The sequence below is a fragment of the Oryx dammah genome, unplaced genomic scaffold, assembly GCF_014754425.2.
Source record: "Oryx dammah isolate SB20612 unplaced genomic scaffold, SCBI_Odam_1.1 HiC_scaffold_11077, whole genome shotgun sequence".
NCBI lineage: Eukaryota > Metazoa > Chordata > Mammalia > Artiodactyla > Bovidae > Oryx > Oryx dammah.
Window position 1 is genome coordinate 2159411 of NW_024080471.1, and position 72089 is coordinate 2231499.

A 72089-nucleotide genomic window follows, 5' to 3' on the forward strand; every position below is an offset into this window, starting at 1 on the left:
TACAGACACTAACTGGGATGGGTCTCCAAGGCAGGGTGAAAAAAATCAAGGCCAAAATATTCGTAAGGTACTGATTCCTTTCATATAACATGGCTCAGGGGGGTCGGAGGGAAGTGGGGTGTTTCTAAAAGACAGCAGGAGGGATCCTGGTAGGGATGGACATGTTCTGTCTCAATGTAAATATCCTGGTTCTGACACTGTGCTCCAGTTTTGCAAGGTGTTACCGCTGTGGGAAACAGTACAGGGGACAGGCGATCCCTCTATTATTTCTTACAGCGGCCAGGGAATCTCCAATTATCTCAAAATACAAAGTTAAAAGAGAGAGAGAGGTGATATAGCTTGGTGAGGTTGAAGCTAGTGGGCTGGGCAGAGGTCTTGTACCATATTCAGTCACTTGTTGAAGGCCCATTTACACTTCAGAGCTGCCTCAGGAGCCAGACATGAAGGGCTGTCCACAGGGCCACATGGAGACCCCCAACAAGAGGAGACAATGATGGACTTCCGTCATGGGCCAGAAGCTAAGACTCCACACTTCTAAGGTAGGGGACCCGGGTTCAAACCCTGGTCAGGTAACTAGATGCCCCAACTAAGTTCCATGCTGCAATGAAAGATCCTGCATGCCACAACTGAGACTCAGTGTAGCCAAATAAGTCAATACATTAAAAAAAAAAATTTTTTTTTCTCTCAAATAAAAAAAAAAAAAAAAGAGTTGACAGTGAGCCTTAAGAACAGGCCCCTTGACCTTCAGGCTTCTGGTGGAGCCTATAGGCCCTTTAAAAATTTTTTTTTAATTTACTTATTTATATTTATTTTGGGCTGTGCTGGGTCTTAGTTGCTGCGCATGGGCTTTCTCTAGTTGCAGCAAATAGAGGCTACTTTCTAGTTGCGATTCACTGGCTTCTTGTTACAGTGGCTTCTCTTGTTTGGGAGCACGGGCTATAGGGCAGTCGGGCTTCAGGAGCTGTGGTGCATGGGCTTAGTTGCCTTGTGGCAGATGGAATTGTCCCAGACCAGGGATCGAACCTGTGTCCCCCATATCAGCAGGTAGATTCTTAACCACTGGACCACTAGGGGAGTCCCTGGGCCCTTTCTTATAGTAATATTTTAAAATGTACAATATAAAAATACATATGATTACAGAGGAAACCAAATAAATAGACAATCATCAAGTTTCTGTAAAGCAGAATTGAGAATCTGTAAAGCAGATTTGAGACATAGTAATCCACAGGCTTCTTTATTGACATGTTAAATAAAGAGCTCTGTGAGCAGGTCTAATAGTAATTGCTGTCTTTAGACATATAAACATTTTAAACATCTGTAATGTTATGTAAAAACATTCAGGGACTCCTGAATTTCAAAGCTTGAACAGAAGGACAGTAGGGGGTGGCCACGTGACAGTGGGTTTCTGTGGCTGGGTCTGGGGAGGGGTGGGCTGGAGAGGCCCCTCCTTGAGGACACATGGGAGCAGGCTCCCTCCGGAGCCCTGGAAGCTGACCCACAGCAGTGAAGGCCGGGTGCCTGGCCTCCAGCTGGGGCACCACTACATCCCTAATAAGCAACTCAGCACCTCTATTTCTTCACCCCTAAAATGAGGACCATAGCCAGGGTCTAACTGCTATGCTTTGGTTTGGGGCTCAAAGGAGCTAAAAGACAGATGGGCCTATAGAAAGCACTCAGTATGTCAATGTTCTTATTTTTAGTACCACATCTTGTTGAATCTTCCTGACAATCCCACTGAGGAGGCCTGTGGCCCCTTTTACTTCTAAGGAAACTGGAGAACACAAATGTCCTCTTACAGGCAGAGGGTGGAGACCACCTGGGTTCAGAGCCTCCAGTCTCCCCACTGTGGCTGATAGCTTAGCATTCCCAGGGTGAAAGCGCACAGAAAGCTGCTGCTAAGGGCCTGGCCTGGCGAGGCGGGTGGCCTCTGTGTCGGCTGTGGCTGTGGAGCCCACCCTCCTGTGAACCCCATACAGCCCTGGATCATTTTCTTCTACACTGCGCCACCCCTCTCCAATGCTAACACACTATGGAAATCTGAGGATCCCACCCAAAAGTGTCCTAAGCCCCTCTGTCCTTCTGGCCAGACAATTGTCCCAGCTGGGAGGTGCTGCTCCAGGCCAGGTTGACTGGTCCCTCTGGGTCCCATGGTTCCTGATACAACCCCTACTTCGGTCAGCTCTCTAGGCCAGCCTTAAACACACCCTGTTCCTCAGTGTGCAAGAGCTCTGCAGATGGACAGCTGAGAGCTGGTGTGGACTGAGGCCTCCTCTAGGCTGGGGCAGCAGCAGCCTCGAAAGCTTCACAGGCCACGTGGGAATCTTAACTTTTACTTGGAACAGAGGAGGGCTCTGAACTGGCTTTCATCCTACAGGACCCTCTGGCATGTGGTGAGAAGAGTTATAACAACTGATGATGCCCATGACCTTTGTGGGTGGGGCCTTGGCCAGCAGCTCAGAAATGTTTCCTGTGGGACTTCCCTGGTGGTCCAGTGGTTAAGAGTCCGCCTGCCAATGCAGGGGACTCGAGTTCTCTCCCTGGTCCCGAAACTAAGATCCCACATGCCTTGGGGAAACTAAGCCCGTGTACCACAACCAATGAGCCCACACTCTAAAGCCTGAGCTTTGCAACAAGAAAACCCATGGCAACAAGACTCTGTACCACATCTAGATAGCCTCCCCCTTCTCACTGCAACTAGAGAAACCCCAGGCACACCAACGAAGACGCAGCACAGCCACAGATAAATAAAATTATGGGGGAAAAAAGGAAAGAAATGTTTGCCGTGGTGCTCATTGCTGTTTTGTGTGAGAACACAGAGACAAGTCCTGGTGGACACAGGCCCAGGGGTGGGTGCCTGGAGGGAGAAGAGCCCTTTCCACCAGTGGGGCTGGCCTAAGAGAGGGTTGGCTGTCGATGGAGCCCAAAGCAGGCCCCTCACGAGGGGAACATCTGGGCAGGAGGCCGGAGCCCACGATGTCATCGCTCTTGGACTCCGAGCCTGCAAGCCAGCACAGCCGGCTCACCCGGCCACCTGCTGTCCCCAGGAAACCCCTGCTCGGGGATGACGCATCTGCCCAGCGCACCCTCGGCACTCCTCCACGCTTTCGGACTTCCTTCTTGGGGACTTCTGGTCTCTGTCCTGATGTAGCAGCTGGAGCGGCTACCCCCTCAGCCCACATCCCTCCCCACTGTCCTCCCAGCCCCAGCCTGTCCCAAGATAAAAGACACAGAGGGCCCGCCACGTGAGCCCAGCATGAGAGTAGGAAGGGGAGGGCAGGCCAAGCAGGGCACCCAGCTGCGAAGAGGGAACCCGAGCATGAGATGGGGGCTCACAGGGAGACAGTGAGCCTGCGTCAGCCTCCAAAAATGAGCACCGTGTGGGGCCAGGAGCACAGGGAGGCCCTTGCTTGGGCCCCGGGCACACCCACTCGAGCTGGGGGGTGGCAGCCAGGCTCTCCACCCCAGGGCAGAGTAGGATCTGGTTTCAGGGACTGGTCCACTACTGGTCAATAAATCAGTTCAACAGACACTGGGCTCAGGCACAGAGAACGGGCCCCAGCTAGCCTCCTTCTCCCCGCTCCCAGTGGCTGGGGTGGCCAGGCTGACACTGCAGGCTGAGCCAGGGTGGGGCCTAGGTGGAGGAGGCTCGGGTGGTGATGTTCACAGGTGCCCAAGGAGCTGAGGGAGCTGGAGAACAGTCTCCCCTGACTTTGGTCCTCCAGGAGTGGCAGATGGCCCCTGAGAGGAGGAATGCCCAGAAAAGGGCCAGTGGAGGCCAGGCAGCACAGGGTGTGAGTGTGGGTCAGGCTTGCCTGGAGTCCAGAGGAGCCAGTCTGTGGGAGGCCTCGGAGCTGGCTGTTCAGGGACATCTTAGAAACAGTGATGGTGTGCCACAAACATGATCATTATTGCTGTAGGTGCTTGCAACATGTCAGGCCCTCCCCTAAACCATCATAGCGTGGTGAGTTATGCAAGAATGGTTTCCTCTTATTACGGAAGGATGGATAGAGATGGGGCACATATATACAGTGGAATACTACTCAGCCATAAAGAGGAACTGCGTCATTTGTAGAGACATGGATGGACCTAGAGGCTGTCATACAGAGTGGAGTAAGTCAGAGAGAGAAAACAAAATATCGTATATTAACACCTCTGTGCGGAATCTAGAAAAATGGTAGTGATGAACTTACTTGCAGGGCAGGAATAGAGACACAGACATAAGGATGGACATGTGGACACGGGAGGGAGTGGTGGGATGAACTGGGAGGTTGGGAGGGAGGTATGTGAACTCCCACGTGTAAAACAGCTAGGGGGCCTGTTGTACAGTAGAGGGAGCTCAGCTCAGCGTTCTGTGGTGACCTAGATGGGGATGGGGGGGATATATGTATACATATAGCTAATTCACCTTGTTGTATAACACTGTAAAGTAACTATATCCCAGTTTAAAAAATAAAACAAAATGGAGTCCCAGAGAGGCTCTCACAGGTCACACAGGCAGCAAGAACAGGACAGGACTTGGATGGGGCCCTCTGAGACTTAGACCCAGGGCTCTGGGCTGATCTGTCTTTCTCTCAGAGGGGGTTGGCTCTGCTGGGCGGGCTAAGTCAGGGTCTGCTCTGAGCCGCCTGGGGAAGCAGCTCTGGAAATGTCACCCTTGGAGCATGGACCACCTCAGAGTGAGTCTAAATTGGGAAAACAATATGTGGTCTTAATATAGCACCGGGACAAACTCTGTAAACAATCCCAAAGCTAATACTGCATAAACAGAAAGACCTTCTAAAGAGAGGCCAGGGAGGCCCGGGGGATGGAGGCCGTGAGCCCTGTGGCTGAGTCTCTGCCTCTGTGGGCACCGTCCCTCCTCTGTGCAGGGCTGGCTGAGCCCCAAGGACAGCTGAGAGTACTTTGGAGACAGCCAACAGTGATTAGCCCTGAGAACATTCTAACAGTTGCTCCTTGGAGTGTCTTCTGCAGGAGGGGCCAGTGGGCAGGTGGTCAACGGTGGCTGTTTTCCCAGTAAGTGAGGCGCAGAGGGGTCTGGGGGTGAAGCAGCAACGGAAGCCGCACTGGCTGTTCCTGGGCTGCTCTGTGAGGCCTGCCCCGTCACCTGAGCCCATCTGCTCCTCAGGGGCCTGCAGGCGCTCATGCCTCTGGAAGCATGTGGCTGCTTATCCTCCCAGTTCTCTATCCCAGAGCCCTGTAGATGGAGGCACCACGCCCGCAGTGTGATCTCATCAAGGCTAGAGGGATGCCGGGGGCAGGGAGGTGGCTCCAACTGACAGCTGGATAGAAGCCTCTAGTGGGGTGTGGGCTGCCAGGCGTGGCTGCCTGCATGAGTGAGAGAGGTCCTGACCTGAGAAGCTCCCATTCCGACAAAAAGCCTATGTGAGCACAGAAGCACCCAGTCACTGACCTGAGCATCTCGCCTCTGCCAAGGAGGACACTTTGGATGGCTCACAAGCCCAGATGTCTGCCGGAGAATTCACTTCTTGGCCAGAATCTCTGCTGAGGCTTGGAGGAGCCGGGGAGGAGCTGGGCCGCCTCTTGCTTTGCCTTGCTGCCGCTGCTTAGTCACTTCAGTCGTGTCCAACTCCGTGCGACCCTATGGACTGCAGCCTGCCAGGCTCCTCTGTCCATGGGATTCTCTAGGCAAGTGTACAAGAGTGGCTGGCCATGCCCTCCTCCAGGGGATCTTCCTGACCCAGGGATCAAACCCAGGTCTCCTGCATTGCAGGCAGATTCTTTACTGCTGAGCCACCAGGGAAGATCCTGACTCTGCCTTAGCAGCCCGTAATCATGGCCCTGGCACGTGACGCAGGCTCAGCTGGTTCACAGCAGAACACCCACAGCTGAGCCCTTGCTGCCCTCTGTCCCTCCAGCAGCAAACCCACAGATGTGAGGCAGAGGAGTCGGGGGGAGGCAGTCCTCCTTCCGGAACCAGGGGATCCCACTACACAGGATCCACAGCCTCCTGAGGTTGCATCCAGCAGAAACTGTTTGCTGTTCTTATCTGTGTGTTCTCATCTAGCTTTCATCAATTCTCAAAGAGGCCCATGACCCTAAGAAGGTCAGAGCTGGAGTCTAGGACACAGAGGACTCTAGGACTCCCCCGCCCTGCACAGGCTGCAAGCACACGTTATAAGCAGGGTGGGGTAGCGGCTATGGCAGTTGGAGGGAAGAGATGTCAGCTTCTGTGGATAAGACTGATCTCTCAAATCTCCCAAAATCTTAGAGACAAAATGCATTGCATAATTTTGAAATTAAATAATTTGGAAACTTAAAAATTGGGTCATTCTGGACACATTCATAATATGGTTGGCTGGATACCTACATCAGGTCTTCCACTGAAAACAACCAAAAACCTGGACAAAATACAAAAATAATTTTCTAAAATCCATTTAAAAATTAGTCAAAAAAGCAAGAACTTCTCAAGTCAAAACATTTAGACAATACGGAAATCCAAAAAGACAAGCCAAGATCCAAGTATATGAAAAATCATACCTATGTTTTCTAAGATTTTAATAGCTTTAGCTTTTACATTTTGACCTTTGATGCCTTTGAGTTCATTCTTATATATGGTGTGAGGTAGGGTTCCACCTGCATTTGTCTGCATGTGGATATCCAGTAGTACCAGCATCATTGTTGAAGACTAACTTTTCCCTATTGAATTGATTTAGCACCTTTGTCTAAAATGGATTGGATTGATTATAAATGTAAGAGATTATTTCTGGATTCTCAATTTTATTCCATTGGTCTGTAAAGTCTGGCCTTTTGCCAGTACCACATTGTCTTGCTTATTGTAGCTTTATAGTAAGTTATTTTTCAAATTTTAAACATTTATTTTATATTGGGGTATAGCTGATAAACAATGTTGTAGTAGTTTCAGGTGAACAGTGAAGGGACTCAGCCATACATATACTCCTTCAAATCATCCTCCTCTCATCAAGGCTGGTTATAGTAACTTTTGAGGTAGAAAAGCACGGGTCTTGTGATTTTGTCCTTTTTCAAGATTACTTTGATTATTCTGGGTCCCTTCTATTTCCATACGAATTTTAGGATCAATTTCTTGTCAATTTCTTCAAATAAATAAGCTGGAATTTTGATAGGGAGTTTTAGAACTGTACGTCAATTTGGGGAGAATTGCCAACTTAATGATACTATCTTCCAGTCAATGAATGTGGATGTCCTTCCATTTATTTAGGCCATCTTTCATTTCTTTCAACAATGTTTTATAGGTTTCAGTAAATAATTCTTGTACTTTTGTTAAATTATTCCTTCATATTTTATTCTTTTGATGCTATTGTAAATGGATTTTTAAAAAAAGATTTCACATACCGATGTTCAAGTGTTCCCAACTACAACTGATTTTTGTCTACTGATTTTGTATCTTGCTGAATTTGTTTACTAGTTCTAACATTTTTTTATGGATTCATTAGGATTTTTCACATGAAAGATCATACCATCTGCAAATAGAGAATTTTACTTCTTGCTACCCAATCTGGATGCCATTTGTTTTTTCTCACCAAATTGCCAGGTATAATTTCCAGCACAATGTTGAAGAAAAGTGGCAGGAGCAGACTTGCTTGTCTTGGCTTTGATTTCCAAGGGAACGTCCTCAGTCTTTCACCACTAAGTATGATGTTGGGTGCGTGTGTGCTAAGTTGCTTCAGTCATGGCCGACTCTGCGACCCTGGGGACTGTTAGCCTGCTAAGTTCCTCTGTCCCCGGGATTCTCCAGGCTAGAATACTGGAGTGGGTTTCTATGCCCTTCTCCATGGGATCCTCCCAACCCAGGGATGGAACCTGCATCTCTTAAGTCTCCTGCATCGGCAGACAGGTTCTTTACCTCTAGTGCCACTTGGGAAGCCCCAAGTATGATGCTAGCTATGGGATTTTCATGGATGCTATTTAGAAGGATGAGGAAGTACCCTTTTACTCCCAGTTTGATGATTGTTTTTATTAAAGAGGTATTGAATTCTGTCAAGTCCTTTTTCTGCATTGATTCAGATGACCATGGGTTTTGTCCTTTATGCTGAGTCACTTCAGTCGTGTCCGACTCTGTGTGACCCCATAGACGGCAGCCCACCAGGCTCCCCCGTCCCTGGGATTCTCCAGGCAAGAACACTGGAGTGGGTTGCCATTTTCTTCTCCAATGCATGAAAGTGAAAAGTGAAAGGGAAGTCGTTCAGTCGTGTCTGACTCTTTGCGACCCCATGGACTGCAGCCTACCAGGCTCCTCCATCCATGGGATTTTCCAGGTAAGAGTACTAGAGTGGGGTGCCATCGCCTTCTCCATTTGTCCTTTATAGTAATATGCTATATTACATTAATTGTTTTGGTTTGTTAAACTAGCCCTGCACTCCTTGAATAAACCCCTTTTAAAAGATGTTTACTCCTTGGAAGGAAAATTATGACCAATCTAGATAGCATATTCAAAAGCAGAGACATTACTTTGCCAACAAAGTTCTGTCTAGTCAAGGCTATGGTTTTTCCAGTGGTCATGTATGGATGTGAGAGTTGGACTGTGAAGAAAGCTGAGTGTTGAAGAACTGATGCTTTTGAACTGTGTTGGAGAAGACTCTTGAGAGTCCCTTGGACTGCAAGGAGATCCAACCAGTCCATTCTAAAGGAGATTGGTCCTGGGATTTCTCTGGAAGGAATGATGCTAAAGCTGAAACTCCAGTACTTTGGCCACCTCATGTGAAGAGTTGACTCATTGGAAAAGACTCTGATGCTGGGAGGGATTGGGGGCAGGAGGAGAAGGGGATGATAGAGGATGAGATGGCTGGATGGCATCACTGACTTGATGGAAGTGAGTTTGACTGAACTCCGGGAGTTGGTGATGGACAGGGAGGCCTGGCGTGCCTGACTCATGGGGTCACAAAGAGTCAGACATGACTGAGCGAGTGAACTGAACTGAACTGAGTTATGGTATATAGTCCTTTTAAAAGATATTTATTTATTTATTCATTATTTGCTCCAGGTCTTAGTTGCAGTACACAGGGTTTTTGTTTGTTTGTTTTAGTTAAGGCATGCAGAATCTTTAGCTGTGGCATGTGGGATCTAGTTCCCTGACCACAGATAGAGCCCCCTGCATTGGGAGCACCCAGTCTCTGCCACTGGACCACAAGTGAAGTCCCCTATAGTCCTTTTTATATATTGCTAAATTCAGCTTCCAAGTATTCTATTGAGCAATTTGTGTCTATATAGTAATAAGATTTTTTGGTCTACAGTTTTATTTTATTGTGATGTTTTTATCTGGTTTTGGAATCAGAGTAATATTGCCCTCATAGAGTAAGTTAGAAAGTGTTTCTGACTATTCTGTTTTTTGGAAGAATAGGTGAAGGATTTTTTTTTTAATGGCCCATCTTGGATTCTAAGTTCACTCCAGTAGCTAATTTTATCTGTTTTGCCAAATCCAGAGCTCTCTGGAGCCCAAGTAGATGAATGCTGGCATTGAGAGATGGTCCAAATGACAGGAATCTTTAAATACTTGGTTAAATTTACCTGTAAAGACATCTGAACCTAGACTTTACTTTGAGAGCAATATTTTGATTACCATTTGATTTCTTTACTTGTCATAGGTCATCTCAGCTGTTCTCTTTCTTCTTGAGTCAGTTTTAGTAGTTTATGTCTTTCTAGGAACTTCATCTGAATAATCTTATTTGTTGCACTCAACTGTTCATAATATTTTTGTAATTATTTTTATTTCTATCAGGTCAACTCCAGAATTTCCACTGAGATAATTTTATAACTTCTTTTTATTGATATTTTATTTTTGATGAGACATTGTCATCATAGCCTCTTTCATCTTTTAAACATGGCTTTCTTTAGCTCTTTGAGTATATTTTAATAGCTCTTTTGAAGTCTTTGCCTGTTAAATCCAACATCTGGGCCCTTTCACAGAAACTTTCTGTTGCCTGCTTTTTTCTTTGTGTATGAGTCACACTTTCTGTTTCTCTCCATATCTTATGATCTTCTGTTGAAGACTGAAGAGTTTAGGCAATAGATTGCAGAAATTCTGGATACTGATTCCCTTCTTCACCCTCTCCAGGGCTTGCTTTTGCTATTGCAATTGTCTTATTTTTTTAGTGAGCTGGCAAAATTCTTCTAGTGAAGCATTCTTCTACTCAGACGGTGCAACCTCAGATATATACACAGCCACCTTGGGATAACAGTGGCTTTCTCAGGGCTCTCTCCGACTTCCTCTTTCCCTGATCTCGATGTTCATCTCTCTACCTCATTTGCCATCACATCCAATTGTCAGTTTCCATTACTTGATGGTAGATACTCTATGTTTTTAATAATGCCCATCAATTATTCCACCATCCAATCCAAGTAACTTATGCAGGGGTAATTTTTGGATTTTTCTCTGACCCTAGGAGGTTTTTTCTTAGCTATCTCTTTGGTTCTTCCTGGCAAACTAGCTGTCCTACAATTTAGCTTGGTGCTCATGGAGTTATCAATTTCTTCTTTGCCTACCACCAAAATCTCCATTCTCTTAGATAATTCTTAGGTATGAATTTGCCTCTATTCTGTTTCAAATGCAGACTTCCTCAGCAGAGAGTTTGGGAGCTCTGTGTTCCCACGGATGGCCTCTCCCCCAGGGAAAAATCTCTTGCACACTCTTCTAGGTCACTGGGTGGGAGTGGTAGCCTCTGATCTTCTCACTTTGCTTTCCTGGTGTGGAACAACTGCTTGTCAGTGAGTCAGAGTAATCAGGGACCCAATATTCTTGGCCTGTTGTGCCTGAGTCAGGAAATGTAAGAATGGATTCCTCAATTTTTCAGCAGCACTTGACTGTAATTTTGCTTCTGCCACTCAGAGTTCACTAGAGGGTCCAACAGTAGGTTTGAGCAAGCAGATGATTGAATCAGTGAGCTTAAAGATAAGTTAATTGTGATTCTCCATTTGAGGATCATTAAGAAAAATGAACAGATCCTAACAACCTATGGGATACCATCAAATGTACCAACATATAGATTATGAAAGTGCCAGAAGGAGAAGTGAGATAAGGTAGAAAAAATACATATATATATTTCTAATTAATGACCCAAACATCCTGTGTTTGAAGAAAGAAGTGAATACATACTTTTAAAAAAATTCTCAAGTAGGATAAACTCAAAGAGATCCACACTGAGACATGTTATAAATGAACTATTAAAAGATAAAGATGAGGAGAGAATCCCAAAAGCAAGCAGAGAGAAGCTACTTGTAATACACAAGAGGTTTTCAAAGACATTAGGCAGAAACCATGGAGGCCAGTCGGAGGCCACAATATCCGAAGTGCTAAAAGAATAAAATGATTAACCTCAAATTCCATATCTAGCAAAACTATCCTCCAAAAAGTCAAAGAGAAATTCCCAGATTTAGAGAACAAAACTGAAAGGATTCATCACTAGTACAAAATATACTAAAAGGGAGTCCTTCAGGCTGAAATGAAAGGACACCAGACCATAACTCAAATCCACATGAAGAAACAAAGTACCCTGGAGAGGGTAACTACATAGATAAATATAGAAGTCAGTATTAACATATCTTATTTAGCAATTCCCCCTTTTATTCCATATGATTTTAAAGACAACTACATAAAACAAAAATTATAAATCTATGACAATTAATATCTAATTTATAAAAGCTTAATTTGTGATAATGACACAAAGGAGGTGCTGCTACATAAAAGAAGAGCTTTTATACACTAATGAAACTAAGTTGGTATGAATCCAAACTAGATTTTTATAAGTCAAGGTGATAATTATAACCTACAAGGCAATCACTAAGAAAATAACTAAAAATATACAGGGAAATAAATAAGAAGGGCAAAATATCTACTTATCACCAAAGAAGGCATTAAAGAAGAACATGGGATGGCAGAAGAATATGATCATAGGAAACAAAAAGTAAAAAGGCAGATATAACTCCGATTACATAATAACATTACATGTGAATGAACTACTCTTCAGCAAGTGGTGCTGGGAAGGTTGGACAGTTGCATGTAAATCAATAAAGTTAGAACACACTCTCACTCCATGCACAAAGATAAACTCAAAATGGCTTAAAGACTTAAATAAAAGATAAGACACCATAAAACTCCTAGAAGAGGTCATAAGCAAAATATTCTCTGACATAAATCATACCAGTGTTTTCTTAGGTCAGTTTCCCAGGCAATAGAAATAAAAACAAAAATAAACAAATGGGACCTAATCAAACAAAAATCTCCAGCACAGCAAAGGAAACCATAAACAAAACAAAAAGATAACCTATATAATGGGAGAAAATATTTGCAAACAATGCGACCAACAAGGGCTTACTGTCCAAAATATAAAAATTGCTCATACAACTCAATAACAAAAGAAACAAACAACTCAATCAAAAAATGGACAGAAGACCTAAATAGGCATTTCTCCGAAGAAGACATACAGATGGCCAAAAAGCACATAAAATATGTTCAACATAGCTAAGAAAAATGCAAATCAAAACTAAAATGAGGTAACACCTCATACCTGCCAGAATGGCCATCACTAAAGCCTGGAGAGGGTATGGAGAAAAGGGAACCCTCTTATACTGTTCAGTTCAGTTCAGTCGCTCAGTTGTATCCTACTCTTTGCTATCCCATGGACTGTAGCATGCCAGGCCTCCCTGTCCATCACCCAATCCCAGAGTTTACCCAAACTCATGTCCATTGAGTCAGTGATGCCATCCAACAATCTCATCCTCTGTCATCCCCTTCTTCTCCCGCCTTCAATCTTTCCCAGCATCAGGGTCTTTTCAAATGAGTCAGCTCTTCGCAACAGGTGGCCAAAGTATTGGAGTTTCAGCTTCAGCACCAGTCCTTCCAATGAACACTCAGGACTGATCTCTTTTAGGATGGATTGGTTGGATCTCCTTGTAGTCCAAGGGACTCTCAAGAGTCTTCTCCAACACCACAGTTCAAAAGCATCAATTCTTTGGCACTCAGCTTTCTTTATAGTCCAACTCTCACATCCATACATGACCACTGGAAAAACCATAGCCTTGACTAGACAGACCTTTGTTGGCAAAGTAATGTCTCTGCTTTTTAATATGCTGTCTAGGTTGGTCATAGCTTTTCTTCCAAGGAGCATATCTTTTAATATCATGGCTGCAATCACCATCTGTAGTGATTTTGGAGCCCCCCAAAATAAAGTTTGCTACTGTTTTCCCATCTATTTGCCATGAAGTGATGGGACTGGATGCCATGATCTTAGTTTTCTGAATGTTGAGCTTTAAGCCAACTTTTTCGCTCTCCTCTTTCACTTTCATCAAGAGGCTTATACTGTTGGTGGGAATGTAAGTTGGTGAAGTAACTATGGAAAACAGTATGGAGGTTCCTCAGAAAATTAAAACTAGAATTAACATAGGATGAAGCAATTCCACTCCTGAGCATATCTGAACAAAAATATATTTCAAAAAGACATATGCAATCCTATGCTCATAGCATCACTATTCACAATATCCAAGACATGGAAACAACCTAAATATCCATTGACAGATCAATGGATAAAGAAGCTATGGTACATATATACAATGGAATACTACTCAACCATAAAGAAGAAGGAAATAATGCCATTTGCAGCAACATGAATGCAACCAGACATTATGACATTAAGTGAAATAAGTCAGAAAGAGAAGACAAATACCATATGATATCAGTAACCTGTTTATTTAACATATATAGAGAATACATCATGCAAAATGCTGGGCTGGATGAAGCACAAGCTGGAATCAAGATTGCTGAGAGAAATATCAATAACCTCAGATATGCAGATGACACCACTCTCGTGGCAGAAAGCAAAGGAAAATTAAAGAGCCTCTTGATGAAAGTGAAAGAGGAGAGTGAAAAAGTTGGCTTAAAACTCAACATTCAGAAAACTAAGATCATGGCATCCAGTCCCATCACTTCATGGCAAATAGATGGGGAAACATTGGAAACAGTGAGAGATTTTATTTTTGGAGTCATCACTGCAGATGGTGACTGCAGCCATGAAATTAAAAGATGCTTGCTCCTTGGAAGAAAAGCTTTGACTAACCTAGACAACATATTAAAAAGCAGAGACATTACTTTGCCAACAAAGGTCCATCTAGTCAAGGCTATGGTTTTTCCAGTGGTCATGTATGGATGTGAGTTGGGCCATAAAGAAAGCTGAGAGCTGAAGAATTGATGCTTTTGAACTGTAGTGTTGGAGAAGACTCTTGAGAGCCCCTTGGAATGCAAGGAGATCAAACAGTCAATCATAAAGGAAGTCAGTCCTGAGTATTCTTTGGAAGGACTGATGTTCAAGCTGAAACTCCAATACTTTGGCCACCTGATGTAAAGAACTGACTGATTTGAAAAGACGCTGATGCTGGGAAAGGTTGAAAGCAGGAGGAGAAGGGGATAACAGAGGATGAGATTGTTGGATGGCATCACTGACTCAATGGACATGAGCCTGAGCAAGCTCTGGGAGCTGGTGATGGACAGGGAAGCCTGTTGTGCTGCAGTCCATGGGGGTGCAAAGAGTCGGACAGGACTGAGCGACTGAACTGAATTGAAAATATGGCACAAATGAACTTATCTATGAAACAGATTCACAGACATAGAGAACAGACTGGTGGTTGCCAAGAACAGGGGTGGGAGAGGGATGGACTGGGAGTTTAGGGTTAGCAGATGCAAACTATTACATGTAGCATGGATAAACAACAGGGTCCTACTGTACAGCACTGGGAACTGTATTCAATATCCTGTGATAAACCATGATGGAAAAGAATATTACAAAGAGTGTATACATGTATATAACTGAATCACTTTGCTTTACAGCAGAAATTAACATACCATTGTAAATCAACTATACTTCAACAGAAAAATTAATTAAAATGCAAATCTTTCTTCAAAACATGTGAATGAACTAAACAATCAAATCTAAAGGCAGAGATTTTCAGATTAAAGAAAACATGGTCCAACTGTACACTGTCTATAGGAGATGCTTCCTCAACAAGTTAAACATAGAATTACCACATGATCCCACAATTCCACCCCAGGTACGTACTCAAGCAAACTGAAAATTTATGTCCACACAAAAATTTTTACACAAATGTTCACATGTTTGGTTTTATAATAACCAAATAACAAAAACAACTCAAATGTCCATCAAGTGATGAACAGATAAACAAATGTGATATATCCATCTAATGAAATAATATTCAGCCACAAAAAGGAATAAAATGTTGATGCATGCTTCAAAATGAATGAACTTCAAAAACATGCTGAGCAAAATAAGCCAGATAGACAGAGCCACAGATTGTATGATCCCATGTATAGGAAACATCCAGAACAGGCAGATCCACTGAGACAGTAAACAGATTAATTGCTGCCAGGGTCTTGGGGGAAGGGTGAGGATGGGGAGTTACTATTTAATGGGTACAGTATTTCTTTTGGAAGAGATAAAAATGTTCTGAAATTAGATAGTAGCTATGGCTTTACAACATTGTGAATATACTGTAAGCTACTGAATTGTACTCCTTAAAATGGTAACTTTCAGGGGATTTCCTTGGCAGGCCAGCGGTTAAGACTCCACACTTCTAATGAAGGGGACATGGGTTCAATCCCTAGTCAGGGAACTAAGATCCCACATGCCATATCCCTGGTCAGGGAAATAAGATCCCACACGGCACACAGCACCGCCAAATAAATAAATATAAAGTGACAACTTTCATGTCATGTGAATTTTACCTCAATAAAAAAGGAATATTTGACCTTGCTTGGTGAAAAAAACCCTCAGAATGGGAGAAAATAATAGCAAATGAAACAACTGACAAAGAATTAATCTCCGAAATATGTAAGCAGTTTATGCAGCTTAATACCAGAAAAATAAACAACCCAATCAAAAAGTGGGCAGAAAACCTAAACAGACTTTCTCCAAAGAAGACATAGAGGTGGCTAATAAACACATGAAAAGATGCTCAACATTGCTCATTATTGGTCTAGTCAATAAGTCATGTCTGACTCTTGCCACCCCATGGACTGTAGCCCACTAAGCTCCTCTGTCCATGGGATTTTCCAGGCAGGAATACTGGAGTGGGTTGCCATTTCCTTTTCCATGCTCATTATTAGGGAAATGCAAATCAAAACTACAATGAGGTGTAATCTCATACCAGTCAGAATGGCCATCATCAAAAAGTCTACAAACAATAAATGCTGGAGAGGACGTGGAGAAAAGGGAACCCTCTGACACTGTTGGTGGGAATGCAAATTGATACAACCATTATGGAGAACAGTATGGAGATTCTTTAAATAACTAGGAATAAAATTATAATAGGACCCAGCAATCCCACTCCTGGGCAAATACCCTTAGGAAACCATAATTGAAAAAGACACAGGTACCCCAGTGTTCATTGCAGCACCATTTACAATAGCTAAGACAAAGAAGCAACCTAGATGTCTGTTGACAAATGAAAGGATAAGGAAGTTGTGGTATGTGTACACAATGGAATATCACTCAGCTTAAAGGAATGCATTTGAGTCAGTTCTAACAAGGTGGATGAACCTAGAACCTATTATACAGAGTGAAGTAAGTCAGAAAGAGAAAGACAAATATCAGACAAATATCAGATATTAATGCATATGTATGAAATCTAGGAAGATAGTATTGACAATCCTATGTGCAGGGCAGCAAAGGTAACACAGACATAAAGAACAAACTTTTGGACACAGTGCGGGTAGGAGAGGGTAGGCTGATTTGACAGAATAGTATTGAAACATACACATTACCACATGTTAAACAGATAGCCAGTGGGAGTTTTCTGTATGACACAGGGAACCCAAAGCTGGTGCTCAGTTAAAACCTAGAGAGATGGGGTGGGGAGAGAGATGGGAGGAGGGATCAAGAGGGAGGGGACACAGGTATCAGTCAGTTCAGTTCAGTTGCTCAGTCGTGTCCGACTCTTTGCAACCCTATGGACTGCAGTACGCCAGGCTTTCCTGTCCTTCACCAACTCCCAGAGCTTGCTCAAACTCATGTCTATCGAGTCGGTGATGCCATCCAGCCATCGCATCCTCTGTCGTCCCCTCCTCCTCTTGCCTTCAATCTTTCCCAGCATCAGGGTATACCTATGTATACCTGTATATCTGTAGACACATGTATACCTATGGCTGATTCATGTTGATGTATGGCATCATAATATTGTAAAGTAATTATCTTCCAATTTTTTTAAAAAGGAATATTTGATAGAGATTTTGAGGGGAGAAAGTCTAGGGAATGGGAGAAAAAAAGATCCTAAGGAAAAAATATGTGAAAACTAAATTTTATATTCTATACACTACAATGGTTGAACGAAGCTCAAACTAATAATAAATTTAAATACATGATACATGGTAAATTATAGTCTAAGAATGACATAAGTAAGAGTCAGAGAGGAGGACGAAGCCCTCCAGAGAGGACTAGAATGTCAGATCTAGAATGTACAGGCCCCCGAGGTATCACTCAGCATGTAAAGATAACTCAGGTTCACACAGAACAGATAATTTTTCTCTAGGTCCACCTTCAACCACTTATAGGTGAAAACTCGAGCACCACCTCCAATACGCTGGCTCTGAGAATGCGGTTCTGGAAATTCTCATAGCTAGTCCCTGCATTCACAAATAAAGGATTGTTCAGCCACACCCTTGGCTGAAGGGTGCATGCTTCCTAATAGTGAATCCCCTAATTGTAGTATCTTTTGCAAACTGGGTAGGCTGATAATTTTCTAACTCATCAAAGACTGGTTCTTTTTTGCCTATCAGTTCTTTCCTCAATTTCTCTCTCACAAATTTTACTGTAAGCAACAAGGAAGAAAAAAAAACAAAACAACTGCACCTTTCACACTAAACTTGGAAATCTAAACCAAATATCCAGCATCACTGTTACAAACCCTGCTTTCCATACAACCTGGAACACATTTCAGCTCAGATTCCTTACACTAAATACCAAGGATTGCCTTTCCTCCAGTTTCCAAATGTTCCTCATTTCCTTCTGAACCTTCACCAGAACCTTTAATGTTCCTGTTTCTAACACTGTTCTGTTTATGATGATATATGGATTCTCTATGACAATGCAGCCTTGCACACCTGAGCCCTCACAGGCCAAATCTTTAACAACCATATTTTTACCAACTGTCTATTCAAAGCAATCTTGGATTTTTCTATCATGTTCTCACAATTCTTCCAGCCCTACCTATTATCCAATTCCAAAGCCACTTGCCTATTTTAGGTATTTGTTACAGCAGCACTCCACTCCCCAGTGTCAAAATGTGTGTTAGCTTGTTGTGGCCGCTTTAACAAAATACCACAAAGTCGGTAGCTTAAAACAACAGAAATTCACTTTTTATGAAAGTACTTATGGTGCAATTGCAGAAGTGCAACTCTGTTTATGTTTTCCCTTTTCTCTTTTCCTATTTTCCTTTTGTGTAAATCAAGTCTGTGTTATGATTCCATTTTATTTCCTTTTTAAGCTCATGAGCTATAACCCTGTTTTGTTATTTTATTTTAAGGTTTAGAGTACATACCATTATCTGATCACAGTCCACCCCTTCAAGTGCTATTGGCCCAGTCATCTATATTTAACAAGCCCTCCAGGGATGTTGGATTTTGTGATACCCTGCAGTAGAGATGGCCACGTCTCCAGCTGTATCACTGGAGAGCTGACTGACTCAGGTAATAACTACACAGTCACCATCTATTAAAAAAAAAAATCTACCAAATTCCAAGGGTTTACATACACTTCCATTTAATCTACACACACCCTGAGCAGTGGGACTGTTCATTCCTTTGCACAAATGAAGAAGCCAAGGCTCAGTGGCTATAGATGACCTGCCCAAGGTCCCCTGCTGGCCAAGGGCATCACCCACAGTCAAGTCCAGTGAATATGACTCACACAGGCCATGCTCTGCTGCCAACTTACCCTATCACCCTTGAGAGATTCAAGGCTGGTGGGCTGCAGGGAGCATCCCCTTGCTCTGTTCATGAAGGAACCCCCAGAATACCCACTGCCTGGCTTGGGAGAAGGCTGTGCCTTTTATCTCCCTATGTGGTCCAGAGGGGCCTGGGACCAGAGAGAAGGCCCCAGATGTGTGCTTAGCTGCTTCAGTTGGCCAGAGGAGGGAGTGGAGGCAAGGAGTGCTGGCCACCTACCCACGGATCAGATGGAGGGCAGGCACGGCCTGTACAGACTCTAGCAGTAGGAGGCGATGGCTCACAGTTAAGGAGACTATAAGGGAGGAAGAATAAGTTCCTGATCAATCCTCTTGATCAATACACCCAGGGAGACACCTGTGACAGAGCAGGGGGTGGTTTTGCTCATGAAGCTTGAAGCACAGAGGCAGTGTCCCAGCTCTTGCATGTCCCCACTGACCACTGAACATGCAGCCAACTGTCCAAGTCCTATGCAGGCACAGGGCCAGGCACCTGGCAACTTCGGTTTAGGGGGTCTAGCCCTGAGCACCGTCCTTCCATCCTAGGCCCACCCTCTCTCCAGCCCTGCTCAATCCTCTGCACAGGTTGGCAGTGACCTCTTCCCGGGGAACTTTGCTGCAGCTGTTCCTTGCGCCTGTCCTGAGGCCCACACTTTCTGGTGTCTCTGGCCTTCGAAGTCACACCAGTTCAGCTTTGGTCCTTAGTGAGACTCCTCTGATGGCTCAGACAGGGTGATGAGGGTTTTTCACAGGACCCCGTATTGGGTGGCCGATAACTCCTCATGGGACCATCATGGCTTCCTTGGAATCAGGCTCTCTGCAAGTCCTCTCTGTAACCTGTTGAGTCTGTGAGATCTTGTATGATGGGCTTGACTCAAGGTCACCTCCAAAGATGTCTGAGCCTCTTTGCAACCATTGCCAAAACCTCCCCTGATCATCACCAGCAGGCTTCCCTACCCCAAATTTGGCAAAAATGCCCATCCTGCTAGTCACCCTAGAGTGCCCTAACCAATCACCTAATGACAAACTTCCAGCAGGGATTTTCTTTGTCCTGAGGCCATAAAAGTTGACTACTAACCCATGAAAAGTGTCACTTCCCCCAGTCTCTCAGTAGGTCAGCCAGCTGTGCTTGCAGTGCCCTTTTGCTCTTTGCTCTTAATAAACTCATTCCCTCTGACATGCTCTGGGTCTGGAAATTCTTTTCCAAGCTCATGTTTGGACTCTGCCTCAACACAAATGGGAGCCTCCTGGGGAGTCCTGATGGACTTCTGGCTGGCTCTAGGGAGCTGAGGGGTCTGTGGGCCCTGGCAGTGCCCAGGCAGGTTGGACAGCTCTAGCTCACCTGCCCTGGGGAGGGAAACTGTGCCCAGCATGCCTGCTGCCTGAGGATTCCACACTCTCAAAAACCTGAGTCACAGCTTGGGGTGGCCCCAGCAGGAGGTGTCCCTGGGCAACTGCAGAGGGGCTATTTTAGGTTCTGTTGTATTTTTCATAAGAAAATATTTTTAGACCAGATTCACCCTGAGTGGCAACATGTAGCTTCGAGCTAATTATGCAATTAATCAGCAGGAGTAGGATGGTGCGGGTGAGTGTGTGAAGAGCGCACTGTGCCACTTGGCTGGCTGGGACCCAGGTGGGAAGGCCACGGCCACCGAGAGCAGAGACCACACAGAGTCCAAGACACTTGCCATCTCCTTCTCTCAGACCAGCCCGCCCTGACTCCAGCAGGGAACCTGAGCACCCCCTTACCAGGGGCTGGGACTGCCTACCTACAGCTGCAGCTCCCCTGAGAAAAGGAGAAAGGCCCCCTGTCCTGCTCCTGGGAGCGAAGATAGCAGCCAAGACTGGGCCCCGCAGAGGTCACAAATCTGGGAGCCAGCCTGCTCAGGAACTACGTGGGGCCCACAGTGCAGAGATGCTGCCTGGAGCTATGGGAGCTACACCCCGAGTCAGGGTATTCACCGGCCTGGAGATCGGGGCCAGGAGCCCACTCAGCCCACTACCTGACTCAAGGCTGCCTCCTCTTCTTAACTCACACCAAGCCTCCCTAAGAGTCAGGGCGGTTCAGAGTGATTCCCTGACGGCCCTGCTGAGCGAATGTGTGGGTGACTGAGCTGCAGGTGGAGAGGCCTTTCCTCTGCTGGATTCCAAGGAAGCCCCACCACCGGCAGATACATCCCTGCTCTGAGGGATGACAGCACACTCTGTCCCAGAGTCCACAGCCAGGGTGAACCCTCTGACCAGTGCAGCCGCACCCCGCCTGCTGCTGCGCCACGTGGCCTCTGCACTCAGACCCCAAGTTTCTGCCATGGGACTGGGGACTGCAGTCGGTAATCGGGGTTCTTTCTATCTTTCCTTTTTGCTCCTGCACCCAAGAAGTGGGGAGTTGTGACTTTCAAAAGGTTGACTTTGATAGTGTTTCACTCAGCTGTGGGGCTTCCCCCATGGGTCAGCACCAAAACTCTGCCTGAGATGCAGGAGACCTGGGTTTGATCCCTGGGTGGGGAAGATCCCCTGGAGGAGGGCCCGCCCAGCACCACACTCCAGAAAGTCCCATGGACAGAGGAGCCTGGCAGGCTACAGCTCAGGGTTGCAAAGAGTCGGACAGGACTGAAGCGACTAAACGTGCACACACTCAGTTGTGAGGGTAACGAGAAGTTGAAACCGGCCAGGAGACACATTCTGCCTCCTCAGATGAGGCAATGTCACCTCCCAGCTAGCTGTAAGGGTTGCTCAGAGCTGTGGGAAGCAGCTGCTTCCACTATGCCAGCCCTGTTGGGAGCCCCCAACTCCTGGCCCTATGACAAAGCCACAGCATCCCCAGGAGAGTCTCCTGCCCCCACAAGGACTCCCTGAGCCTCCTTCCTTGCCTTTTGCTCTTTGCCCAGCACTGCTCAGCTTAACAAACTCCTCTGCTCTTGCCCTATTCAACTGCTGACTGGTAGTGAAGAATGTCCCCAGACCGCAGCCCACCCAGATACACTGCCTGTGGCCTGCGTCACGTGGTGCGTCCTTCACCCGGCCGGCCTGGCAGGTGTCTGCTTGGACACCTGTCCCCTCCCCAGACTGAGCACCACAGAAGCTGATGTTGACAGGGATCTGATTTCCCTGCTCCAAGGGCTCCTCCTGGCTCTCCTCCAGGGGTGTTGACCCCTTGCCCAGCCTGAGCTGGGACCAGCCTGGCCCTGTTCCCGGGCAGCTGGAGGAGGTAGGCGAGCCTGCCACTCACCACCCACGGTGCTACCCCGGCAGGTGCCTGCTGCCTGACCCAAAATAGCCCGAGCTGGGGAAGCAGAGCGTGACAAGGATCACGCAGACCAGCTGTTGGGAACGCAGCACCCTCTCCTCCTCCTCACTCGCTCCCGTTCAGCTCAAGCTCCATTTCCCTGGCGACATCTCTGCTGACTGCCTCAGCCCTCCAGGGGGGCCCCCCGCCCCTCCCTCGGGTATGGAGCTTCTACTCCTGGGAGGTGAGCGGCAGGAAGAGGTGACAGAGCTCTGTGGGGAGAAGACAGGACAGCAGATGCAGGGTGTCACAGAATTTTGAAAGATGGAAACTTGGAGGATGAGCGGTGCCTGACTTCACAGAGTGGAAAGGCCGAATCTTAGCTAGCACCAAGGGCAGGCAGGGCATCAGTAAGTGAGAAGCGAGCCTGACTTCCCACAAGGCAGGGGGTGCTGGGTGGAAAGGGGACTGTTAGCTGCCCCCTGCCCCCGACCCCTGCCGCTGCCGCCCGGGCTCTGTGGTCATCTCCTCTGGCTCCCTCCTCTTTTCCATCGCTCCATCTCATCAGCCTGGGGACACACCAAGCTTAATCCCACCCAGGGCTTTGGGGCTTTCCGTTCCTCCTGCCTGGATAAGCTCTTCCTCCAGAAACCCACAGGCTTGCTCGCCCTTGTCAGGCCCCTAATGTCTCCTCTGTCCACTCTGAGAAGACTAGAGCCCTCCCTGGAGCTGCCCTCTGCTAGTAGTCGGGTAGGCTCTGCCGAGAGACCCAGGGAGGGTTTGCAAGTTGCTGGGAAGAATAGCCCCCAGAGTCGTCAGCATTTTTATCTACTCTTACTTCATCCCTGGTATCAATTTACTTCTGCATCTCAGTTTTTTATAGTACCTAAAGGAAAGAGTCGGACTCGACTGAGCGACTGAACTGAACTGAAAGGAAAAAGCTAAATAGATATTAAATTCTACTTCAGTGTTTAAGTACTGTGTTCTGTATTCTGTTTGTTTAAAGGCTAAGTGCAAACACTGTTCCCTTTTTAGCACCGATACCATTTTATATTTCACCATCTGTGTCTCACACACACACACACACACACAGATGCTGCACGGATCTGAGAGTTGGCAGTTCTCAGTAGTCTTGTTTCCTAAATTCTTCTGGCCATTGCAAGGTGAACTTCGTGTCTTTGATACTTGATCAAAATAACTTTTAAAAAGTCCAAATACTTGAGCATTGGGTTTGGTTTTCCTTTTTTTTTTTTTAACAGTAGAAGTTAGATAAATTTTTAGATCAAACCATGATGTATTCCAATACATAGACATTATTACATCTCTAACACACAAGCTCGTGACATTAAAAAAAGAAAGCATACAAATGCTGAAGACCTTCAAATCCAATTGACTAGGAACAGAAGTAACTGACATGGAGGTGGGCTGCTTCCCCACAAGATGCTGGACCGATAATATTCCTTCCCATTCCTCTTTCCATCTCTGACCATTCTTTCCCTAATTCTTACACCATAAAGGTTTTTATCATTTTTTTGTTCACCTATTGCTTTGCCCCGGCCCAGAAAGATAATGTTATCGCTCACATATCTCAGGCTGCTACAGTTCAGTTCAGTTCAGTCGCTCAGTCATGTCCAACTCTTTGCGACCCCATGAACCGCAGCACGCCAGGCCTCCCTGTCCCTCACCAACTCCCAGAGTCCACCCAAACCCATGTCCATTGAGTTGGTGATGCCATCCAACCATCTCATCCTCTGTCGTCCCCTTCTCCTCCTGCCCTCAATCTTCCCCAGCATCAGAGTCTTTTCAAATGAGTCAGCTTTTTGCATCAGGTGGCCTAAGTATTGGAGTTTCAGCTTCAATATCAGTCCTACCAATGAACACCCAGGACTGATCTCCTTTAGGATGGACTGGTTGGATCTCCTTGCTGTCCAAGGGACTCTCAAGAGTCTTCTCCAACACCACAGTTCAAAAGCGTCAATTCTTCATCGCTCAGCTTTCTTCACAGTCCAACTCTCACATTCATACATGACCACAGGAAAAATCATAGCCTTGACTAGACGGACCCTTGTTGGCAAAGTAATGTGCTTTTTAATAAGCTGTCTAGGTTGGTCATAACTTTCCTTCCAAGGAGTAAGCGTCTTCTAATTTCATGGCTGCAATCACCATCTGCAGTGATTTTGGAGCCCCCAAAATAAAGTCAGCCACTATTTCCACTGTTTCCCCTACAAACAAAGGTAATTCATGTTACTCTCTCCGTACATCCCGGGAAACATATAAACCATCATATGTAAAATAGATAGCCAATGGGAATTTGCTATATGATGCAGGGAACTCAAACCAGGGCTTTTTCTAACAATCTAGACGGGTAGGATGGGGAGGCAGGTGGGAGAGAGGTTCAAGAGGGAGGGTATGTAGGTATACCTATGGCTGATTCATGTTGATGTATGGCAGAAACAACACAATACTGTAAAGCAATTATCCTTCAATTAAAAATAAATAAATTTAATTTTTTAAAAAAAGAAAGGTAATCTAAGCTTCAAATGTTGGATTTGGTACAATGTTGGGAATCCTATAGCTCTGCCAGTTGCAAACTTCTGCTTGACTTCTGAGGCCTCTGTTTCTCTGAAACAAGAGATCAGGGCTTCTGGGGATGTGGAGACACAGTTACATGAAATACATAAATAGGTCAACTGGCTTAAAGAAGTATCCCTAAGGTATGCAACAGGGCCAGCTTTATATATATATGAGACTTAGCTTTCTCCATTGCTTAAAAAAAATAAAAAGAAACTTGACATGCTTCCTATGTGTCTTTATATTAGAATTGTTGTTCTCCCTCCTTATTCCTGCAACTTGTCACCTTTAAAAAAAAAAGTCCTCTTTTTTTTTTAATTTTAAAGACAAAGTTTTCCCCATTATTCTTGATATTTTAGGAAAACAACAATGTATAATAAATTGGAGAATCACATATCTCTGCTATAATATCAAAGAAGCATTTTAATCAAAGCTCTACCAAAAATCCTAACAAGAAAAGGCAGTGCAGCCATTATGGAAAACAGTATGGAGGCTCCTCAGAAAACCAAAAACAGAGTTGCCAAAGGATCCAAGAATCCCACTCCTGGGCATATATTCAGACAAAACCATAATTTAAAAAGATACATGCATCCCTATGTTCATAGCAGCACTATTCACAATGACAAAAACATGGAAACAGTCTAAGTGTCCATAGATAAGTGAATGGATAAAGAAGATGTCGTATATATACACAGTGGAATACTGCTCAGCCACAAAAAAGAACAAAATAATGCCATTTGCAGCAACATGAATGGACTTAGAGATTGTTTACCGTGAAGTAAGTCAGATAAAGAAAGACAAATATCATATGATATCACTTAAACGTGCAGTCTAAAATATGGCACAAATAAACTTAGGAAATAGACTCACAGACCTAGAGAACAGACTTGAGGTTGCAAAGGGAGAGGAGGATGGGGGAGGAGGAAGAATGGATTGGAAATCTGGAGTTAGCAAATACAAACTATCACATATAAGATAGATAGACAAGAAGGTCCTACTGTATAGCACAGAGAACTGTATTCAGTATCCTGTGATAAACCATAATGGAAAAGAGTATGAAAAAGAATGTATACCTATATATAACTGAATTACTTTGCTATACAGCAGAAATTAACACAGCATTGTAAATCAACTATCTTTAATAAAAAAAGAGACATTGCATGATTATAGAAAAATCAAAAAATGAAAGTTAATAGAAAAAAAATCATGAATGTCAAATGATCACCAAAAGGTGATGCTGCTGCTGGTACTGCTAAGCATGAAAGTTACAACATGATTCACAGTTACTCAACATTCAGTGAAACACCTGACAGAATTATTGGGTTGGCTGCAAAGATTGTTCAGGTTTTTCCATAAGTTGTGATGGAAAAACCCAAGTGAACTTTTGACAGTCCTTCTATACTGTGGGCTTTTGTAGGGAAGGACTAGTACTCATTCTGAATACTCATAGTCTAACACAGCAATAGGAATAACAGTAGACACTCAAGCATTTGCTGTACTGACATGTTCCTTTTCTTATTAATATAGTCAATTCTTGGCAGTTCATCTACTATATAATATTTTGTGGTTATTGTTCAAGAGCATTTTGCACCCCATTCCCTAATCCTCTGTAGTGCTTAAGACTAGAAAAATAATCACATATTTGTTTCTTATCCAGCTCCTTGAGCCTCAATGCAAAGCATTTCATTTGTTTTGTTCAGTGAGGGGTTCTCAGTACCTAGAACAGTGCCTGGCGCATACTAGGCGTGCATGACTGGATGAACAAATAGAAAAGGATCTGACTTGGCTATAAAAGATATTTACTTAATCATATATTAAAAAGTAAAATTAATTTAAAATGATATCATAAGAGGGACTTCCCTGGTGATCCAGTAGCTAAGACTCCGTGCTCCCAAAGCAGGCCCTGGGTTTGATCCCTGGTCAGGGAACTGGATCCCATGTGCCACAACTGAAGATCCTGCACACTGCACCTAAGATCTGACACAGCCAAATAAATAAATACATATTATTTTTTTAAAAAGAAGCTGTCATGAGATAATGCCACTGGAAGTTAAGGGCAGGGAGTGGAGGGAGAAGGGGGTGTAAGCAGAACAAAACTCTTAGTTTCCTTGAAAGCAGGCTCATCACTTAGTTGACATCTAAATAGAGAAATCAAGAAATAGCAATGTAAGCATTTTTCTTAGAATCTGAAAGTATATACCAGATGGAAGAGCTGTAAAGCCTAAATGAGATCCTTCTACGGGTGGAGAGCGTTAGGGCAAAGGACTGTCATTTTTCTTTATAAGCCTTGTAATAGGCTTAAATGTTTTATACAGACAATGTATACGGATTGCTTGGATGAAGTTTAAAAGTCAGGTAATCAAAGATAACTTTGTTTTAATGCTTTATGTCATTAAAATCACTCGCTTAGCTTGATTTTGTTCAATCTAGGCAACATTTTTAGTACTTTTTAATGAAACTTTTAATTTTTAAAGACAGATTCATATGAAATTCTAATAAATAATACAGAGAGGTTTATTAGTACATTTATAATGTACTTTTTACCCAATTTCCTCCAGGGATAATAACATCTTGTAAAACTATACTACAATGTCACAATCAGGATAACCACAGATACAGTGGGGAGACACAGTATCTCCATCCCCACAAGGATCCTCATGTTGCTATTTTATTGTCATATATGTCCCCCCCCTTCAGCTCCCCCAAGGAAAAGAGTTCTCTACCCCTTAACCCCTGGGAAACATCAATCCATTCTCCATTTCTATAATTTTATCATTTCAAGAATGTTATGCAAATAGAGTCATGAAGTATATAACCTTAGCTTTGTTTTTTTCACTTGGCATAATCCTCTGGAGTTTCATTCAGGTTGATGCATGGACCAATCATTTGTTCCTTGTTCAGTTCAGTTCAGTTCAGTTGCTCAGTCGTGTCCAACTCTTTGCGACCCCATGAATCGCAGCACGCCAGGCCTCCCTGTCCATCACCAACTCCCGGAGTTCACTCAGATTCACCTCCATCGAGTCCATGATGCCATCCAGCCATCTCATCCTCTGTCATCCCCTTCTCATCCTGCCCCCAATCCCTCCCAGCATCAGAGTCTTTTCCAATGAGTCAACTCTTCACATGAGGTGGCCAAAGTACTGGAGTTTCAGCTTTAGCATCATTCCTTCCAAAGAAATCCCAGGGCTGATCTCCTTCAGAATGGACTGGTTGGATCTCTTTACAGTCCAAGGGACTCTCAAGAGTCTTCTCCAACACCACAGTTCAAAAGCATCAATTCTTCGGCGCTCAGCCTTCTTCACAGTCCAAGTCTCACATCCATACATGACTACTGGAAAAACCACAGCCTTGACTAGAAGGACCTTAGTCGGCAAAGTAATGTCTCTGCTTTTGAATATGCTATCTAGGCTGGTCATAACTTTTCTTCCAAGGAGTAAGCATCTTTTAATTTCATGGCTGCAGTCACCATCTGCAGTGATTTTGGAGCCCCAAAAAATAAAGTCTGGCACTGTTTCCACTGTTTCCCCATCTATTTCCCATGAAGTGATGGGACCGGATGCCATGATCTTCATTTTCTGAATGTTGAGCTTTAAGCCAACTTTTTCATTCTCCTCTTTCACTTTCATCAAGAGGCTTTTTAGTTCCTCTTCACTTTCTGCCATTAATGCTGTGTAAAATTCCATGGTGTGGATTTGCCATAGTTTGTTTAACCAATCACTTAATAAAAGACTGTTTTCTAGGATGTTTCCAATTTTCAGCTACTACCAAAAAAGCTGTTATGTATCTTCTTGTACAGATTTGTGTGTAAACCTAAGTTTTCATTTCTCATATATAAATGCCTAAGAATGTAGTTTTTGGGTCACAGTGTAGTTGCATATTTAGGGATTTTGTTGTTGTTGTTATTGCTGCTGCTTGTTTTTTTTGTTTTGTTCTTAAAGAACTGCCAAACTGTTTCCCAGAGTGGCTTTACCATCTTATGTCTTCATGAGCAATGGATCCAATGGATCCAGTTTCTCTGCATCCTCACTAGCATTTGGTGTTGTCACTATTTTTATTTTAGACATTCTGACAGATGTGTAGTGGTTTTAATTCACATTCCTCTGATGGTCAGTGATGTTGAATAGCTTTTCATGTGCTTATTTGCCATCTTTGGTGAGATGTCTCTTCATGTCCTTTGCCCATTTTCTAATTGGGTTTTTTTTTCTTTATTGCCTTCTGAGAGTTCTTTGTATATTTTATATTTTATCAGATACGTGGCTTACAAATATATTTTCCAAATATATTGTCTATAGCCTGTCTTTCATCCTCTTAATAGAATATTCTGCAGGGTAAAAGTTTTTAATTCTGAAGAAGCCCGATTTATTGATTTTTAAAGTGGATTGTGCTTTCAGTGTCAAGTCGAAGAACACTTTGCCTAATCCTCAGTCCCGAATTTTTTCTCTTATTTTTTTCCAAAAGCTTTATAGTTTTCACTTTTACATTTAAGTCTATCAGCCTTAGTAAGGTAATTTTTTTTTAATCAGATATGAGGTTTAGATTGAAGTTCAACTCTTTTTTTTTTTCCCAATGACTATCTGATTTCTGCAACACTATTTGTTGAACAAGCTATCTTTCCTCTACTGAATTACTTTTGCACCTTGCCAAAGATCAGTCAGGCTTTATTCTGTGGGTTTTTTCCTGAGTTCCATATTCTGTTCCATTCGTCTATGTAACTAACCTCTACCAGTACCACAGTCTTGATTACTATAGCTGTATAATGTCTTAATTTATTATTTTATTTTATTTATTTATTTATTTATTTTTACTTATTTTACTTTACAAAATCGTGTGGACTAATTCCTCCTACTCTATGCTTCTTTTTCAAAACTATTTTGGTTATTCTAGTTCCTTTGACCTTCCATGTAAGTTTTAGAATAATCTCAACTTGGGAAGAACTGATAGGTATCTCTACCATGTTCAGTCTTCCAATGTACAAACACAGTATGCATCTCCCTTTATTTAGATCTTCCTTGATTTCTTTCATCAGGTTTAGTAGTTCTCAGCATTCAAATACTCTACATGTTTTGTTTTAGTGATTATAAATAGTATTGTATTTTTCCAGTTTTATTGAGGCATAATTGACAAAATTGTATTTAAAGTATGAAAAATGAAAGTGTTAGTCACTGAATCATGTCTGACTGTTTGCAGCTCTGTGGTCTGTCCATGGGATTCTCCAGGCAAGAACACTGGAGTGGGTTGTCACTTCCTTCTCCGGAGGATCTTCCTGACCTGGAGGTCTAACCCAGATCTCCCCCGTTGCAGGCAGATTCTTTACCATCTGAGCTACTGAGGAAGATTATTTAAAGTATGCAATACGATTATTTGATATATATATACATTATGAAATAATTACCACAATCAAGTTAACACATCTATCTCTTCACACAGCTACCTTTTTCATACCTGGTCAGAAAGCTTAAAAATCTACTCACAGTAACTTTAAAGTATACAATATAGTATTATTAACCATAGTCACCATGTTGTGTATTATTCATCTTATAACTGAAAGTTATAATGTAACTTATTCATCTTATAACTGAAAGCTTTCACCCTTTGACCAACATCTATCCACTTCCTCCTCCAACCTCCACCCAAGACCTTGGAAACCACTCTTTCCCTCTTTCCTTCTCTGAGTTTTTAAAAAATTCCTCATATTGATGAGATCATACATATTTGTCTTGCTTTATCTGGCTTATTTCACTTAGCATAATGTCCAGATTAATCCATGATGTTGCAAAGGGAGGATTTCCTTCTTTTTTGTGGATAATTATATATAACATTTTCTTTATCTATTTACAACACTCAAGTAGTTTCCTTATCTTGGCTATTGTGAGTAATGCTGCCATGAACATGGGAGTGGAGATATCTCTTTAAGATACTGATTTCATTCCCTTCAGATATACCCCAAAGTGGGACTGCTAAATTGTATAATAGGTCTATTTTAAATTTAATTTCAGTATTCCTGTGTTCAGGCTAATATATAAAAATACATTGATTTTGTTTATCTTTTATCATGTGACCTTGTTGAACTTACTTAACGAGGGTTCTCAGAGGGTTTGATGGGGGTTTTGCATATTTTTTTGAATTTCCTATGTAAACAATCATGTCACCTGCAAACAGAGACAACATTACTTCTTCCTTCCCAGGCTGAATGACTTTTATTTTATTTTCTTGTCTTATTGCACCATCTAGACCCATCAGTACAATGTTGTGGCAAGAGTGGTCATTCTTATCTTTTTCCTGAGCTGAGGGGGAAAAGCATTTAGTCTTTCAGCCTGGGAAGGAAGAAGTAATGTTGTCTCTGTCATTGAATTTAAATCAAAATTTAAATTTTGGTTTTTACAGAAATAAAATATATTTTAAATTTTATAAGTCTTCTCTCACCCAAGAGGGTAATTTTTTTCTATTAAACCCTTGGGAAGGCAATTATCAATTTCAAAAAGCACTTGTTAGTGCAATTAATGATAAACAACTATTTTAATTATTAATAAACAATATATATATAATGAAGAATGTTATTCAATTGATTTGTTAATGCAAAAGTCCCAGAGAGGTAAAGACAAAAGAAATCAATAAGAACAATGGAAACTATGTACAAGATTATTGCTATAATTAATTAGTAAATTACTTTGAGCACTTAAGGCAGCCTGTACTGACTGTGAGTCTGGATGAGGGCTCTTTTTGCAGGTAGGAATAGTTCTAGTATTAAAAAATGTGAATAAATGCCTAGTATGTTAAGGATAGTAGCTAAAAAAGTATAATGTTGACTGTAGGTTTTTGATATTAATAAAAACACTTTATCAAGTTGAGCTATTTCCCCTTTGTTGTTATTTTTTCTGAGAATTTTATCATGAATTAGATATTAAATTTTTATAAAATTTTTGTCATAAAAATAGACATAACCTAAAATTTACCATTTTAAGTGTTTTAAAGTGTACATCAGTGTCAGATGGTGTAAATTCAGTATACTGTTTTGTAGAGAAGGAAACAAAGAACTCGGCAAGGACACCTTGTCCCAGGCCTCTCAGTGGGAGGAGTGGAGCTCTGCTGTTGGCAGGACCCTGAGCTTGCGCAAGTACACAAGCTCCTTAAGGAGGGACAAGTGCCCCAGGCTGCCAGGTGTGAGGCCTGCCGGGATTTGCACTTGGGCAGACCAAGGGGCCAAAGACAAGCAAGAACAATCTGCCAGTTCCCTATTGAAAAGCCCCTTCCAGCTTCCTGTCTCCTCCAGGAGAATGTCTTACCTCTTCAGGCTAGCATCCAGGGTCCCTCAGACTGACTCTTCTAAAAGCATCAACCAGGGCAACTCTTGCTCTAAACCTTAATGTCCTGCCCTTAGAATGGAACCCAAGCCCTGCCTGCATCCTCAAGTAATGGTGCCCAGTACTTAAGCGGGGCATGTTGTGGATACACTAACATACATCACCGTCATGGACAGATGGAGGGACAGATAGGTACAGATATTCTGGTGAAGAGCTTATGGTTATCATTTAAAAGTTTATTGATTATTATTTGAAGTTTCATATCTGTTACCATCTTGCCATCTATCAAGCGCATACTTAGAAAGGGTAGATCCAACATGAAACTTTGTCCGTTGTGAAGGGAAAGAGACAATGCTGATTATGTGTGTGTGTGAGAGAGAGAGGATGGGGGAGGGAGCTGATCAGGGGCTGGGGGGTCACCGGCCTGCTCGGGCTGGACCACTGCCCCCTATAGGACCTGCTCCTGGATGCACTCAGCCTGATGCTGCCCACATCCAACACTTTCAGCTTATCCAAGGGGAAGGTGGGGGTGGGAAGTGTCACATCTCATTTCCTTTGACTAGCTCAAGAAGAAACAGAGCTTGGTTTTCTGAGACTCATAATTAAATGAATTAAAATGTTTTCCTTCACAGTGACTTTGCCAGCTCCCGTCCACCTCTCCCTGGCCCTGTTCCCAGCAAGGGGATCGAGGCTGGGAGGACGCGGAATGACATGCTGTGTGCTTCCAGAGCAATTAGCTTGTGCATCGTCATGTCGGGGAGAGATTTATGGCTGGCTCTCGGAGCATTCCAGCCCAGACCTCTGCAGCCCAGATCTGTCTGCTGGGGAAGTTCCTGGAAGCAGAGCCTCAATATTAATTCCAATTACAGTCGGATGAGAACCCATTCATAAGGACTGCCTTTGACAGGCTCCTCTCCTGCCGCTCTGGCCTGACCTTGAGCCACCATCACTGTCGCCAGCCTCAGAGAGAGAGGAAATTGCACTCAGCTCAGCCTCAGGCTTCCCAGCAAGCTGGGGAGGCAGGCCACGGTGTGCTGCGCTTGGAGGGGGAGAGCTGAGGGAGCATGAGGAGGAAGAATATGAAGGACATGATGTCTCATCACCTTTAGTTGGGGGACCATCCTCAGTATTCTCCCTAGAATCTTCTGGAAGGGTGGCAGTATGCAGAGGGGGAGGGTCTGAGCTTTCCCTGGGACCACTCTTTGACCTCTACTCCCAGAGCAGGAACCAAGCCCGTGATGGACCCAGGATTCGCTGCAACCACATCCTCCAAAGGCTCCAGGACGCTGGGGACAAAGCCTGACCATCAGTGTCTGCTTGCTGAGCTGTCCCTTGAGGGGTCCTGGGTGAGCAGGGCTGTCAGTGACTGACACACACTCATTATCACATCTGGAGACGGATGATCCTCATGACACCAAGACCCCAAGGACTAAATACAAACCCAAGGAAGCAATTACCCGAGTATCGATTATGGATTAGGCTAACAACATTGCTAACTACATCAAAAGATGTGTATCCACTGCACCAGCCTGTTAATGGCTTGCATGAGGTATTAAGGCTGCTAATTGGGAAAAACAGCAGGTTTATCACCAGTGTAATGACAGGGTCCCTGGAGAAACAAGATGGCCAAGGCGTGTAGCCTTCCTTTCCATGACCCCGGCTTTCCAAGGATATCCCCCCTGCGATGGAGGCCTTGAGGACCACGTCCATCACCCAAGATGAGAGTGAGTGCCCTGGTCAGCCAGTGAGTGGTGAAGTGTGACACGGGGCCTCCCTTGCAAGGGTGGTGGCTCACGGAGGCCAGGGACTGGGCCCCTTCCTCCAGGACAGGAACATGGAGGAAGCTTTGGGTCCCTCTACCGAAAGGATTATCTCATGCTTCTCTCTCTGCCAGGACCAATTCTCCCCTTTCCCATCCCTGCCACCACCTACCGCTTGCCTTACTTGCCTTACTGCTTAGGGTCACTCCTGGAAACCTCCCTCTGTTCTGCTGATTGGGTGAGTCTCTCTCCTGGCTCTCAGAGGGCCAGTCCCTCCTGGGATAGAAGGTTGAATTCACCTTCCTCTCTCCAGACCATCAGCTCAGTAAACAGTGACTAAAAGACCTGATTAGGTAAGAGTTACTGGACCAACCATATGTAGTTCTAGTTTTTTATGTGTTTAGCTTTTTTCACAATTTCTGGGCATTCTATATACTTTCAATATTATAGGGGTCATATTCTGAATAAGATATTTCCTTATTTTATTTTCTTTTAAATTATTGGATTTTATTTACTCAAGAAATACATGAGTACATTTTTCATTAAAACCCCAGACCTTATAGTCAATCTCCCAAGGCAACAGAAATAAAAGCAAAAATGAACAAATGGGACATAATTAAAATTATAAGCTTTTACACAGCAAAGGTAACCATAAACAAAACAAAAACAATCTATGGACTAAAAGAAAATATTTGCAAACAATGCAGCTGACAAGGGCTTATTTCCAAAATATACAAAGAGCTCAACAACCACCAAAAAATAAACCAAATAAATCAATCAAAAAGTGGGCAGAGCTGGGGAAGATGTAGCTGCCTCTTGCCTGAGCCACCCCTTTGCCTCCGGACTTCTCTGGGGCCAGCAGCCACCGGAGAAGGGGCCCGGGGTCGCGGGCTCAGCCGACTACCATGGGCTCTGTGTCAAACCAGCAGTTTGCAGGTGGCTGCGCCCGCGTGCTGGAGGAGCCACAGGGGCTGCACGGTGCTGGCATCTGTAAGCGGTTCAACGTGCACAGGGGGTGTGTCTTCCTGTCCATGACCGCTCGCGCAGGGATCACGGTCGACCCCCCGGTGGATGTCTTTGTGCACCAGAGTAAGCTGTACATGGAGAGCTTCCGGAGCCTGAAGGAGGGTGAGGCCATGCAGTTCACCTTTAAGAAGTCCGCCAAGGGCCTGGAATCTATCCGAGTCACCGGCCCTGGTGGGGTGTTCTGTATTGGGAGTGAAAGGAGGCCCAAAGGGAAGAATATGCAGAAACACAGATCAAAGGGAGACAGGTGCTACAACTGTGGAGGTCTAGACCATCATGCCAAGAAATGCAAACTGCCACCCCAGCCCAGGAAGTGCCACTTCTGCCAGAGCATCAACCACGTGGTAGCCTCGTGCCCACTGAAGGCCCAGCAAGCTCCCAGCCCCCAGGGAAAGCCAGCCTACTTTCCAGAGGAGGAAGAAGAGATCCATACTCTGTCATGCTCCCAGAGGCCCAGAATTGAGCCACAGTGGGTGGGGGCTATCCTTTTGTGATCAGAAAATTTTGAGGAGCAGGCATCAATCGGCAGAGTGGAGAAAGTGGGGACAGGGTGGGTAGGGAGCAGCTGGCACGGCCATGTATCTGGAGGCTGGAGTCCACAGCATCACCCCTTCTTCCCTCTTGGTGGGAGGAAGGGTGAGGCAAAGAAACTCCAATCAGCCCTATCCAAATGCACATGAGGGCTTTGGGGGTTAACCCTCCCTGCATGCTTTATCTGAGTCTCCAACCCCAGAATCTCCAGCTTTTGAAAGTGGCCTGGGTAAGGAAGTTGTTTGACTCTTAAAGAAGAATGTGGAATAATATTTCCCATATCAGAGTGTAAAGATTAAGAAGAAAGCAGATTGATGGACCCAACCCACAAGCCACTACATTCTGTGGGAGGAAACATCCCAGGGAGGTGGCAGGGTTTTCCTCATTTTCTCTCCTCATAACCCCCTCTTGGGACAGAATGCTGAGAAGTGTCTCAAGTAGTGGGTTGTGATGACAGGCAAAAGGGGTGATCGAGGGAACAGCTGCAGACCTGCCGCTTCTAAGCTCATTCTCACCCCATCCTGAGCTAACACAATTTTATTTATTTGCTGCCTTTGGTGATTGTACCTTGGGTCCCTCTTTCTCCAGGATGTCAACTGCACTAGCTGTGTGCAAATGATGTATCTTGTGCATTTTGCTTTTTTTTAAAATTAATATAAATATTCTGGTTTTGTATTTTGTGTGTGTTAATCTAAGGCCCTCATTCCTGCACTGTGTTCTCAGGTTCATGAGTAATCTCAGGGATAAGGAGGCAGCAGCTCTGGGTCTGCATGGCAGGAACGCTGCATCACCAGAGAGAACAACTATTTGGCGTGTATAGCCTATTGAACTACCTTATTTTTGCCACTTAGAGGTGGCTCTTCTGCCATAGTGTCCTCTTGAAACCCCTCCATCTTCATCAGCGTTTCATGAGAGACTAGGTTTTAACTGGGTTGCCCTATGACTTGGGTCTCCTTCCTACTGAAAGACTGGAAATTGGTCTGAACAGGAAAACGTGGTGCAGAGAGGTTAGGAGAGGCTGGGTCAGGTAAGAAGTGCAGGCAGGGGAAGCCAAGATTAGGCAAAGGTCATCTGTATGTGTGATAAAGGATTCCTGTTCCATATCTATAATCCCAGGGCGCAGGACTCGCTTTATATACCAGGTCCATCCTTCACCTGACTGGGCTAGGGCGACCATGCACAACAGGGTGTAAGTGTGTGTTTTTATAAGACATGGAAGTTGGTAAGGAGAGGTTTTTAAGAACAATGCCTCTGTACCCATCTTGAGCTGCCCAGGGATGGATATGTGAAGCAAGGGCAAGACCTTTAACGATTCTGGGGTTTTCCTCCTTGGCTTCCAGAGGGACCATCAGCAATGGCTTCTTTGTGGTTCCCAGAGCCAGGGTCCTGACCTGCTGAAGCAGTGATTGGTATCATGGCAGCTAAAGGAGAAAGTGGAGGGGGGTCGGTCATTTACATGCTGTGAGATCACTGCAGACCTACCTCACTGTGTTGTCATGGGGCAAATGCAGTAGAACGCATTGGGTGATGTGTGTCTGATCCTTGTCTCTCCCAACTGCTGCCCCCTCTAGTTATTATATTTGTCTGGGCTTCGTAGGACTTCACAAGTAGCTGATTTGGTGACTTCTAGGTGGCCTAGTTTGTGTAAATATAATGTGTTGGTCTTCTCCATGTTCTTTTGGGGTTTTATTGTTTACAAACTTCTTTTTATATTGAGAAAAATAGCCAAAGCATCTTTGACAAAATGTCCTGCACCAGGCAAAAAGATCTGAAACATAAGCTTGGGGCCCCACTTCTTGAAGCGGGGTCATCTTGAACCGCCCTTTCTTTTGTGTTCCCTTCCTTTATTTCCTATTTCAAACAAGATCAGTCCTAAAAACTAGATTTCTACCCCCTCCTCTTTCCACCTTTGTGCCTCCCAAAATAGACCATATAGCTATATGTTTAATTTGTGGGGTATCTGGAATTAAACGATTTGTGCAAAAATCCTGAAGAAGCTAAGATCTCTCCATCCCTTGTTCCCAATCTTGAGTCACGACCATTCCTTGATTTGATTCATGCTAGGACTGCTATATTTGGATGGATTAAGACCAACTTTAATTTCTACCCAAGGGTGAAAGTGAAAGTGAAGTCGCTCAGTTGTGTCCGACTCTTTGCGACCCCATGGACTGTAGCCTACCAGCCTCCTTGTACATGGGATTTTCCAGGCAATAGTACTGGAGTGGATTGCCGTTTCTTTCTCCAGGGGATCTTCCCGACCCAGGGATCGAACCCAGGTCTCCCGCATTGTAGACAGATGCTTTACTATCTGAGCCACCAGGGAAATCCAAGGGTAGAGAGGAGCAATGAGGAGGGCTTTCTATGTAGAAGATGGTCTGGGAGACCGTGAAAGGAAAGATGAATGTATATCCAAGTCCCTCAGGAACGATTATGCAGGTGCAAGAAACTTATGTCAAAGTAGCCACAAGATTGTTTAATAGCAGATGGGTGAATGTAACTCCATGTTTACTGCTAGAAACCAAAGCTTTGTATGAAATCTTGAATTTATAGGGAGGGAGGGTAGAAGAGCATGTATCCATCTGTTCTTTCCCTCATCCCTTCTTATTCCTGAACTGCAGGAGACATAGCCCCCGGGCCTTGGCGACCCCATCTGGGCAGTGTTTATTTGATGGCTGATTTTGCTGTGCCAGGTACTTCCTTTCCCATTTGCTATCATTTTGTAACATATTTGCTGACCCCTTTCCCTTCCCTTTCTTTTCCTTGGGAATTTTCAATGAATAAAAACGTATTGGTACTGAAACTGTAAAACAAACAAACAAACAAACAAAAAGTGGGCAGAAGACCTAAATAAATATTTCTCCAAAAAAGACATACAGATGGCCAATAGGCATATGAAAAGATCCTCAACGTCACTAATTACTAGAGAAATGCAAATCACAACTACAAGGAGGTACCACCTCACACTAGTCAGAATGACCATCATTAAAAGGTCTACAAATAACAAAGGCTGGAGAGGGTGTGGAGAAAGGCAATCCTCCTACACTGTTGGTGGGAATATAAATTGGTGTCGCCACTATAGAAAATAGTAAGAAGGTTCCTCATAAAACTAGAGATAGGATTAACATAGGAAGAGCAATCCCACTCCTGGGCATGTATCTGAACAAAACTATAATTTGAAAAGATGTATGCACTCTTGGTTTCATAGCAGCACTATTCACAGTAGTCAAGACATGGACACAACCTAAATGTTCATTGACAGATGAATGGATAAAGAAGATGTGATACATATATACAATGGGATACCACTCAACCATCAAAAAGAATGAAATAATGCCATTTGCAGCAACATAGATGGATCTAGAGATGATCATACTACGTACTGTAAGTCAGAAAGAGAAAGACTAATTTCATATGATATCACTTAAATGTGGAATTTACAATATGACATAAAGGAACTTACGAAACATAAACAGAAATGGACTCGCAGACATGGAAAACAAACTTCCCGTTACCAAAGAGGAAAAAGGGTGGCGAAGAGATAAATTAGGAGTTTGAGATTAGCAGATACAAACTACTATATCTAAAATAAACAACAGGGCTTCCCTGGCGGCTCAATGAAGAAGAATCCCTCTGTCAATGCAGGAAACACGGATTCAATCCCTGGTCCAGGAAGATCCCACATGCAGCTGAGCAACTAAGCCTGTGCACCACAACTACCCAACCTGTCCTCAAGAGCCCAGGAGCCACAGCTACTGAAGCTCACACACCTAGAGTCTGTGCTCCACAATAAGAGAAGACACGGCGAAGAGAAGCCCGTGCACCACAAAGAAGAGGAGCCACTGCTCGCCGCAGCTAGAGAAAAGCCCCTGCAGAAAGGAAGACCCAGCACAGCCACAGAATACGTGAATAAATAAAAATCAACTCAATATCCTATAATAAACCGTAATGGAAAAGAACATGGAAAACAATACCTACATTAGGCTTCCCTGGAGGCGCTAGTGGAACACACCTACCAGTGCAGGAGACATGAGACACGAGTTGGATCCCTGCGTCAGGAAGATCCTCTGGAGGAGGAAATGGCAACCCCCTCCGATGTTCTTGCCTGGAGGATCCCATGGACAGAGATGCCTGGTGGGTTACAGTCCCTGGGGTCACAAAAAGTTTTACACGACTGAGCGTGTGTGTGCACACACGCACACACACACACACACACACACCCCTGAATCAGTTATATACATCTGAATCACCTTGTAGTAGTAGTTTCACCAGAAACTAAAGAAAGTGACGTGAAAGTTGCTCAGTCGTGTCTGACTCTTTGCGACCCCATGGACGGAACTCTCCAGGCCAGAATACTGGAGCCTTTCCATTCTGCAGGGAATCCTTCCAATCCAGGGATCAAACCCAGGTCTCTCACATTGCAGGCAGATTCTTTACCATCTGAGCCACAAGGGAAACCCAAGAATACTGGAGTGGGTAGCCTATCTCTTCTCCAGTGGATCTTCCCAACCCAGGAATCAAGCCAGGGTCTCCTGCATTGCAGGCAGATTCTCTACCAGCTGAGCCATCAGGGAAGCCCTGATATTAATAGTTTCATTAGAAATTAAAACAACATTGTAAATCAGTTATACTTCAATAAGATTAAGTTATAAAACCAATCCAGGAACTTGTACTGATTTACAAAACAAAAATCCACCCCTGAAAAAAAACAAAGCTCAGACCTTCTAGATAAAGTTAAATCTCCTCTTTGCTGCTGTCTATTCATACAACCCCAGAGGGGGCACAGTTGTAAGCTGGTATGGATGCGTGTAGACTATTTGTGTGTCTATGCACATACATTTGTTCCTACAGAAATAATGTTTTGTATGCTGGTGTGTGTACCCAGCTAAATGACTTTCCTGTCCCATGTGCAGAACCAGAGTATGGCAAAAATGAAGGGAGGACAATCCATCCTGTCATAGATGGTTTTCTTGACCATCCTGATAAAGAATGAGAAATGATAGCACTGGACTACCAATAAAAATAATGTGGACAGTGACTTATGTTGCAGTGAACTACTACACAACGACACAGCTACCATTTTCCCCTCCTGGGACATGCATTGGGATATTGAGGACACCGGGGGGCCTGGGATCAAGGCCCCTGACTGTCCCTCCCACCTCCTTCCCCACTGTGGCTCAGCCTATTGTAGGCCAGGACCCAAGTCTTACTCTTCCCTGTAGTGATACCTACACGGGCCTGGTGTACCCAGTAGATACCCACCGAGTGCCCGTCAAAGGCATGGAATAAATCCATGGTGGAACAAGCAGCCTCCAGCCAGTGGCTCCAGCTGGGACCCCGGTGCACCCGAACAAGGACATCTGATAATAGAGAGTCTGTCTATAGAGGTGGGGGAGGGCAGAGAGCAGTGACGTCTTGAGGTAGGAAGGGACAAGGGCAGGGTGTGGCCGTTGCCCTGGAGACGGGGTTTGACAGGAGCCAGGCATTTGGTAGAGGATGTGGCCACCCAGTGCAAACTGGCAGGGGAGGAACAGGGAGAAGAAATGCTCCCAGGTCACTTTTTGCGACTTGTCGGTGCCTCCTGATGCCTGAGCCCAGCAGGAGCCAGAGGCCAGAGAGCCTGCCGCTGGACAGGGCTACGTGGATAGCATTAGGCCTGCCACCTCCTTGGAGCCATTCGTTGGTGTGAGAGGGGAAGGAAGGCAGCAGCAGGAGCATGCCCTTCAGGGCTTCCACCTGTGGCCTGAGCCTGAGTGACATCAGAACCTCAGGAGTTCCCTACCAGCCCACCAGCCCCACCACACTCCAGCAGCAGGGGGGGATGGACTGCACACCTGGGCACTTGGGGGGAAACTGAAGCATACTCCTGTTGCTTTGCAGCCGGTGACATCAGTCGGTGACATCACCAGGCTTGTCCTGCACATAGAGGGCGTCAGAAGTTCAAATACCTCATCGGGGAGGTTGGGGGAGGGATGGCGTCAGCTGTAAGGGCTGTGCCAGGAATGCTCCTGCTGGTTTTTGAAGGAGCCCCGCTTGTGCAGCTGTCCAGGGTTGTGACCCCAGCTCTGAGCAGGAAAGGTCTGTTCACAGCTGGGCTGCTTCTGAGCGTGTGTGACTGGTGCTGCGGGGTGGGTGTCTGGCCCCGGCCTGTGGGATTGTGTGAAACTGCAGGTAAATGGCATCCAGGTCTCCATAGGAGCATCCTTTCAGCAGAAAGGCTTCCCCCTACCCCTTTTTCAGAGTCCTATTTGGGCTGGAGGTCAGTGCCTACCTGTCTTCTGCAGCTCAGGTGCCTCCCCTCCACCGGCAGCCCATTCTCCTCCTCTGCTGCCCCAGCCTCTCCCCACCTCTCACATAGGCATCTCCAGAAGAGTCCAGACGCACTCAGAAGCTGCCTCAAAATACAGTGCAGAGCAAGTGTAAGGGAGGAAAGGAGACAGCCGGCTGCCCCTGCCAGGCTCGAAGTATGCTGTGTCCTTCCATGTCCCCTTGAGAACTGCAGGGCTGAGGTCTGGGAAGTTGGGTGTGTGGCTTCACAGCCCCCGGCACCAGGCCACTCTTCGCACCTCATGTCCTTGCACACCTGGGCCTTCACTGTCTCCTCCTGCTCACCAGCCACCCACAGCACCCTGCTGTCCCGTGAAGTTCAGCCCCATGGCCCCACCTCCCCCTAGCAATCCACAGCTTCCCCGGCTTTCCCAGGGCCCCTCCTGAGCCGTCACATTGGCCCTCGCTTCCCTTTGCCTCAGGGATCTCACCGGTCACCTCTATGCTTCCTGTAGGGAGAGGCCAGGTCACTGTCCAGGGCGGCACTGCTCCCTGGGAGGTTCCCATGTCGGGGCCACAGGGAATGACCGTGGAGGGCACCCAGCCCTGCACTCAGGCCCGGAGAGCCCTGCCTGGAGCGTGGGTTCTGAGCAGAAACCCGAGAGCCCGAAAGGAGCAGACCCCCGAAGAGCGATTCAGGTGCCTGGAAGGAAGGAAGCTGGCAAGGCTCCGGCAGGACAACCTTCTGCTGCTTCTTCCTTCTGGAAAAGGCGAGCCACGACGGGAAAGAAAGGGCACAGCAGGGACGAGGCCTCAGCCAGGGTCTGCCGGCCTGTGCTCTGCAGAGACCGCAGGAGCCTGAGTCCCACCCGGTTTGCAGCCTCCAGGCCTTCTGTGCCCTACTCCCTTCCTCCGAGGTAGCTGGCCCACCAAGAGGAGGAACCACGCAGCCACCAGCTGTCACCCCAGCGAGGATCCCACCCTGGCTACTAGCCACCCCCCTCCTCAGCATCCCCAGGGACAGGTTCTGAGCTCTCCCCCAACTCCGCCCACCCTCCAACAGCCCCAGAATAACCGCCCCTGGGGTCGGCAGTTCACGGGAGTGGGCCCCGTGGGGGAGTGGCCCCAAAAGTCCTTTTGTCACGTGCACTGGAAAAGGCTGCACCCCCCTCCCCTCCACTCACTGCCAATCTTGCTTCTGAATTTTTAATGTAGGTTCACCAGATAAAAGGCTCTGAGAGATTCTGCAACAAATAAACATGCAACATTTCCTACATCTATCTGATCATGAAGTCCTTTCTCATCTAACACATTTTGAAAAGAGGTAACTAAAGTACAGGGCTGATCACTTCTTCCTTCAACACTCGAGTGTCTCCTTGGACATGTCCTTTCAGTCACAGATAGGCACCCTGTTGGCCTTCATCATTCCTGCTTGCCTCCAGGACACGGGTCCTTTGCTTCACCTGCCCTCTGGGCCACCTCGAACCTGGCCCTGATCTCTCAGCCTGGGCTCACTTCCCTCTGCACACTCCACAGAGCCTGGTGCTCACACACTCTCTATACACAGCACATGTTGTAGGCCTCCTCGCCCTCTTCCAGCGCTTCTCCAGCCCAGACTGCCCTCTCCCATATCTTATTCAATCCCTTCAATTGTAACTCATCATCAAAGTCTCAAATGCTGCCCCTTCCAAGGAGCCTTTCCTGATTCTGTCAGGATGACTTACTCCAGATGGGTACTGTTTCTTGATTCTTCCCTTCCTGTTTCAGCCAAGTGCTCTCCATCTCCTGCAAAGAGCAATTCTTGTGGGAGAGCACCAGATCTGATATGGCTCGGTGTCCCTCCCCAACTCCATCTGCCAGGACCTTGCACAAGACGTTTCCAATAATACTATGAAAGTGAAAGTGAAACTGTTGGTCCCTCAGTTGTATCCAACTCTTTGCAACCCCATGGACTGTAGCCCACCAGGTTCCTCGGTCCATGGAATCCTCCAGGCAAGAATACTGGAATGGTTTGCCATTCCCTTCTCCAGGGGATCTTCCTGACCCAGGGATTGAACCTGGGGCTCCTGCATTGCAGGGAGATACTTTACCGTCTGAGCCACTATAGTTTTGCCAATAAAATTATACCAAGCAATAATACACCAATAGTAATATACCGAGCAATAAGTAGATGTTATTGGAATCACTTCTCCCACCTCTCCGCTTCATCCCTGGGAAGAGCAAAAGGCCAAGGTGTTCCTTTCATGGGCGCTCTGGGATTATAGCATCACGTACAAGCCATTAGAAGTCGTATATATAAGAATAACACATCTTACTGACTAAGACTGAGGTGGGGTCTCCTTTGAAGCATGCACGTAGTGAAGTACGGAGTCAGCCCCAAGATGAGCCATCATCTAAGGCACCCCTGAGGCTGTACCAGGGTCAGCAGAGGCCTGGGACCTTGAGGACCAGCACAGCGTGCTCTGTCCATGCAGGTAGGTGTGGGGAGGAAGGGTTGGGGAGATGAGGAAGAAATGAGGCAAATAGGAATGGGAAGGAAGTAAAAGACAATAAAGTAAGCCCAAAGAGGGGAGAGGAAGGGTCGCCAAGGAATCCTGGTGTGTCCTCTGTTTTTTTTTTTTTTTTTTTTTAATCCTGGCTGTGCTGGGTCTTTGCTGCTGTGCAGCCTTTTCTCTAGTTGCAGAGAGTGGGGGCCACCCTCTAGCTGCTCCTCATTGCAGTGGCTTCTCTTGTTGTGGAGCACAGGCTCCGGTAGTTGGCATCTCCCAGGATCTAGTGCACAGGCTCAACACTTGTGGCGCACGGGCTTAGCTGCTCTGTGGCATGTGGAATCTTACGAGATCAGGAACTGAACCCAGGTCTCCTCAGTCTTTACTGCTTAGCCACCAGGAAGGCCCTGTCCTCTGGTCTTGTCAGCCATTTGGGGGACATACAGGAGACTGCTGGAGCAATATAGCACATCCTGCCTCACGTCTCTCTGCTGCTGCTGCTCTGGGGAAGCTTAGCGGGGTAACGTGTGCCACCTTGAGAAGGACAGTGGTGCAGGGCCAGGTCCCTGGAGTGAGCGGTGAGGACAAGCTGGGCTAGTGCCAAAAGCGGGGACAGGTCCCCTACCAGGCCCTGGGCTGGCGTGGGTCACCTGGGTGCACGTGCCATCTGCAGGGGACTGAGAAGTGATGGAGGAGGAGAGGGCAGAGGAGGAGAGGGCAGGGGAGAAGGCTCTGCCTCCACCCCCTCCCCACTGCGGCCTCAGGCCCCAGCTGGTCCTCCCAGCAGAGCTGTGTGCACAGACCCTCCCCTTTCCTGGGTGCACCTTTCTGAAAATGAACTTCTGAGCCCAGAGGTCGTCCCAGGCCCTGCTCCTCAGCCTGTGTCCTTGAAGCGGCCATATCCTATGACCTTCTGTCATATGACAGGCTCCTTGACATGCAATCCCATCTTAGGTATCTTGATTCTCTCTCCCCTCCCCTTAAACACACCCATATAAGTTGTCCCTAAACCTGAAGGGATGCCAGTGCTCAGCAAGGAAAGAATAAAGCAAATGAAATCAGGCCCCTGGGCTCAGCACTCTCTGGGTCTTAACTGTGATAATACTCCGATCATGGGAAACTGTCATCAAATATTTGCACTGGCATCTCCACTTAGGTCATCTGTCATTAGAACCGGAGTTGGACAGGAACCCAAGGCCCTCCTCACTCAATTTGAAGAAACAGCAGGGCTCCGTTTACCCCTCTGCTGGGGGTGTGGGGGTGGCGGGCGTGGGGTGTGTGTGTGTGTGTGTGTGAGAAAATCTTGCTTGTTTCAGAGGCTTTGGAGAACAATGCCCGTCCCTGTGAATGCGTGCTGAGAGCTGCCAGATACTGTCATGGTCCCATTAGGCATATGGGGATTCTGACCGGAAGTCCCACTCGAGAAAGGCAGCTGTTCCCGTTCGCAGGTGGAGCATCCGCCTGACGTCACCGGAGCTGGAGGCAGACAGGCCCCTGGACAGGGCGGTGGCCTTCCAACACAGCCACCTGCCACCGCCTGACAGATTGACGCAAGGAAGGTGGAAACGGCCTGTTCCTGGCCTTCTCCGACCAGAGGAGGATTGAGAAATGTGTCTGGCATCGGTGCCGCAGGAGAATACATAAGCAGCCAACTCGCTTACTGGAAAAGAAATGAGCTCATCCGCCAAGCCAGCCTGAATCTTAATGGGAACACCATGCGGTGGGGTGGGAGGGCTGGAAGGGGGTTTTGTCCCAGCCTGGGGTCGGGGGTGCGGAGTACTTTCCACCTCAGGCGCTGCCCCAGGAGCAGCAGAGTCCCTTGGAAAGCAGCGATGATTCTGAACACAAATAGTCTAGAAGCCAAGAGCCAAAGTGGAGGAGAGAAATGCACCCAAGAAAAACGAGGCTTAAAATGAGAGTGGTCGGCAGGAACCCAGACTGCTGAACTGGCCCATCTGCCACATTTTCAGATGGAAAAGAACCAGGAGAGGTCTGGTGACAATGAAGCCCACCATTGTGCATTGTGGAGAAGGCCTATCATTCTTTCCCCCTCTTTATGCCAATAATATACATTAATCAAAAATAAATAAGCAGGGGCTTGGGGAGGGAAGGATTGGGAGTTTGGGGTTAAAAGATACGAAATTAGAATGGATAAGCAACAAGGTCCCGCTGTATAGTACAGGGAACTATATTCTAATACCCTGTAATAAACTATAATGGAAAAGAATATGAACAAGAATATATATATATATATATAAATGAATCACTTTGCTGTACAGCAGAAATTAGCACAACCTTGTAAATCAATTATACTTGATTTTTTAAAAACCTCAAAGAAATTAAAATTTTAAAAATTAAATATCAAGTGAAATAAATTTTTAAAAATCTCAAGTAAATAAATAAGCAAAAAGAAGGGATGAAAACCTCTCATCGTCCCACATGCAGATATGGAGAGTGAGTGTATGACACACTGAACTCACTCAGATCTCTGACGAGCTCCTGGGTCATGAGAAGGCTGCTGGGCCAGAAATGACACTTTGATAGGAAGGCCCTGCCAGACGTTTAAAAATATACATGTATATACATTTTTGTTCTAAGAAGTTTCCATAGAGTATGTACTATTTTGTAACATGACTCAATTTAATAACGTATCTTGACTCCTATTCCATATCAAGAATATACTTCAATAATAAATTTTATCTGCTATATAGAAGTCCATTATATAAAAGTTCTAGAATCTATTTAACCAGTCTTCTATTGTTGGACACACGGGTTGTTTTCAACTTTTTTTCTATTATAAATAGCATTTGCAAAGATGAGTCTTGTTACTGAAACTTAACCATACATCCTAAATTTCAATAAGTTAAAGACATGCATACTTTGGGGACCTTCCATAAAGACCTCCAAAAAAAGTTTACCACAAGCACAACCACCAGCAGTATACCAGTCACTCCCATTTAAAACAATTCTCCAGTGAAGTAAAAGCAAATGATATCCTCAGGTTCCTGTCTCAGCTTTTGCTACATCCGAAAAGTCATACAATTTCTCAATGGGAAAGCCCAGGTGCTCACCCCCTCATTCATTGCACATCTCCCCACTACCTACTGTGCAGTGAGGCACTGGACAGTCACCATCCAGAAAAGGACAAAGCACCATAAAAATGGTCTGTTTTCCCAAATGTTCTCCAAATACTTCAAGAAATTTACTTTTTTTAGAAGGGTCTGCTGAGACATTCTATCTGTCACCTTAGATTTGCCAATAAGGCACTTGGTGTGTGGTGTGGTGACCTGCCCAGTCTCAGATCTCTAGGAAACCAGCCCGGGGGCTGGCCCTTCATCCTTTTCTACTCCCACTGAAGCTAGTTAGTACCCCCCCCCCCAAAAGAGCATCATAATCTTCTCCTGGCTCCATCATGGAGATGTTCTTCTCCTCTGTTTCCTACACACTTGGTGAGTACCTGTCACTGAGGTACTAAACTGTGCTGGGGGTGGGGGTGGGGCAACTCCTGCTGAGCTCTCCCCTGACGGTGAGAAGGAGGAGGAACTGTGCTGCCAGGGCAAGCGGCAAGCCAGTCAGAGGCCATAAAACCAGGCCTGGACTAGGACAGAAACTGAGGGACACCCAGGAGTGGTCAGTTGGAGAAATGCATCTGAGGGCCGGTCAAGAGGACCTATCCCTGACAGAGGGGAAGGAGAGCAAGGTGTCTATGGTGATGGGACATTTTCCTCTGGGTATTGTAGGCTTGCAGGACATACAGAAAGTTTGGGGGCAGAGGTTAAGAGAATTTAGGACACAGGTGAATCTGGAATGACTTTGGGACAGCCCAGTGGACATGTGTGGTATTTGGACAAGAGGCTTGGGAAAAGTTGATCACCATGATGGTTAGTTTTAGTGTCAACTAGAGTGAGAAAAGGGATGCCCAGAGAGCTGGTAAAACATTATTTCTGGGTGTGTATGTGAGGATACTTCCTGAAGAGATGGGCATTTGAGTTGGTGAACTGAATAAGGCAGAGGGCCCTCCCCAGTGTGAGTGGGCTTCACACTGAGCATCCAAATAGATCAACAAGACAGAGAGAAGATAAATTCATTCTCTGTTTGGGCTGAGATGTCCATCTTCTCCTGCCCTAGCTCACTGGTGCTCCTGGTTTTCAGGCTTTCAGAATCAGATGGGAACTGGCACCACCAGCCCCACCTGATCCTCAGGTCTTCAGGCTGGAATTGAATTTCACCTCTGGCTTACCTGGTTCTGCAGCTTTCAGATGGCAGGTGGTGGGACTTCTCTGCCTCCATAACTCCATAAGCCAATTTCTTCAGTAAATCTGCTCTTATGTATCCATCCACCTATTGGGGCAAGCGGCAAGCCAGTCAGAGACCATAAAGCCAGGCCTGGATGCCCAGAGAGCTGGTAAAACATTATTTCTGGGTGTGTTTGTGAGGATACTTCCTGAGGAGATGGGCATTTGAGTTGGTGAGTACCTGTCACTGAGGTACCAAATTGTGCTGGGGGTGTTATGGAGGAGGGTGTGTGAGGGGAGAGGAGGCTGGCAACTCACTCCAGTATTCTTGCCTGGGAAATCCCATGGACAGGAGTGCCTGGTGGGCTACAGTCCACGGTGTTGCAAAGATTCAGACATGAATCTTTGGTTCTGTCTCTCTGGAGAACCCTGACTAGTACAGTCACTTACCCTCCTGATATCCAGTGGGAACCCATAAGAAAGTTGGTCTAGGAGTCCCTGGACTCAGTGCTTGGTGAAGCAGGTAGGGTGGGTGGACACAGCTCAGGGAAAGAGCATCACCAGAGCAAAGAGGGCTGAGCAGAAAGCCCTGACGCTCCGAGGGTTTCTGGACATTCCCTGGGCAGGTGGAAAAGATGCAAAGAGGAGAAGTTGCAAGAAAGAATACACAGGGAGGAGTTGAAGGAGGAACATTTCCTAAAAATGATCCATTAGGGCTATAAGTGCAGCTTCCTGTTGACCCACAAAGCCACCTCCAAGAATCTGTCCTTCAAAACCACTTACACAAATGCTTGAAAATGCTTACAAAGATATTCATAGTTTTTGTAAGAGAGAGAAAGTTGGAGGCAACCCCAGTGCATATGGCAGCAGCTGGTATGCTGTAGCACTTCATAAGCCATTCATTTAATGAATGAATAAACTCAATTTCATTAATAGGACTACTGATCACCTAAATTATGGAAGATCAATTCCAAAGGCAACTCTGCTACCATGAGAACATTAAGTAGACTGACATTCAAGGGTGTTTATGGTGTCCTGTAAAGTGAAAAAGTCACCAAATGTTTCAGATAAACATGGACTCCTTTCTGAAAATACATATGTGTATATCTGCATACATACACCTGTGTATTATGGGCTTCCCAGGTGGACCTAGTGGTAAAGAGCTCAACTGCCAACACAGGAGTGTATGAGAGACATGGGTTTGATCCCTGGGCCAGGAAGATTCCCTGGAGGAGGGCATGGCAACTCACTCCAGTATTCTTGCCTGGGAAATCCCATGGACAGGAGTGCCTGGTGGGCTACAGTCCACAGTGTTGCAAAGATTCAGACAAGACTGAAGTGACTTCGCATGCCCATAGTTCAGTTCAGTTCAGTCGCTCAGTCGTGTCCGACTCTTTGCGACCCCATGAATCGCAGCACGCCAGGCCTCCCTGTCCATCACCAACTCCCGGAGTTCACTCAGAGTTGCGTCCATCGAGTCAGTGATGCCATTCAGCCATCTCATCCTCCGTCGTCCCCTTCTCCTCCTGCCCCCAATCCCTCCCAGCATCAAAGTCTTTTCCAATGAGTCAACTCTTCGCATGAGGTGGCCAAAGTACTGGAGTTTCAGCTTTAACATCGTTCCTTACAAAGAAATCCCTGGGTTGATCTCCTTTAGAGTGGACTGGTTGGATCTCCTTGCAGTCCAAAGGACTCTCAAGAGTCTTCTCCAACACCACAGTTCAAAAGCATCAATTCTTTGGTGCTCAGCCTTCTTCACAGTCCAACTCTCACATCCATACATGACTACTGGAAAAACCATAGCCTTGACTAGATGGACCTTAGTTGGCAAAGTAATGTCTCTGCTTTTGAATATGCTATCTAGGTTGCTCATAACTTTTCTTCCAAGGAGTAAGTGTCTTTTAATTTTATGGCTGCAATCACCATCTGCAGTGATTTTGGAGCCCCCAAAAATAAAGTCTGGCACTGTTTCCACTGTTTCCCCATCTATTTCCCAAGGAGTGATGGGACCGGATGCCATACCTGTATATTATACATTATATAGTAACATTTATTTGCAAGGGATTTCTTTAGAAAGTGCTCTCAGGTGAAATTTTTAAGGGACTGAGGGAAGCAGGCAAGGACAGAGAAAGGAGCCAGGGAAGATCCTGGGCCCATCAAAAGCCTCACCCGATCCCCATGGGAGCTCTAGAGCATGAATGGAACCACAGAGCTGCCCCACCTCAAAGAAAGGGGACCAGATTTTTGTTCCTGCTTTATGCAGTTATTGATTTCCCAGGTGGGCAGTGGTAAAGAATCCACCTGCCAGTGAAGGAGACGCAAGAGATACGTGTTGGATCCCTAGGTTGGGAAGATTCCCTGGAGGAGGAAATGGCAACCTACTCCAGTATTCTTGCCTGGAAAATTCTATGGACAGAGGAGCCTGGTGGGCTACAGTCCATGGGGTCGCAAAGAGTCAGACACAACTGAGCACACAGCACACACACATATTATGCAGTCACTGGTTGGGGGCTGGCCCCACGGGACATGCTTTGACCTCCCAGACACTGCTGAGTGAAGCAGATCATTTCTGCTAAGGGTGATTCTCCAGAAAAGGGTGCAACTCTGAACCATTAGCAGCTAGGACGGGTGTATTGGTCAGATGAACAACATCTAGGCAAGCACTAACAGTATCTAACATAGATGTGCAAATGTGTGTGTGTGTGTGCACGTGTACAGAGAAAAATCTGGAAGAATATTCTCCAATGTATCAACAGCAGCTACCTCCAGAAAAGGAGATGGGTGTTGGAGGAGGGCAATGAGAGAAGAAAATGTTATATTTCACTTAATATGCTTCTGTCTTAGGTGTATTTTCTTGCAAGCAGCATGCATTACATTTGTAATAAAAAAAAAAAAAAGGAGGTTGGCCAGCAGAGTTAAAAGTTGCAGTTAAAAGTGCCCTAGTGGGTTCATAAGGACCCTCTGACTGCAGAGTGCTTGGGGATCAGGAATGGGAACACAGTGGGGCCATGAGATAGGACTAGCAGTTTAGCAGAGGATGTTGGAGACCAGGGGGGTGGCCAAGAGCCACACCTCCAGGCCGTGCAGGGACCCTCGGCCAGATCAGCCTTTCCGGGGCGAAGTCTCCCTGTCTCTCCTCACTCTCAGCCCTCTCTCTGTAATGAATGATTCTTTTCTTTCTCTTGAAATGAATGAACAAATGGGAGTCCTCTTAAGAAACTGATGCCAAGGGCTGGGATGTTCCTTCCCAGAAGATAAATCATACATATTGTCATGAGGGAGAACACGAATTTGTCAGGAATTATGGTTCTTGGCCATCTGAGGTTCCTCTGAGAAACTAGAGTGCCAGGGCACCTGGCCCACTCAGAGGTGGTGAGTGGGGAGGAGGTAGTGAGCAGGCTGGGCCAGAGGACACTAGCCCCATGGACAGCAGAGCCCTTGCAGCCAACCCCCTGCCACAGCCAAGCTTCTCTTGGGCCCTCCAGCCCAGCAACATCCTGGTCTCCATCGAGGGGTGGGAGCCAGGCTGAGAGCCTGACCACTGAATAAGGTCGCAGACAACGCAGCGGGAAGTGGAACTCTGAGACACTCAGCCAGGGTCGGCTGGCTCAAAGCAGGGGCCGTCACTCACTGGTGCCTATCTCAGGGAGTTTGGGCTGCCACAGACTGGGTGGCTTAAAGAATGAATGAACACGTTCTTCCCATAGTTGTGGGGGCTGGGAGGCCACGATCTGGATACCAGCAGGGTCAGGTTCTGCTGAGGACACCCTTTCTGGGTTAGTAGCCACCTTCTCGTTGTACCTTCACATGGCAGAGAAAGAAGAGAGGCCTAGCTCTTTTCTGCTTCTTATCAGGGCACTAATCCCATCATCAGGGTTCTACCCTCATGACCTAGTTATCACCAAAGGCCCCAGATCTGAATACCCCTTGTACTGTGGTTAAAGTTGCAACGTATGAATTAGGGGAGGTCAGAAACATGCAGTCCATACCTACAGGGACGTTCCAAGATGGTAACTCTTCAGGGGAAGACAACCTTATGAAGATGCCTAGTGAGTTTAGAACAACACGTAGTATGATGGTGATGACACTTAAGCAGGTGGTTCTGGCAGGATCCGAAAACATAGAGAGTGCCAAAGAAGGTGTTCTGTTGGAGCAGATGAACCTGTAAATGTGACTGGGCAAAGAAGTCACTAGCTAGGAAACACTGACGATCCCAGAGGGGATGGCCCAGCCCTTGCCTTAGCTCCTCAGAAACCCCCTTGTGGAATGTTTCTGTACCATGGCGAGCCTGTTTGACTAGCATGAAGTCAAGAGAAAGGAATGGAAATATTAATGATAGATGAATTGACATGATAAAGCAAGTAGGTAGGCTAGGTTTAACACTCTAAAATCTCCATGTGCTAAGTTGCTTTAGTTCTGTCCAACTCTTTGCAACCCTATGGACTATAGCCCACAAGGCTCCTCTGTCCATGGGATTCTCCAGGCAAGAATACTGGAGTGGCTTGCAGTTCCTTCCTCCAAGGAATCTTTCCAACCCAGGGATAGAACCTACGTCTCTTGCATTGGCAGGCAGGTTCTTTACCACTGGCACCACCTGGGAAGCAAAATCTCCATATGTAGAGCCAACTTTTCTCTCTGTTGTTAGAGATGATCACAGGATTACACAAAATGATGCTTGGACATATGAGGTATGTGGTTAGGGTGTTAGAGACAAGCCACCATGGGTGAGCATGGATTGCAATTTAAAAATGATGGCGGTGGGTCACATAGACCAGTAATACCTTGACCAAATCATTTCAGAGTGGGATGTAGACACCTGGAGCACAAACATAGGAGTAGCATGTGAAAGTAATTTTTACCCCAGATAGATTACAAAAATTATAGGGTAGTGGGAAAAAAAGGGCAGTGCAAGTCACTCAGTTGTGTCTGACTCTTTGCAACCCCATGGATGATACAGTCCATGGCATTCTCCAGGCCAGAATGCTGGAGTGGGTAGCCTTTCCCTTCTCCAAGGGATCTTCCCAATCCAGGGGTTGAACCCAGGTCTCCCACGTGGCAGGTGGACTCTTTAGCAGCTAAGCCACAAGGGAAGCCCAATGGAAAAACAGGAAGAGACTTTATCTTCAGCAAAAGTAAGACAGCAATGATCTATGGATTGAAAATTTCTGTTATTGTCTAGTCGCTCAGTCATGTCCTTCACCATCTCCTGGAGCTTGCTCAAACTCATGTCCATTGAGTCAGTGATGCCATCCAACCATCTCATCCTCTGTTGTCCCCTTCTCCTCCTGCTTTCCATCTTTCCCAGCATCAAGGTCTTTTCTAAGGAGTCAATTCTTCACATCAGGTGGTCAAAGTACTGGAGCTTCAGCATCAGTCCTTCCAAGGAATATTCAGGGTTAATTTCCTTTAGGATCGACTGGTTTGATCTCCTTGCAGTCCACAGGACTCTCAAAGAGTCTTCTCCAACACCACAGTTTGAAAGCATCAATTCTTCAGCGCTCAATCTTCTTTATGGTCCAACTCTCACATCCATACATGAATACTGGAAAAACCATAGCTTTGACTAGATGGACCTTTGTCTCTGCTTTTTAATATGCTGTCTAGGTTTGTCATAGCTTTTCTTCCAAGGAGCAAGTGTCTCTTAATTTCATGGGTACAGTCACCATCTGTAGGGATTTTGGAGCCCAAGAAAATAAAGTCTGTCACTGTTTCCATTGTTTTCCCATCTATTTGCCATGAAGTGATGGGACCGAATGCCGTGATCTTAGTTTTTTGAATGTTGAGTTTTAAGCCAACTTTTTCACTCTCCTCTCTCACTTTCATCAGGAGGCTCTTTAGTTCCTCTTCACTTTCTGCCATAAGAGTGGTGTCATCTGCATATCTGAGGTTATTGATATTTCTTCTTGCAATCTTGATTCCAGCTTGTGCTTCATCCAGCCTGGCATTTCATATGATGTACTTTGCATGTAAGTTAAATAACCAGGGTGACAATATACAGCCTTGATGTACTCCTTCCCCAATTTTGAACCAGTTTGTTGTTTCATGTCTGGTTCTGTTGCTTCTTGACCTGTATACAGATTTCTCAGGAGGCAGGTCAGGTGATCTGGTATTCCCATCTCTTTCAGAATATTCCACAGTTTGTTGTGATCTACACAGTCAAAGGCTTTAGTGTAGCCCATGAATTAAAAGTAGATATTTCATTGAAACATGTATAATATCATGTAAGAATCGAAATGCCAGTCTATGTCTGATGCAGGATATGACACGCTTGGGGCTGACGCGCGGGGATGACCCAGAGAGATGTTGTGGGGAGGGGGGTGGGAGGGGGGTTCATGTTTGGGAACGCATGTACACCTGTGGTGGATTCATGTCAATCTATGCCAAAACCAATACAGAATTGTAAAGTAAAAATTAAAAATAAATAAATAAATAAATAATAAAAGTAGATATTTTTCTGGAATTCTCTTGTGTTTTATATGATCCAATGAACATTGGCAATTTGATTTCTGGTTCCTCTGCCTTTGTTAAATCCAGGAAGTTGTACATGTGAAAGTTCTTGGTTTATATACTGTTGAAGCCTAGCTTGAAGGATTTTGAACGTTACCTTGCTAGCATGTGAAATGAGTGCAATTGTGCAGTAGTTTGAACATTCTTTGCTCTTCTTTGGAATTGGAATGAAAACTGACCTTTTTCAGTCCTGTGGCCACTGCTGCATTTTCCAAATTTGCTGGCATATTGAATGCAGCACTTTCACAGCATCATCTTTTAGGATTTGAACAGCTCAGCTGGAATTCCATCACCTCCACTAAGTTTGTTTGTAGTGATGCTTCCTAAGGCCCACTTGACTTCACATTCCAGGATGTCTGGCTCTAGGTGAGTGATCACACCATCGTGGTTATCTGGGTCATTAAGATCTTTTTCGTATAGTTCTTTTGTGTATTCTTGCTACATCTTCTTACTATCTTCTGCTTCTGTTAGGTCCATACCATTTCTGTCCTTTATTGTTCCCATTTTTACATGAAATGTTCCCTTGTTAGCTCTAATTTTCTTGACGAGATCTCTAGTCTTTCCCATTCTCTTGTTTCCCTCTATTTCTTTGTATTGTTCACTTAATAAACTGAAATCTGCTCAGAATACACATGGGGAGAAGATGAACTGGAGAGGATTCCTTGTGAGCAGCAGATCTCAGGAGACAATCACAAAACCCTCCTTTCCTATAGGGAAGGGGCACACTCTGCAGTGATAGTCCTATATCCATGACTGTGGGACAGAGGGAGCAGTAAGCAGGAGGCAAGAGAAGTGCTGGGACTTCCTGGTGGTTCAGTGGTTAAGACTGTATGCTTCCATTGCAAGGGCCATGGGTTCAATCCCTGCTCAGGGAACTAAGATCCCAGATTCCACTCAGCTTGGTGAAATAAATAAATAAACTGTCTCTAACAACAACAAAAAAGGAGGATGTGCTATAAAAACATCCAGAGAGTGAGGCTGCAATTCTCAGAAACTGCCAGTAAAAAACATTCCCTAAAATAACCTCCTGCTGATGTCGAAGCAAGGAATATCCAACACATTACACAGTGAACTAAAAGGCTGCTGGCATGGCATCAATATAAAGAAAATCCCAGGGGGCGAAAAGTGAGTAAGATCAGCAAAAATTACCAGCCCCCCCCCACCAAAAAAAAACTCATCTGAAAAATATTACCATAAAATGTTAACAACAAAACATCTTTCTATGAATTAAAAAAAAACTTTACAAAGCAACAACGTATTTGGAGGAAGATCACAAAGCAGAAGTACAAAATAGTGAGAAAACCAAAGAGAATTAAAAAAGAGTGTAGCATTTCCTTTGTGGTCCAATCGACAAGAATCTACCTGCCGATGCAGGGAACACGGCTTGGATCCCTGATCCAGGAAAATCCCACATGCTGCTGAGCTCACACTCTAGAGCCCATACTCCCCAACAAAAGAAACCACTGCAATGAGAAGCCTGAGCACCCCGACTAGAGAGTAGACCCTGCTCACCACAACTAGAGAAAACCTGTGTGCAGCAACAAAGACCCACAGCCAAAAATAGATAAATAAAACTCTTTTTAAAAAGAGTGTATGCATGAGGAAAACGTATTAAAGGACATGGAGGATAAAAATGAGACAGGCAACCAAAATGAAACACACAAGAAAGAGCTAAAAGAATTTGAGAGAAAGAAAGAAGGATTTGAGACAGAGATCAGAGTTAACATATTTGGCCTATAAATAATTGTAAGTGTCCCTCATCTGTTTTTTAGAAACGAATTTTCAGATTACATCACAAAATAAAATCCAACTCTAAGCAAATACAAGATAAGCACCAAAAGATGGACAAATATACCAGGCAAACGTTAATAAATAAAATCACTCACTCATGCACTTCTCTCTGTTAAGCACATTCTTTAAACATGTCTCACCGAGCATGAACTACAAGAACTACACACTTCTAAACTAAACGCTTTACAAAGGCCACTGTGTTCATCTTGTCACGCAGTGTTGAAACATATCTCAGAGTATCACTCTACAAAACGCTGTGTTTACAAGTGTTTGGTTCCTGTAGTTCATGATGAAAATGCAAAATGGTATAGCCACTCTGAAAACAGTTAATAATTTTCTTAAAAAGTTATAGATACCCTTACCATATGACCCAGTAATCCTACTCTTGGGGATTCATCCTAGAGAAAAGCAGACTTCCATTCCCACAAACACCTGTACACAAACGTACCCAGCAGCTCTATTCATAACCGCCAGAAGAGTGAAGTGAAAGTGTTAGTCCCTCAATCATGTCCAACTCTTTGTAGCCCCAGGGACTGTAGCCTGCCAGACTCCTCTGTCCATGGAATTCTCCAGGCAAGAATACTGGTGTGGCTAGCCATTCGCTTCTCCAGGGGATCTTCCTGGCCCAGGGATCAAACCCAAGTCTCTTACACTGTGGGTGGATTATTTACCGTCTGAACCACCAGGTCATAACTGCCAAAACCAACTCAAATTTTCTATGATAGACAAATGTCACATAGCCATACAATAGAATGCTACTTCACAATGAAAACAAACAAAACACTGATGCCCAGAACAATCTGGATAAATTTCAAGGTATTGTGCTTAGTGAAAGTAGCTGGTCTCAAAAGGTTATAGACCATATGATTCTACTCCAACATAATTTTCTAAAAGACAAAATTATAGTGATAGAGAACAGATCAGTGGTCTATAGGAGCTAGAAATGAGGGGAGGGTGTGAATAGCATGAGATTTTTTTTTAGGTTATAGAACAATTGTGTATCCTAATTATTGTGATAGCTATGTAAATATATATATGTTGTATACAAATACACATACATGTTTCATAATTCATTGAGCTATACATCAAAAGAATTTTTGAAAAGTCAGTTTTACTGTATAATTATTTTTAAATAAATGCATTTAGTCATTTAAAGAAAAAATAAACTGAGAGAAAACATAAAGAAGTCATTAACAAAGATAAAAACATAAATTGGTGATTTGGAAAAAAAGAAAAATAGTATAATTGATGAATAAATTCAAAACCTTGTTGTGGGAAGGCTGGTGGTAGGCTAGAATATATAAACCACCTACATGAGGAAAAAGGGTTTATTAATATCACAAAGAACAAATGATAAGAGAGAAATAACCAGAAACAGAAGATTGAAAGAGTTATAAATACTTATTTGGTCAATTATATTCAAATATGTTCGAAAACATTTAAGAAATTAATAATTTCCTAGAAAAAGATAACTTTATTAGAACTAACTTCAAAAGAGTTAGGAAATTTAAATAGAGTGATTTGCAAGAAGGAGATAAGACTGTTGTTACAAGTTGAATTGTGTCCTCCAAAATTTATGTATTGAAATTCTAACCACCAGCAACTCAAAAGATGCTCTTGTTCAGGGATACAGTCATTGAAGATGTAATCAGTTAAGTTAGGATGTGCTAGCTGCTTGGTTGTGTCCGACTCTTTGCAACCCCAGGGACTGCAGCCTGCAAGGATCCTTTGTCCATGGGATTCTCCAGGCAAGAATACTGCAGTGGGTAGTCACTCCCTTCTCCAAGGGATCTTCCTGACCCAGGGATCGAACCCATGTGTCCTACACTGCAGGCAGATTCTTTACCATCTAAGCCACTAGGGAAGCCCAAGTTAGGATGAAGTCTCACTAACTTGTATTAGAGCAGGTTGGGACTAATACAGCGACTGATGTCCTTATAAAAAGAGGAGATTTGAACACAGACACAGGCACACAGAGAGATGCCACATGAAGATGGGAGCCATGCAGCCACAGGACAAGCGACCCCCAGAAGCTAGGAGACAGGCCTGGGACAGATTCTTCCCGAGACCCTTCAGAGGAGGGTGGCCCTGCCAGCACCTTGGTATCAGACTTCTGAACTCCAGAACTGGAGACAAGAAATTTCTGTCATTGAAGCCACTCAGTTTGAGGCACCCTACTATGGCAGCCCCAGCAAACTAATATTGTTTTCAATGCATTATTCTCCAGAATAGCCTTAGATAATTGTATAAGATAATTTACACAGTTTTTAATAAATAATGATACTTTCAATGCTTTTTAAACTACTACAAACTGGTGAAAATGAGAAAAAACTTCTAATGTCTTCCTATGAAGTGGAGTGTACTAACAAAAAGGGAGAAAATATAGACCAATCTGAATTATTAATTCCAATTTTAAAATCCTAAACTGAATATTCAAAAACAAAACTTATCAATGGACTAAAATAAAAATACATCATTATGACTAAGTAGAATTTATTCCAAGAATAAGAGGATAACTGAATATCAGGAAATTAATTCATGAATTTGATGGCTCTAAAGAAAAAAATTAGATTGCCTTCACAAACCATAAAAAATTTATATCCAGTCTTAGTTTAAATATTTTAAATGAAAAAAGAATATATTAATACTTCATAATATGATAAATGTATATCTACATCAAAAATTCATATCACTAGAAAAATTCCTATCAGCATCAGAAACAAAACAAGATGTCCTCTATGACATTATATCTAATATGGTACTTGAGGAAGCAGCCAATACAATTAGATAAGAGAAATAAATTAGCAGAAATATTGGAAAGAGAAACTATGGTATGACTGTATATCTGAAAAATCCAAGATAATCAGTGTTTTGAAACAGTATGACAAACAAAACACATTTATTGAGTTAGCAAAGAACAAGGACTTCCCCGGTGGTCCAGTGGCTAAGTCTCCCTGCTACCAATGCAGGGGGTCTGGGTTTGACCCCTGGTAGGGAAAATGGCTCCCACATGCCACAAGTAAAGATCCAGCCACAGCTAAGATCCAGCACAGCTGAATAATTAAATTAAAATAAACATTTTAAAAAATTAGATAAAATTAATCCACTAAAATCCATAGCTTTTCACATATAAAAGCAATAATCAAGTAGAAAATATGAATTATCAACTCAATAACAAAAAGACAAATAGTCTAATTTTTAAACTGGGCAGTTGAGTGCATACAATTAAAGACGACACACAAATGGTCAACAAACATAAGAAAAAATGTTCAGCATAATTAGTCATTACGGAAACATATATCAAAACCACAATGATATACCACTTTACACTCTCTAGGATGGTTATAATAAAAAATATGGACAATAACAAGTACTAATGAGGATGCATAGAAACTGAAACTCTCATAAACTATTGATGGGAATATCAAATGGTGAGCCACTTTAGAAAAGTTTGGCAGTTCCTTAAAATGCTAAAAATAGAGTTACCATATGACCCTGTAATTCCACCCTTAGATATATCTGCAATATCATGATTTATAAGAAATATATATTTGGCCACTCAGATGACCAATATACTTTTCTCTGATATTTTTGTCTTTGTTCATAGTTCCTGGCTTACAGTTCCCCAAACCCTTTGTATCTCCTGAGTAATAAGAAAAATGGGTTTATCTTCTTTTACAATATTTATATTTTGTTCTTGTCTCAGTTCCTGAAATGGCTTCAGAATGTCTTGTTATTTGTAACGAGGCCCTTTCCACCACACTAGGTTTATGTTAATAAGGTGATTTTCGGTAAACATCTAAAGATAGGGGCTGGTGGTCAAGGGAACTGACCATAAATGGGTTGGAACTTTCAGTCCCACCCTCTGATTTCCGGAGATGGGGGAAGGGCTGGAGGTTAAATCAGTCACCAATGATTAATGATTTAATCAATCACGCCCATGTAAGGAAGCCTCTATAAAAGCCAAAAGGACTGGGCTAAGAGAGTTTCCAGGTGGTTGAACACATGGAGATTTGGGGAGAGGGGTACCCTCAGGGAGAGAGCATGGGTGCTCTGCACACCTTTCACATGCTCTATGCATATCTTCCATTTGACTATTCCTTAGCTATATCATTTTATAATAAACTAGTGCTCTAGTAAGCAAAATGTTTCTGTGAGCTCTATGAGCCACTCTAGTAAACTAATCCAACCCAATAAGGAGGTTATTGGAACGTCCAATCTATAGCTGCTGGGTAGAAGCCCGGGTGACGACCTGAATTTTTAATATTTATTTATCATCTAAAGATGCCACAACCTGGACTTTTGATTGGCATCTGAAGTGGCAGATGTGGGGAACGTGGTCTCGTGGCACTGAGCCCTTAACCTGTAGAATCTGCAAACAGTGCCAGAATTGAGTTGAGTTGTAGGACACGTAGCTGAAGTCCAAGAATTGCATGATGGTGAGGGAAACCACCCTACACACACATTGGAACTGAGTTCAGAACCTCTTAATACCCAAGAGAGTTAAAAGCAGGTCCACACAAAAACTTGTACATGAATGTTCATAGTAGCATTATTAATAGCAGCCAAAATATGGAAATGACCTAAATATCTATCAGCTAATGAATGGATAAACAAAATGTGGTATGGCTTCACAGTGAAATACTATTTGGCAGTGAAAAATGAAGTATTGATACATGCTGCAATGTTAATGAACTTTGAAAACACTATGCTATGCAAAAAATGCTATTCACAAAAGACCACGTATTGTATGATTACATTTATATAAAATGTCCAGAATAGACAAATCTACAGAGATAGAAAGTAAATTATTTGCTGCTTGGGGCTGGAACAGGTGGGGGCAGGGGGAGGAGCGGGAATTGGAGTGAATGCTAACATTCACTTGGTTTCTTTTAGGGGTCAATGGTATTCTAAAATTAGTGTGTGGTGATGTTTCCCAGCTCTGTGAATATGCTAAAATCCACTTTAAATGAGTGAATTTTATGGCATGTGAAATATATTTCAATAAAGTTCTAAAAAAAGAAAATATCAATTATGAAAAGGCTTCAATTTCGATATAGTACTATTAAGTCAAAATGCCTAGGAGCAAACTCAAGAAATATGCAAGACCTATATGGTGAATTTAAAATGAAGACAGACTTCCCTGGTGGTCCAGTGGTTAACAATCTGACACGGGTTCCCTGGTGAAGGAAGATTCAGCATGCTGTGGAGTAACTAAGCCCTTTCGCCACAACTACTGAAGCCCACACACTTTAGAACCCACACTCCTCGACAAGAAAGCCACGACAGGGGGAAGCCTGTGCACTGCAGCTGGAGAGCAGCCCTGGCTTGCCGCAACTAGAGACAGCCCACACGCAGCAGTGAAGACCTAGGTCAGCCAAAAAAAAGAAAGAAAGAAAAAATTAAAATAAATTAATAAAAATAAAGTAAATATATTTCAAAAATAAATAATAAAATGAAGAAAACCTTAAGATATTAGCACTGGAGAAACAAACAAGAATTTTTGAACAAATGGGAATGGGTATGAAGAAACAATAACATAAAAAGGGGAATGAGCTCTGATTTAGTTCATAAATTTAATATGAACCCAGTGACAATGTCAGTAGACTTTTTTTAGCTAGACAAACTGGTCCTTAAGTATACACTGGAAAGTTAAAAAAAACAAAAACCCAAAGACTGTTGAGTAAGACTCTGAGGAAGAAAAGCAATGATGGAGCAACAGTTCCACTAGTTACTAAAATTTTTCTAAAGCCTCAGTGACTATAAGAGTATGGTATTGACTTCATGGACATTCAGGTGGATCAATGGAATAGATTTTAAAATCTAGTGATGGATTCAGAAAGAGCATATTAGTATGCAACATAGGGTAGAATCTCAAAGAATGAAGAAAGATGGATTTTTTAATAAATGATTTGGTGACAACTTGGTACCCATTTTGAAATAAAATTAGTATGTCTGTACTTGATCCATTAAACCAGAAAAAATTCCAAACAGATCAAAGACTACAATATTAAAAATGGAACAAAAATGTTCCAAAAGAAAGCATTTTTGGAAGATTCTTTTTAAAACTTTGAAGGAAAGAAAGCCTTTCTTACCATGACTCAAAATCTAAAGTACATGAAAGAAAAGATTGACAAATGTGTCTATAAGAGAATTAAAAAAATACTATAAGCAGTATCAAAAGACAAATAATAACCTGGAGGAAACACTATCTCGAACAGACCAGAGAGCTAATCCTTCTAATATACAAATAACTTCTAAGAATTATCATGAATAAGACCAATAATTCAGCTCTAAATGTGTAAAGGTGATGGGCTTCCCTGGTGGCTCAATCAGTAAAGAATCTGCCCACAATGCAGGACAGAGAGTTCGATTCCTGGTCAGTCAGATTCCTGGAGGAGGGCATGGCAACCCACTCCAGTATTCGTGCCTGGAGAATTCCATGGACAGAGGAGCCTGGTGGGCTACAGTCCACGGGGCTGCAAGAGTCAGACAGACTGAGCAACTAAACCACCACCACTAGAATGTTCATTAAAAAAAAAATACAAAAACTCTGGAAACATGCTTATCATATCGAGAGAAATGCAAATTAAAACCACACTAAGAACTATTTTCACCTATCAAGTTGGCAACATCTTTTTAAAATGTGAGATACTCTGTCTGAGGCTGGGGCTCTTGCCCATTGCTGTTAGAGTATAAATTGGTCCACCCCTATGGAGAGCAATTTAATTATCAGACATGACAAAATTAGATGCCCTTGACTCAGCATGTCCAATCTGAAGGTGGTAGTTATCCTACAGACATCCTTTCACACATGTGAAGTGGTGCAGGCTACTCACTGCAGTTTTTTCATGGAAAACGTTGTTTGGAAACTACCAAAATGTCTATTGTACTGGGCCTTATACCATGCTGGAGAGAGCTGAGGAGCAGTCAGGAGACTGAAAGAAAAGGTTGAGAACATTTCACAAGACAGCAAAGAATAAAGCATTTAAAACTATAAAAATGGGCTTCCCATTTTTATAGGAAGCAACAACACTGGAAGCAACAAGGCAATTGAAAAATATTTTAAAGTATTTAAGAAAAAGAAATTTCTTAATTCCCTGGTGGTCCAGTGGCTAAGATTCCATGTTCCCAGTGCAGAGTACCCAGGTTCAATCCCTGGTCAGGGAACTAGATCCCACAAGCTGCAACTGAGACTTGGCACAGCCATATAAATAAATAAATATTGAAAAACAAAAAACTATAGAAGAAAGCTAAAAGATATGGAGGATAGATATGGAAGTGCCAACATCCAGAGAAGGAGGTGATGGAATCCTCCAAAAGAGAGAGAGAGAGATCTGAATAAAGGTAAAGATAAATCTCCCAGAAATAAAGACTTCAGATTGAAGGGGCTCATAAAGTGTCAAACAGAAAAGATAAAGACACACTCACTCTCACTACAGTGACACTTAAGAAAATAAGAGACAAGAGAAAATTCTGGAAGCTTCCAGAGAACACTTACATAGAAGAAGGCTGAGCACCAAAAAATTGATACTTTTGAATTGTGGTGCTGGAGAAGACTCTTGAGAGTCCCTTTGACTGCAAGATCAAACCAGTCAATCCTAAAGGAAATCAACCCTGATTATTCATTAGAAGGACTGTTGCTAAAGCTGAAGCTTCAAAACTCTGGCCACCTAATGTGAAGAGCTGACTCGCTGGAAAAGACGTTGATGCTGGGAAAGATTGAAGGCAAAAGGAGAAGGGGGAGGCAGAGGTTGAGATGGTTAGATAGCATCACCAACTCAAAGAACCTGAGTTTGAGCAAACTCTGGAAGATAGTAAGGGACAGGGAAGCCTGGCATGCTGTAGTCCATGGGATTGGAAAGAATCAGTTATGACTTAGTGACTAAACAACAACAGCAACAACAAAAACAATCATATTGGCTTTAAACCTTTCAAAAGCTACACTGGAAGCAACAAGGCAATTGAAAAATATTTTAAAGTATTTAAGAAAAAGAAATTTGAAACTAGAATTTTAATCTCCAGCCAATTTTTCATGAAAACCTAAGGATATGTGCTAAAAATATGCTGAAGCATAGATAGGGCCTCAGGTTTTCACTCAGAGATTCAAAAAAATCCACAATGCGAATTGTTGTTTAGTTGTTAAGTCATGTCTGACTCTTTGAGACCCTGCCAGGCTCCTCTGTTCTTGGGATTCTCCAGGCAAGGATAGTGGAGTGGGTTGCCATACCCTCCTCCAGGGGATCTTCCCAACCGAGGGATTGAACCCAGGTCTCCTCACTGCAAGTGTATTCTTTACCGTCTGAGCCACCAGGGAAGACCCCTATCTCTCAGAGTTTGCTCAAATTTCTATCCATTCAGTTGGTGATGTTATCTAACCATCTCACGAGAATAGTTTTAGAGAAAATATGGAAATAAGAAGAGAAAGAAATTCAGAAGTATGCTATAGAAGATATGGGCAATAAGGATCCTCAAATACATCAGCAAACACTGTCTTTGTTTTAGAAAGAAATGAGGGATAGAAAAAAGAAAGAAAGGAAGACATGGAAAAATTAAAGTAAGAGAAAGGAAAGCAGGAAGGAAGGGAAGCAGGGAAGAAGGAAGGGAGGTAGAGAGGGAGGAAAGAAGTATAACACCAAAGAGAAGAAAACGTATTTCTGGCAACTAAGAACTGAGATTCTAAACGACGTCAACATGACAAGGACTGGAGGAACAAGAAGAAAACATTGAAAGCATCGTGAACATCTAATGCACTTACATTGTTAGAGGAAAGATGTATATATTAATATGCTTAAGAAAACAGTAGAGGTAAATAAACAGGTATTTGGATTTTAAGGTAATTGCCTCATGACTATGAGTAAAATAATAGTTGTAAGCTTAAATCAATGAAAGAAAACAATGTATTCAATGGAAAAAAGTAAAAAGAAATATGAAACAACTACACAGAAATTATTACAAAATATATAAAAAGTGTTAAATCCAACAATTAAAAGGCTGAGAGTAAAACAACATCAACAAAACAGTATCCAACAATATGTGGTCTCCAGAAGAAACTTTTAAAACAAAGAGACACAGAAGAATTGTACATAAAAGGTGCAAGTAGCCATTCCATGAAAATAGATGTCTAACAAAAAGCATATGGAATAACTGTAATACTTACATTGTATCTGAGGTTTCATCTGTTATACTATTTTATGTATAATTAAGAAAGAAAAATCCCTACCAGCTAAATAATGAAACAATTCTTTATCACATAGAATTTTTAATATCTATATTAAAATAACTCTTGGGACTTCCCTGGGGGTCCAGTGGTTAAACTCCGTACCTCCAATCAGGGGACAGGGGTTCAAGCTCTGCTTGGGGAACTGGATCCCACGTGCCACACAGTATGGCCAAAAGATAAACAAAATTAAAATGAAAAATTCGTTTAGACCTACTTAGATACAAATTTTTATCATATATCACCCTTGTTCATACATAAAAAGGAAAATTAAAACTTTCACATCCGAGTATAACTCTTCTGAATTACTTTTTCATTCAGTTACTCAAGCTTTTAAGTACACTAACACATCCTCTGGGACAATAATAGATTTGTGATGAAACACTGTTTAAGAGTGCCCCACTCCTCTCTTTGGCACTGGTCTCTCTTTTCTTCCAAGACACTGACGTCAATCTGCAAGTTGATGAGTGCTTTTACAGTCTTACCAGAACTTGCCAGTGGAAGGTTTTTGGATAACCAACAGAAATCATTTTCCTTCTTCAAGCAGATCTTAAACAGTTTGTCGATGGAATCATCAAGGGGTCATACTCTGGTCATGCCTCATGGAAATAACAACCAACTCAATCCACTTTTCAGTGAGTTTAATTTTTAGCTGATCAGATGCATCAAAACAGATGTACTTGGTTAGTTGCTTGGGTTGCCTAGACACCTATTCCAGATTCTCTAAGTTAGTCTGCTGTCAGCCTACCTCATGTCCTACTTTCCTTTTTAGTGCAAGCACGGTAGCATATTTGGGGAAACACCTCACTCTTAGTTATTGCTTTTGATTTGGGTAGTTATTCATAGCAACGAATAGCAAGTTATGAATAGCAAGTTATTCACAGTGACGCAGTACTTTTTATAACCTGTGCTCATAACAAGGCAATGTTAGCAGTGGCTCCATGAAAGCATCAAGGTTTTATTAGTATTCATTTGATGTAATTCATAGCTTCACGTTGTTTTCCCAACTGAAACGTGTTGTAGTTGTTAGGTCGTCAAATCACATCCAACTCTTCTGCAACCCCAAGGACTGTAGTCTGCTAGGATCCTCTATCCATGGGATTCTCCAAGCAAGAATACTAGAGTGGGTTGCATTTGCTTCTAAAGGGGATTTTCCTGATCCAAGGGTCAAACCTGAGTCTCCTGCACTGGAGGTGGATTCTTTACTGCTGAGCCACCAGCGAAGCCTGAAACATGTTACATGCATGCTAAGTTGCTTCAGTCGTGTCCAACTCAGCATAGACCATAGCCTGCCAGCCTCCTCTGTCCATGGGATTCTCCAGGCAAGAATACTGGAGTGGGTTGCCATGCCCTCCCTCAGGGGATCTTCTCGACCCAGGGATCAAACCCAAATCTCTTAATCTCCATTGGCAGGTGGGTTCTTTACCACTAGTATCACCTGCGAAGCCACTGAAACATGTGTTACTGGAAGTTAAATAGCTTCAGATCAAGTCAGCAGGAATTTTCTGACAAAATTGATATATGACCTCTTGACTAAAGTCCTACATGACATATCAATATGCCATGCCTGCCACTTGTTTTTAATTTTCTTCATCCATTCCAAGAAATATAACAAAGGATCTTCCCTCTGACTGGAGCACTTGGTGATAATAGGCAGCCCTTCTGCATGAGTCTTAGTAACAAAAGAAATACACCTCATCTACTTGTATCTTCAGTTCTCCGGTTCCACAAAGCATGTGATTATTGCTTTGCATAATAATTTAGAATTTCAGTCATTTTTCCAATGACAGTCTTTTAAATATTGAATGTATTACTTATTTCCATGTCTTTTTGCATCTATTATAACTTTTCATTATTTCACTAGCAAATTATAACACAGCAATTAAACTCAACACATTATAGCACCAAAGATGTACATAATTCGACTAAAGTTTTGACAAGAAGAGCAGCTATCATTATGTGCACATAAATACAAGCAATGACAACTGGGTCACATCTGCTCTTTCTGTGACAGCAAGTGTAAGAAGCAACTCAATTTAGAGAGGTTAAATGTGGAAAGATGCTTGACTTAGAAACAATGAAATATGGTATCTCACAAAATAGAATTTAGGATAAAATGTTAGGCAAAATTAAGGTATTGTGAGCTACTTAAAGGAAGAATAAAATATACACATCACACTCATGAAAATATATGCCGCTACCATGATAGTAACAAGATACATAAAGCCACAGTGGACAAAATTGCAACTGTACAGAGATGGACCAATATTTTAACTTGCCATTTCAGAAACTGATAGATAAGCAGACAAAGAAAAGAATCACACACATCAAGATGTGAACAGTATAATAAACAGATATATAGAGAGGACTCCAGGCCCAACAGGCAGTTGGAACACACTGAATTAGAGCACAAATGGAACACGCACAAAACCTGACCATGCACTAGGAAACAAACAAGTGTTAAAGGACGGATTCCACACAGAATGTGATTCCGAAGCACAGTATGAAACAATTCAAACCAGGATAAGAGAGGTTTTTTTTTTTTTAATCTCACAATTCTTGGAAATAAATATAATCCTTGGGTTAAAAAAAAAAAGAAATTGAGGGATACTTAACACTAAAAAATAAAAACACAACTTGTAAAAAAATCCATTTTCAGAGGGAAAATTATAGCATTAAATGCATTTTTGAAAAAGTAAGATTAAGAACAAACAAGCTAAGCATTCAATTTAAAAAGTTGGAAAAACAGCAGAGCCAAAGAAAAAAACAAGACAGAAACCAGTAATAACTGTCAGGACAGAGATCAAGTACATAAAACAGTGAAGATTAACAAAAGCAAAACAAGTCATTGTAAAAATTAAAAATGGAAACTTACATTACCATATGTAAAATGGATAGCCAAAGGGAATTTGCTGTATGGCTCAGGAAACTCAAACAAGGGCTCTGTATCAATCTGGAGGGGCGGAGTGGGGTGGGAGTTGGAGGGAGGTTCAAATGGGAGGGGATGTATGTCTACCTATGGCTGATTTATGTTGAGGTTTGACAGAAAACAACAAAATCCTGTAAAGCAATTATCCTTCAATAAATAAATACATTTTTTAAAAAAAGACAGACACATATCTCACAATACTCCTCAAGGGAAAAAAAAAGTATTAATACAAAAGTAAGTATGATAGAAAGTACAGAACAAAAAGGGTAATAACTACAAACACAGGAGATATTTTTTAAAATAATAGATGAATAGTTTTGTTACATGTGAAAAAATTTAAAATTCTAAATGAAATGAATAATATCCTACAAAAATATAGAAAGTCAAAAGTACATAAGAAGACTGTGGATAGTTAAACCAGGAAAAATTAACAAAATTAAATTGATAGTCAAAGCTCTCCCTTCTACCCTTATCCCTTCTTCAAAATAACCAACCAAACAAATTCTGGCCAAAATGGCTAAATCCAAGACTGAAGCAGGAAAAGTACATTGTGGTACATTTTCTTGTACCAGAAAGCAAGAAAGTGCTTGAAAACTCATTAGGCATGACAAAGGACACAGTATTCAGAGTGAAGAGGCTCCCACTGGCAAAACCCAAGCTAATCTGAGAGTGAAAATGAAAAATGACAGTAACAGATTATAAGACAGCAAATAAAAATAGAATACGCAGTATCATAATATTACCAAAAGTTAGCAAATGAATGAATGGATGAATGTTCTTCTTTACAAGGAATGATCTAGAGTTTAAAACCATTTTGTAGCACCATTGTAATAATTGATTCAGGCAAAAAAAAAAAAAAAAATCAAGGGATGCTAAAACCATCAGACAAGTTAATTGATAAATAGATTATTTATACAGATTAGTTCAGCTCAGTCGCTCACTTGTGTCTGACTCTGAGCAGACTCAGACCCCATGGACACCAGCCTTCCCTGTCCATCACCAGCTCCCAGAGCTTGCTCAAACTCATGTCTGTCGAGTCAGTGATGCCATCCAACCTTCTCATCCTCAGTTGTCCCCTTCTCCTCCTGCCTTCAATCTTTCCCAGCATCAGGGTCTTTTCCAGTGAGTCAGTTCTTCACATCAGGTGGCCAGAGTATTGGAGTTTCAGCTTCAGCATCAGTCCTTCCAATGAATATTCAGGACTGATTTCATTTAGGATGGCCTGGTTGGATCTCCTTGCAGTCCAGGGGACTCTCAACAGTCTTTTCCAACACCATAGTTCAAAAGCATCAATTCTTCAGCGCTCAGCTTTCTTTATGGTCCAACTCTCACATCCATACATGACTACTGGGAAAAAACCATAGCTTTGACTAAGATGTACCTTTGTTGGCAAAGTAATGTCTCTGCTGTTTAATATGCTGTCTAGGTTGGTCATATCTTTTCTTCCAAGGAGCAATCTACTTGTAATTTCATGGCTGTAGTCACCATCTTCAGTGATTTTGGAGCCCAGGAAAAGAAAGTCTGTCACTGTTACCATTGTTTCCCCATCTATCTGCCATGAAGTGATGGGACCAGATGCCATAATGTTCATTTTTTGAATGTTGAGTTTTAAGCCAGCTTTTCCTTTCTCCTCTTTCACCTTCATCAATAGGCTCTTTAGTTCCTCTTCGCCTTCTGCCATCTGTACATCTGAGGTTATTACTTATTAGTTTTAACTAATTGGCCCTCTTGGCTGATTTCAAGCCACCAACATGAGAATTTGAGGTCTCTGAGTGTAGAGGGAAGAGATGGGCACAGTTGGTTCTCATAAGCCTGGTCTGAGCAGCTCCATTACAAAAATCAATAAGAAAAGAAAATTCAATGGGAAAATGTACGAGAGACTTGAGAATATTTTTATGAAGTCATAAAAGAGAAAACCTGAATGGATAATAAAATATGAAAAGATGTTTCACTATGTTACTGATAAAAGAAATGCAAATCAAAACCACAATTGGATACAATATTACCTTCCGATCGACAAATGTTTAAAAGTTTGGCAATACAGTGTTGGTAATGTTGAACAACAGGAACTTGATCAATGGGAATTCTGACTCACTGCTGGTGGAACAGGTTAGCATTTCCTAGAAGAGGTGAAATGTGCAAACTCTGCAACCCAGGGTTTTCTCTCCTATAAATATATATATTTCATGCAACACACAGACACATACACTAAAGAAATTCTTTCCCATGTATCCATACAGTTCCTGGGAGCACGACGAGCAACAGGAAAAAAGTGAAAACAACCCATATGAATATTAGCACACACAAAAAAATAATTTGTAGTATACACATAAGATGGAATAAAATTTCATAACAGTGAAAATGAATGAATAGTAGATAGTGACATACATTACCATGAGTAAATTCCAAAACCTTCATAGAGAGTGAGCATCACAGAACACACGCAATAAGATTGCAATAATATAAAGTTCATTAAATACACTAATAAAGAAGAGCAAGGGTGTTTATCACCAAAGTCAGAAGAATGGTTGTTTCTGGCAGGGGAGTGAAAAAGGAAGGTGAAGGTGAAGTCGTGTCCAACTCTTTGCGACCCCGTGGACTGTAACCTACTAGGCTTCTCTGTCCATGGGATTCTCCAGGCAAGAATACTGGAGTGGATTGCCATTTCCTTCTCCAGGGGATCTTCCCAACCCAGGGATCAAACCCAAGTCTCCTGCACTGGAGGCAGACGCTTTAACCTCTAAGCCACCAGGGACCTAAGGGTATATTCTGAGCAACTAGAAATATCCTATTCTTAAATCGGGTGCACGTACACAGATGTCCACCAAATTATTATTATTTAAATAGTGCAATTGCATTGCATAAGGTTCTTCTCTCTGTATATGCACATTTTGCTTCATCGAAAGGTATGTGTGTGAGAGGGCACTCACAGGACAGCATGAGCAGTGTGACATGTGGGGAGAGGCCAGGATGCAGGCGGCCAAGGAGTATCTTTTTTAACCCAGAGGTGGGAGTAGGCATGGGAGAAGGCTTCCAAACTGCAAACCGAGAAGTGAATTACTGATAGGAGTTAGCCAGGCCAGGAGCAGTGGGCGAGTCTCCCAGGCAGAAAAAAACATCATGTGCAAAGCCCCAGTGGTCACCTAGCTGACAGGTGGCACTCCAGTCTGTCTGGCCTCACTTTCCTTAACCCCTCACTGCCTGACCTAAAACACACACATATATGTGCACATGCATGCATATACATATGTATAGCCAAGCTAACTCTCAGAGGCCAATAAAAGAGAAGCAAGAATTTCG

General features: G+C 43.7%; 1 pseudogene; it reads left to right on the forward strand.

Moving 5' to 3' along the window:
- The first annotated feature begins 34702 nt into the window (after nt 1–34702).
- On the forward strand, nt 34703–35286 carry LOC120860462 (annotated as a pseudogene).
- Nucleotides 35287–72089: the final 36803 nt, after the last annotated feature.